This window comes from Panicum virgatum, chromosome 5K (assembly GCF_016808335.1).
Source record: "Panicum virgatum strain AP13 chromosome 5K, P.virgatum_v5, whole genome shotgun sequence".
NCBI classification, from domain to species: domain Eukaryota; kingdom Viridiplantae; phylum Streptophyta; class Magnoliopsida; order Poales; family Poaceae; genus Panicum; species Panicum virgatum.
Window position 1 is genome coordinate 24,712,842 of NC_053140.1, and position 70,929 is coordinate 24,783,770.

The window sequence follows — 70,929 nt, forward strand, 5'->3', positions numbered from 1 at the left end:
CACCTGGCAGAGAAAACGGGCACGCCACGCAAGATACATGAAAGGATAACGTTCAGGGCCCACCTATCGGGCTGCTAGAGGAAGGCACACCTAGGGGAGAACCACCATGGGTCGGCCGACCCGTGTGGTCGGCTGAACCTGGCCTGCATCCTATCCAGGTGCATCTAGAGGAGGAGTCATGGCCAAGGCACCTAATCACCTTCCATATGTGCATTTGGCGAAAACCGGCCTCCAGCACTATAAATAGGCCTCTCCTCCACCCCCCTCAACACCCACACCCACAAACATGTTGGTATTTCTTAACTCGCGCAGATAAATCCGCAAGCGCACAGAAATACCAATGTAGCACTTCACCTGGGAGTATTCAGGGTATCGTATTTTCCACGGGGAACGGAGATGCAATAGTCTTCTAACTAGTTTACCCAGAGGAAGAGAGAGAAGGGTGACCTTTAGGTATTATGGTAGTCTAAGAGAAGAGATGCTTAAGAGAGATAAACTCAGCTCTCACCCACTTGCTTCAGGCGCCAGCTTACTCCTGGTCTGACAAGAGTATCTGGCTATTAGCACTACACCCAACCCTCACGTGGGGGACTACAAAGGATGGACATGGCTGTCACCACCTGCTACCTACCCCGACAGACCATGTAGAAGGTATGCAAACAAAGGTAACTTCTAGCCTAGACACCACATATATGCTATCGATTACTTCTCTAACTCCAACTTCGTCCAAGACTCGAGCCCTTAGACTAGAACACCCGTCACGAGGACGGACGATGATCCCACAAGCAAAAGATAACAAAAGCTTAACTCTGATAAGAACTCAACAAGTAGATGAAGATCCGGATACTTGCTCGAAAGAGGTTCGTACGCGCCGAGATACATGCAGAGCGAAGCTGAGCACTCCTCGAAGCTTCTCCTCACATACTCCCTAGCCTACTCTACAAAGTGACTCTAAAGGTGGGCTCTTCCCTTCTCTTTCTCTCCAATGTGTTGTGTGTTTGAGGGGGGTGAGGGAGGCCCCTTTTATAGCCCAAGGAGGTTGGTTCCTGCCAAAAATAAATAAGGAAACATGTGGGCACCGTCTTTTAGAGGATAAGAATGAATATCCCGCCAAGACGCAGCTGGTGTTGACGCTCGATAACAACTCATTTCAAGCATCATCTTGAGTCTAAAATCATGAGAATTAAGTCTCATGTCTGCTTATGTTATCCAGAAAGAGCCAATTTCACATTTCATCTTGAAAATATTGCTATATTGGAATTCGGGCAGAAATACAGGTAAAATAGGCTTGCAGCTTCAAGACACAAACCCGACCATCAGAGCAAGCTATCAGCTCCTGCATGAGCGCATAGAAGACGAGCATCAAAATTAGTGGTAGGTGTTATTGTTAACGAATTCCACAAAGTGTTGGTGTACATTTGTGTGCAGGTTGCTTATGCTTGAAAATGAGAAGAGAATGCAGCCCATAAGTAAGGTGACATGTCATCGATCCGAGACAAAAACTTCTCGATGAATTAGACGTGTTCACGAGGATCCACGATCCCACCTAGCAGTGTCCTGACCAAAATTTGGGCAGATCGGCCACCTTTTTTGGTCGGCCGACCATGCCGACCATAGGTCGGTTCGTCTCGGCCTCATCTTCTACGTGTAACACGCTCATTCGATACTGAAGTCGGTTCCAAGAGGCTCCGGGCTGAATTTATGGCAGAAAAAAGGCCATGGCACCCCTCTATAAGTAGTAGAGGGGGGGCTCCAAACAACGCATACACTCACTCACCACCAAGTTAAGAGCCTATCTAGCTTGTGTTTAGTGTAGGAGAGAGGGATAGAGGTACTACGGAGGGGCACACGGTTGTCGGCGCTTCTTCTCCAATTTGTACCTCTACAAGAGAGTGAGAAGGAGTTGGGAGAAGTGTCGGGCTTGTCGGTACACGTCTCCTCTTGTACCTCGACAGATGCTTATTCAATTGTAAGTGTTCGAGACTTTCTTATTTAGAATTAGAGTTTAGTTGCAAGTTATTTCTTCTGCTTTTTACTGGATTGAGTGTTTGCTTAGAGCAGCAGTTGATCCTAACTTATGACTCCCGATAGAGACGGATAATCTTGGTCAGGATTAGAATTAGTGCGGAATAGCGTAGACGTGGTGTCGAGGCTAGACTTTACCACTCAGTTGTTTTGTATTCCCGCGGATTGAGAGGTAGCTGGCAGGTGGTGACAGCCCTGTCCGAGTCCTAGTAACCCTCCACGTTCGGTTACAGAACATAGCAGTTATTACTGGAGCAACCGGCTTAATTAAGCTAGGGAAAACCGGTAGCCCAAAGTTTAAGACGAAGTTATTCCTTTCTCTAAGCATAGATTCTAAATCTTAGGAAGTCCTCTCTTGCTTGTGGCTCAACTTTTTTTTTCAGGTGAGACGTTTGAAGATTAGATAGCTTGTTTGACTTGGCCGAGTACTTTACCTCCTAGTTGGTCGGTGGATCTGACTTCGGCCAATGATGGCAATGCCCTCCTAGTTGGTCGGTGGATCTGACTTCGGCCAATGATGGCAATGCTGAGTGATGTCATGTACGGGCTTCATCATAACATCTTATATCGTCGTTTCGCTTTATTTCTGTTGCAGTTAAACTCTGATGAACTACTTAGTTTGAACTTCAAGTATCTTTCTGATTTCGAACTTGGTCTGTAATATTTCAGTTTAAGACTCTGTGATGTAAGAAATTGTGGAATGTTATACTCTCTGGGCTCGCCTTCATGCGGGTATTTGATATGCTTGTTTCGATCCAAATTCCAGTGGTTGAATCGGGATGTTACCCGACAGGGTCGTCGAATTACACCGTTTGAAGTGCGTATTAGCCAAGATTTTCTTTATGGAGATGCTTAGCGCACTTAAGCCGGATTAATTCGGGCAGTTCTGCCACACCGCTTCCTCCACCTTCTGCCCCAGCCCCGAACCATAATCGGCGGCGAGCAGCAGCGGAGGAAGAAGAGAGGCGTCGTAGGCCGTGAAAGTCGAATTGAGCTGAATTCCTCAACATTGGGCTTTCTGGCGATGATCCGCTTTTGCAGCCCGCGTGACCCCCTATTCCTGGTCTCTCCAAGTTAGACGCAGGCATCCGCATCTTAGACCCTGTTTGTTTCCAGAGGCTAAAGTTTAGCCCCTGCAACGTCAAAGAGAATCTTGCTATTTAAGATTATTAAACATGGTTTTAAATAGCAGCTATGTCAAATAGGGGCGTATTTTTTTTTGAGGCTAAGAGGCTATAGCGGAGGCTATTGCGGACTATGGCAAATAGCGGATTACTACTAAATTATGAAAAATACAAGTAATAGATGCACAAAAATATAATAATTAGCGAATTTCATAAACATAACTATATTTCTAAAGCTACGAAACTTTACTTAAATTGACAATACAATAAAATGCATACAATCAAATATTCAGTTGTCCAAAAGACGCACTAAAATAAGAATAAGGCTATAACGGCACTAAAGCTACACCATTTAGCGCAGCTATATCCCAATTTAGCGTCCATAGCTGCCATAGCGGCACAAATACAAATATTATCGGGAACCCTCTACAAAAGCTATAGCGGGGCTATACCCGGCTATTTAAAACTATGGTATTAAATAAAATATATTTATAATTTTTTTGATAGATGAGTGCTAATTCGCGAGACGATTATAATGAATCTAATTAATTCATAATTTAATACGGTGATGCTACAGTAACTATTCTCTAATTATAAATTAATATATCTCATTAGATTCGTCTCGTAATTTAGCTTCAGACTTTATTTAACACTTGAAAATATTAAAATTCTCTTTGACATGACCGACTGAACATTTAGCCGCCGGATCCAAATAACCGCTTAGCTCCCCCGTCACCCTGTTCTCCCGAATCGACGCGAAGGGCGCGGCGCGCGGGGACGTTACTTGGCGCTCGTTCGCTAGGAGCGCGTTGCAGCGAACGGTTGGCTCCAGATACTGTTCGTCTTCCTCGTCCCGTTTTCTTTCTTCTTCTCCCGACCACCTCGCCCAGGCCACCCCCCGCCGCCAACCCCTCCACCCCCAAACCACCACCACCACCCGCGGCCGGCGGCGACCTCGCCGCCGCGCCGCTCCACCCACCTGCCACCCCCGCCGCGCCGCCCTGCCCTTCGCTAAACCCCTGCCGGCCTGCCGCCCCCGGCCTCCCTCTACAGCCGGAGAACTCCGGCGAACCACAGCAACCTCAAAACAACAAGGCCGCCGGCCTCCCGCCGCCGCCCACTGCCGGTGGCGACCTCTCCGCCTCCCGCCCCGCCCACCTCCCGCCCGGGCCGCTTCACCCACCCTCCACTTCGCCTAGCGAACGAGCGCTGTTCGCTGGAATCGGTAGCGGCGTGCGCGCGTTCTATAAGAAATTCGCGCGGCGCGGCTGACGCTGGGGCGTGCGCCGCAGCAGGCGAGTAAGTGAGGCGGCGTTGTCGGGCTGCCGGGCCACCGGGGCTGCGCGCCTCGAAGTGGCCGAGTGGCTCCGCCCTTGCGTTGGCAGGGCCACCAGCCGCCACCACCAGTGGGCAGTGGCGGATTCGGCACCGCCGCACCGTCGATTTGCCGAGCAGGGCAGCAAGCTGCGGGCGATTGGGATTTTGGGTGAGGAAGATTTTATCGAAATATTGGTTCTGTTAGTTGATTTGCGTATATACACCTTTCCTCTAGATATTAGAGCTTTGCAAAACGACGCAGAAATCGGTTGATTTGAAGACTTCGTGGGATAGAGCAGCAAAGACACGGAAGGTAGAGCTAGGCTCCACATCCGGTTACTGTCACGAATGAAAATCTAGTTACTCCTGTTGTTGTGAAATGCGTAGAGATGAACCATCTTCTTTCCGCACTTAAACTCTTTCTTACTGATGCGTTAGAGATGAAATCATGAAAGGTTTAGAAAAGTGAGAAGTCTTGCTGGTGCTTGTTAGAACAAAGATGCACCTCAGAGATAATGTTGCTTACCAGTTTCTCAAATTTGTGCTAGTATTTCAAGTACAACTGCTAGTGTTGACAAAGTTTTTTCATCAATAATTATGTGAAGAATAAATTGAGAAATAATACGGGGATCACTACTTGAATGCAATATTGCTTGGTCACAGTTATTGAGCGTGAGTTCGATTTGCAAGTCAAGGATACTGATATCATCAACCACATCCAAGCCATGAAGGAACAAAGTTAATGTAGATTGTAACTTTCTTTAGGTTTTGTAATTTCCCTTTGTCTCATGGATATCTGAGATATGAACAATTTTAACATTTATATTGTCACTTTGACAATAGTGTTTGTGAACCTTTTGGTTAGGACCTTCTTTTGTTGGGAGTGGGAATGCCCAACTTTGAAATCCTGGCTCCACCGCTGCGTGCTTGGGAGGAGTCGGGATGCACCGGCCCAGATCTAGTTTATCTGACCAGATTGTAGTTACCTGTGAAGTCCAACTCCTCCATCGGATTGGTGCTGGTGCTCCTTGTTTTGGAAGTGAGAGTTTGGGCATTACCTTTCACTCTATGGTCAATTGGTCATCAAGTTACAGATTTTTTACCCTGCATCTTAGAGAGTTTTCCTTTCCTTAATTTCCATTTCCCCAATTTTGCTATATTTTGAGTGCTTGAAACCAACTTATTGTCAAGTCTCAGGCCCGGTTTGTTTCAGCTGAATACTGTGGATTCTACTCCCTCTGGCCTCTGTTACTCCCCTCTATTTGAACTTGTAAGTTGGTTGTTTTAGTTTTGTTGTAAGTCAAACTTTGACCAAGTTTATAGAAAAATGCACAAATATCTACTAAATCAAACTAATGTCACTAGAGGCCATGGAATTTATTTTGATAGTGCACTTATTTATTGTAGATGTTAATATATTTCTCTATAAGCTTGGTCAAAGCTCGGTAAATTTGGCTTAGAGCAAAGCTAAAACGACCTATGATTTGGAACGGACGGAGTGGCTTATATAATCCCCAGCTGAAAGAAACAACCCAGCTTTTGATATCAGATTTCACAATCTAGTTTGCTGGATTGTAACAATCCGGCAATCTGCTTAAACACTTTCATGGATTGTGAAACACAAATTTACCAAACTGCTTCCGCACTTCACCCACCTTTCCACCCAACCCTACCTCAAACAACATGTGGCATGCCACTGTGATTCTCCTCGACCATGTTGTTTGCTTGCCCTGCCTCCACACAGGACGCAGTCAATATAAATTTGTATGGGAAAAGGTGAAGTTTGTATGGATAATGTAGTTTTTGCAATTTTTTAAATATGGATTTTTCGTATTCTATAAATGAGTTGCAACAAAATGACAAACATGCTTCCCAAAACAGTTGAGGGCATTAATAATGTTTGACATCTACAAATAGCAATCCACCACCTAAAATCTAGGTTGCCAAACAGCTATTGCCCATTGGCTTTTGGACCCTCAGCTTTCTGCAATCCAAGTTCTACAAACTGCTTTTTGGAACAAACAGGGCCTTAATCCTTGAGGAGTTGGATCAACACCCAACTACTTATATATTTAGGTGTTAGGTGTTTATTCTGTTTGGCACGGCTTGAGATCCATCTATCTGGAGGAAGTATTTCATGTCATTGCACCTAAGCAATTAGGCTGAGCTCATGAAAAATAGGCCCAGCGACTACAAATTCCTGTAAATGTAACTTTTTTTTTGAAATACAACCTGTAAATGTTACTAACAATACCGCTCAATCACATTAGGTTAAGATAATCCACTGTCTCGCGATGGCCTCCCTACCATGCTCTTTGCCATTTTCCTGTCCAAGTTTATATGCCATGGACTTGCCATCCACGCTTTCTTCACTCTTGCAGCTGGCATAGTGACAGATTGTGTTGAGATGTAATTCTGAAATCATGTATATCTCTGTTTTGGGCATGTTAATGTTGTGGTATTAACATATGAATACTTGCTGAAGATATTGCTTGTTGTACCTTCAAATCATGCAGCCGATGCTGATGGTTAATGTCTGTGACCTGAACTGCATATTGATATGCTGCATGTGATTGCAGCTACTAGAGTCGTTACGTGGTTATAGTGGATTTGACATCTGCGCTCCTTATTTTAACCACCCTAGGCCGCTTAGATTTAAGATTCTTTTAGCATCTGATGACAAATTTGTCCCATCCACTGAATTTAGGAAAAACGCACTGACGAAGGTGCACATAGTTATAGTTGCTTAGCATTTACTGATGATTAACTTTTCTTCATCAAGGAGCTTTAGTTTTGTTACCTTTCTTGGTATATAGATTATTCATGTCATTTTCTTTGATGTAAAATTCTCACCTTTTCTTTGCCCAAGAAATATTTTTTTTGAGTAATTCTTTGCCCAAGAAATAACTTGTCGTGGTCCAGGCTAGATAAAAGCACATATGATTTTTTTTTTGTATTTACTCATATTTGATTTCTTTTTTATGTTGTTGTTTTAATAGTTGCTTTTGCTATGACTGACTTAGCTGTACATTGTGATTGTACTAATTTTATGCTATTCGTAAAACTTTGTATGTCTATAGGTTGGGTGGCTTAATATGGATATTATGCTGCCTTTTAAAGTTGGAGACACAGTGGAGTCAAGGTCCTTCTCTCTTGGTTTCAGGGGTGCATGGTTCCGCAGCAAGGTACACCTTGTAATCTATGGAATTCATGTGTGCTCATATATTTAAATAACTTGAAATACCGTGCATTTGCCAAGTTTCTTGTTTGTAATTCATGAACTATGTAACCTTATGCAGCTCTTGGTTCAAGATGGTTTCTGTGGAAAATTTCAATAGACAATACTTTTTAATAGTTTCTTGAAAGAGTGCTGCCGTGGGACCAGCTCCCATACCTTCCTTCTTTTAGCTTGTGCGACATCCTTACATTCAATATTCTCCTGAAAGCTTTTTCGACACCCTTCTTCTGCACCATATCTCTTGCTTCTCCTGTTGTCTGATGCCAGGTTGGTATCGTGACATGTTACACACTTGCAACATGAAGAAAAAAAAAATGCCGGGTTCCACACTTGATGCTCTCATTCTGCTTATTTGTTGTCTTGATATAGCACTATGATGGGATTGCCTGCGAGTACATACTTCTGCAATATCAGGGCGCTTATGCTGGGTTCCATGCTACCACAAACCATGCCGCTGATGTTGATAGATCCTAACCAATCTTATCTGGATCTATCATGAACCACTCTTGTTAAAGGGCCTAATATGTTTCCAGAGTGATGTGTCTAAATGATTCAGCGAGACATTTTTAGAGGCTGCCAATTTATTTTACTCTTCTATAAAACGTGACAAGAAGTGGTGGTTGGGGGATTTAAGTGCGTGAACAGGATAGCTGGGGTAGTAAAATGGACTCCTCCTTCACGCTAAAAGTAGTGAACTATTCTTTTCAGATATGCCTTTTTTGTATAAGGCAAGGTCATCTGGAGTGTCTTTTGGAGTATCTCGACTTTACAGATGAAAGTAAGTAATTATTTCTATCTTGCCTTACTGTTTAATTTATTCTGAGGATCCAACAGTATATGTTGCTAAGATTTTTAAGAGCTACAAAATGTTCATTTGGTATGCTACCTTGAGCAGGGATGTCTATACACAGCCCCCCCCTTTTTTTTTGTTTTACCTGAGTTGTGGTTTATCTTGTATTTTGTAAAGTACTGGACTATGCATTGCAAATAACAAGCACCTTTACATGGTCTCATCAGCCATAGAGTTCGTTGCTATTGAGAACCACCTCACAGTGTGGTGAATTCCTGGGGTTGTGACTATGCCAACTAGGGTTTGACTTAGGTGCCCAGCCTCTATTTCCAGGCATTTGCTAGGGGCTGCACTCATGTGCGTGCGCGTTTTTAAGTGTGATACATGTGAGGTAGTGGTGTGGTGTGTGCATGCATTTGCCATGTCACCTCAAAAAACTGAAAAAAAGAGAAATAAAACAGTTTGGTACCATCTTGAATGACATTGTCACAACAACAACAACAACAAAGCCTTTTGTCCCAAGCGAGTCTTAGCAGCTGAGTGTAGCAGAGATGCGGATGTTACGGTGGTTTTGCGGGCACACAAGGAGGGATAGAGTCCGAAACGAAGCTATTCGGGAAAGGGTAGGGGTGGCACCAATTGAGGAGAAACTTATCCAACATCGGTTGAGATAGTTTGGACATGTCCAACGGAGGCCTCCGGAGGTGCCGGTGCGTAGTGGGGTGCTAAAGCGTGTTGATAAGGTAAAGAGGGGTAGAGGTTAGACCTAAGCTGACTTGGGACGAGTCGGTTAAGAGAGACCTTAAAGATTGGGATATCTCTGAGGAGCTAGCTTTGGATAGGAGCGCTTGGAGACTAGCTATCAACGTGCCTGAATCATGACCTTTGTGTCTTTTGGGTTTCATCTCTAGCCTTGAATGACATTGTCATTGATTTTATTTTCTATGCAACTTCCGTTTCTCAAAAACACATACATGACACACATCTTTCAGAGAAACCCTAAATTCTTAGTTTCTTACATGTAGTGCATGTGATGTTAATGCATACAAAAATTTGAGGTCCAATCATACGCACGTGCAGTGAGCAGGTAGGTCCAATACATCTGCATGTTAGGAAACAACAAAACAAGCACTAGATGTGAATTGTGCTTTTTACAAAGTTTATCCTATTTGTTACTCCATGGTGAAGGGTGGATTAACCATGAAAATTTTGGAAAATTGGAGTAGTGTAACTTGTTGCGACAAAACTTTGCAAATTGGCGATGTGTGCATAGGAACACAAGGTACTTTTCATTAGTTATCTCAATGTGGATGCCCTATAAATCGTGAAGTCTGGTATACAATGATACAATAAATTGTGAAGTATGGTAAATAATGTGTGTGGGTGTGTGTGTGTGTGGGGGGGGGGATGATGTATTGGAAGGTAATAAAAAAAAACTCCCTCTGTTTCAAATTATAGGTCGTTTGACTTTTCTGACCTCAAGTTTGACCACTCGTCTTATTCAAAAATTTGTGCAAAACATAACTTCTTTTGTTGTGGGTTGCTTTATCAATACAAGATCTTCAAGAATGACTTAAATTTGGCAATGTTTGCACAAATTTTTTGAATAAGACGAGTGGTCAAACTTAGGGTAAAAAAAGTCAAACAAACTACAATTTTGAATGGAGGTAGTAAAAGTCAAAGCTCAAGTAGATTTAGTATATCGTTTTGTTACTATTGTCGGAAAGCAAGTTGTAGACGTGTACAGTAGTTTTCACAACTTTTTTCCCTTGAACATGAAGGAGAGCTGAGTATCATTATATTAAGAAGAAAGGGAGGGTTTTAGAAACCCATAAAACACCACCCACACATATTCAACAGCATTGCAGTTTTCACACTGAAAAGGACTGTGACACCCTAAGGGCCAGTTTGGAAGCACAGGGCTGATTAGCCCAGAGGGGCAATGACCCTACAGGGATTTTTTTTGGATTTTTGAATCCCCCTCTACCGTAGAGGAGATTATCCCACGCCCCCTTCTGCTGTTTGGGAGGTAAAAGTCTAGGGAAGAAAAGGTACCCTGTTCACCAATACAAAAGGCAAGTGGTGCAAGAAGGATTACAAATCTCATGCTTTGGATAGCTGTAACTCTGTGTCAACGAGCAAGTAGCATGCTCCCTGTTCCCCATTTAGCAAGGAACTCATGATTAAATGCAAAATAGGTACATGATCATTATCAACTTTACAAGATAAATTGATACAACTTGAGCAGATACTCAAGACAGACAATTCGATTAAGTTTACTGGCAGCAACATCTGATGGGAACTCACAAGAACAGTCAAGAGCCATTTCACAAGTCAAATCATCCCAAATGCCATCACTCGCGATGATAATTCTGCCTCCAGCATTGGAAAGCTGTTAAAAAATAACACATGATTAGAGGATCAAATAGCATCGCAGACAGGGTCACAGGGTGAGAACCGCATAGGTCATAATTAAAAGCAGATGACACTAAAAAGCTGTAATGTTTTGGAATATTTTAGATAAAGATCTCCAAGAACTTAAGTTGGCAGGGGCATGTTTAGAACAAGACACGTGAAGTGCAGAACAGGGCATTCAAACGAGATGAACAAACCTTCACTTGCTTAACATGTGGAACAGGGATGATGCATTCACCAACAGCAAAATCCCCTATTGATCTAGATAGGCACAAGCCACCTGGCCGACATCTCAGAGGTCCAACCTGAAGATACAACAGATATAATCTATAAACCCAACACACTTAACAAACAAGATAAAAATATTGAAGTCTAGGAAACCATAGAATATATTGAACAAAATGCTAATCAGTATAGATAATGGAGAACTTGCAGTTGTTAAGAAAAGGTAAATACTAGCTCCCTAATTAAATACACAAACTACCACAAATGTCACATTCTATTCAAGAAGGAGAACAGAAATTGATAGGTAATAACACCACACCTTGTGGCTTTCAAAAAAACAGAGGGAGAAACATGTGCAATATATGTGATAGCCATATAAGCCTAGTGTTTGTATCTTACTTTATGCAATTTACTTTCTTGCTTCAGACTTGCCTTGGTTCCAAGTTGAAGGGCCCTGGCCTACTTTTGCTTTAGCACTTTAATGGTATTAGATGTATATAGCTGTAGTTGACTTGTATAAGTCTTGTAACTCTCTTACTTGTACTACAAGCCTATACGGCCTATATATACAAGAGGCCACACACCCTCAACTCTCTTACTTGTACTACAAGCCTATATACATCTAATAAATGGTATGCTGCTGCTATATAGCACAGCAACCACCAGGAACTCTTGTAACCAGAATTCAGTTTGCAATTCAATCAAGCGGCCTCATGGTCAAGCTGACCTCCAGCCTTTACCCCAAGAGTGTGTTATCTGGGCATCAATATGCCTGTTTATGGAAGGACTAAATAAGTCTAAGAAACGCGCAATCGGCGCTAAATATCCTAAGCTGAACAAGAACAGGGCTGATTCATTACCTACTCTCTGGAAATCCTTGTCTGTCTTGACAAATGCTCCAACAAGCGCACGTGGGAGCACAGCAAGCCACTCATCCCTGCTCAAGCACGTAGGAATGGCACGCAAGACATTGTACAGAATGGTATGATGAATCAATGCTTATTTACCTATGAAATGAACAAAAAGAGGTGATAAGAGATCAGCACATATAATACAAGTGATGTTCTAATGAATTCACTTCATTCACTCTTGCAATCAGAGCCTAATTGACTTGACACTGACCTAAATCCGCAGAGAAGGAGAAAATAAAAGCGCAAGTGATCCACACCTTGTCCTTATTGATGTTGACAATGAAGTGGAGGAAGGTGTAGTGCATGTACACGGCTGAGCACTGCAGCAACAAGAAAACGAAGTGCAAGCCTCACAAATTGGAAGTGCAATAGAAACACTACTCCATACAAATCCCCAAGAACAAGACCACGCTCATGCCCTCCTCGATCTAGGGCTCAGATTACAGTTCTTGGATCCGGAAACATAGGCGATAAACCAAGCGGATTGAGGGGACGGAACGGAACAAGCAGGGGTAAGCTCGGGGTGAGGAGGCGGTGTGTGGAAGGACCTGCTGGTCGGTGGAGGCAGCTGTCCCTTGGGCAGGTGCGTGCCGCCGCCGGCGTGGCTAATCGAGACCTCCGAGGGGGTGGTGGCGTTGCAACCGATGGGGAGGCGGAAGCTGCTGCAAAGATCGAGACCTGGGGGGGGGGGGGCAGCGGAAGGTGCGGGGCGGCGGGACTGGATGGGGAAGCGAAGTGGTGGTGGTGCAATGGCGGAGAGGCGGCGTCGCCTGGACGGGAAACGAAGCTGCTGCGCTTACGGGGATCCCGAGGGGTCGAGGTGGAACGTCGCTGCCATGTGGAAAACTCATGGGTTGGGCTGGAATACCCCGCCGCGAGGACTTCCAAATGCCTGAGTAATTTGCCCCAGGGCTAATTTCCACACGGGCTTCGAGCCCCAAGAAAGGGCTGGGTTCCCTTTGGGGTTTTGGGCTTCCAAACTACCCCCTGGGGGTGAATTAGGTGTTCTAAAAACTAAGGCTCCAAGCATATATAAAAACCTTTTCCAAAATCTATTTAGATGTGCACTAGGTTTTTCTATGTGTTGCTATCTCTACCGCACAAAAGTTTTGCACCCTAGGTTCCAATCCTGCAAACTACAAAAGCCAATTCTAGGAAAGGTAAACACAAAATGTAAGTGCAACAAGTAATGTGGAATGTAAATGGGTAGAAAAAGCAAACTCCCGGAAAGCTCTCGCTTTCCACTAATCCTTGTTGGAGCCCCTCACGAGGGAATGCCCGCGCAAGGGCCAAACTCCCGGTCGAGTATAGCTGACAGGCCTTCCCCACGAGCAAGTACCCGTCGTCTTCACCTAGTTAGAGCTTTGGCAAATCACCGAGGGCCTCTCTTCCCTCTCACAAGCACAAGTAGCCACTCCACAAACTCGGTAGGAGGGTCTCGCAAGACTTAAAAGCCCCAGATTTTCAACACTTAGTGTGCGCAAGCACCAATAGCAAAGAGGTGTGCAAACCTCGCCTAACTCTAGGCTAACGCCTAAAGCAATGCGCTAAGCGGCCTAAACTAGCACTAGTCAAGCCCTAGGACTTATGCTAATTGCCTTAATCTTCTCTTGAGCACTTTGATGGTTAGAGCACTTGAATGTGTGTGGAACACAAGTCTATATCTTCCCTAAGCTCTAACACCCTTGAAATGGACGGGTGGAGGGGTATTTATAGCCCCAACCAAAGAAACTAGCCGTTGCTCCAATGGGCAACTAAATCGGTCACCTCTCAATGCATCGAACGAATTAATCGGTCAAGCGGCAGCCGTTGGTTAGCCGACTCCCGGGCCCCTCAAAGCCTCACCGATTGATTCGGTGATGCACCTATGGACATTTCCAAATTAATCGGTCATTCCAGAGCTGTTCTCTTCCTTCCAGGCCCACCCACCAACTGATCGGGTCCCTCTCATTTTATAGAGCACCGAATTAATCCGTCATTCCAGTACCATTTTGAGGTAGAGGCAAGAATGACCGACTGATTTGGTCATCTCCCCTTCTTCATGACTGATTTAATCTGTCAGTTAAAACTAGGCATACCTATACTCAAGATTAAATTGAAATAAAAAATTAACCACTTGAGCTTTCATAACTTCAATTTTGCCATACATTGACTTTCTCAATCTTGGAACTTCCAACATTGCTTATCTTCTTGAGCACTTCCAACTTGAGCTAGTGACTTAGAAATTTCCATGATCAATAATGCTTGTCTTGATCTCTAAATCACTCAACCATGTGATTTAATAATGACTTGATGCTTCACATTGCTTTGCTCTCCATGGCTTGACTTGATGCTTCAAAACCTTTCAAGTACTAGCTACTTCACCCTAGCAAAGATCGTATGATTCAAGTCGTCATTTGATCACACTTTGCTTAGTACCTCGTTGTATAATCACTTGGTTGATTCCTTCATCCTATTTTGCCTTTATTGAGCTTAGTTTAGTTTTTTCCATCAACAATGAATACCCATTTTAAATTCATGTCTTCATAAGCTTGTATTACTTTGCAATCATATATCTTTATTGAGTCATTTCTCATTATGCCAGGCAATAGAAAGAAACCATCATTGTCACTCATGTATGAAAACTTGTTTCTTTTTTTTTATCACATATTGCTTGACATTTATCAAAATATTCCTTTATTTAATTGCATATCTCATGAGCCAATGTCATTAATTGGTTTAGAAATAAATTCATGCTCAACAACTTTTTAAAAAACATATTAGTCCTTTAATCGCATTGTCATTCAATTCACCAAAACCATTAGGGGCCTAGATGTACTTTCACACCAAAATCACAAACAATGGTTTGAGGGCCATTTTCCTTACACAACTTACAGGTCCCTTTTTCCATTGACAGAGAAGACATGGACTCGACTATACAAAGTCCCCCCAGGTAGCCGTAAGCGGAAATCAAGTGAGAGTAGGATGATCATGGTCAGACCTACCTTTCCACGGTGGTATCTGGAGCATGAAAAACCTTACCAGCTCCCAGAGGCTAATGTCGTAGCGATTGTCAGCACTCCATGGAAAGTAGGCGACCTGATTGAGTGGTGGTATACTGATTGTTACTGGACTGGGAAAATTATTGAATTACTTGGTGATGACAAAGTTAAGGTAAAGACACGTTTACAGCCGAATTATGCCCATTCTTTCTGAAAGATAGCAATTTAATCATGCCACCCTATCAAATTTCTTTTTTTTTTGCTAATATTCTGCACCATCATATTATTCTTGTTTGTTACATATGTTGGCTACACATTCATGGAGCATCCTTGTTTTTTTTGGGTATGTTTACGGAGCCATTTGAGAATGGTAGGAATATGTGTAATTTGCAAACAGTATTATTAAAGTTGTAATGCTTATTGTACTTGCAAATAATTTCAGTGATCTTGATGGGTGTATGGTTTTTAAAAAACAAACTTTTTAGTTAGCTAATGCTATGCTTCATCCATGTTTTAGACATCTCTTGAAAGAAAACTCTCACTAATAAAACTTTAAATCAATTCCTCAGAAAAATGCAACTCAGTGTTCCACTAATATTTGGGACTAGGTGCCACTTGGTGGTTGCTGAATAAGGCAATGCTTGTGTAACTAGGCAGTTTGATCTGTTGATGTGAATGTTAGGGGTAACAGGGTATTAATCTAGGGTTTCCCTTAACAGTAAAATATAGTCTGTCTGTTGTTGGAATAAAGAACTTATCTCTCTCTTCTAAATGCATCACTACTTGTTATAAGGAATATGCATTAGCATTTGGTGATTAATTTTGGTTCACAGTTAATATATTCCAACAAAAGATACATTGAGCTATTTCTACTTGGCTTTTGTCTTCAGATAGCTTTGCATGAAGAGCCACTTGGTGAAGGTGGATACTATGATGCTGATTGTAAGGATCTGAGGCCAGCCCTTGATTGGTCCCTTGAAAAAGGTTGGAGTGTGCCTCTTTCACAGGTAATTATTACACAATGAAGTGCTCTTGGTACATATTTTTGTAATTTTGTCATATAAACAGAATTAATACAGGGAAGATTTGGGTTTTTACATTTGAAGTTTGATTTCACACATTCTTGAACATCATGTATTTGAGAGTGCTCGGAGACCTTAGTTAGTTCCTCGATAATTAAAAAGTTTTTCAGGATTTTGATCCCTTGTTGCAAGGTTCTTGCAATTCAATGGTCCTCCCAGATCATGTTGATCTATGCAATAGGATCTATTAAAGCTGCTGCAGTTATGTCACCAATGTCACCAAATTCTATAAGTATCTATGAGTCCATAATCTTGTAGCTACCATCCTATTCTATTCATGTGATATGTGAATCCAAAACGATCCTACCTACCTTTTATCATGATCCTTACTGTCGTAATTATGATTTTGTTTCTCTGGAAATGACTTGTAAGAGCAAATAGCTGGCTAGAGCTCTGCTATTGCTTTTTCAGAGGCATGGCACTACGATATCACAATTAATCCGCTATTGCCGCTAACAATGCTTTAGCACCACTAAATGCTGCCCACTAAATCTTTTTCTAACCACTAATCTTATCTTCCAGTACGCGTGCCGATGATACATTATTTCCTTGCATTGAAGGCCTATAAGCCTATTAGTGTAGGCTAAATATGATGCTACACGCTTAAAGTCCTAACTATATTCCTGGTTATGGAGTAATGGACATTAAGACTTATACTTTAGAGCCTAAAACATATATTCGAGTATTTGTATTCATATAAAAGTTACTTAATTTCAAGTTTCTATGCATAATAAATCGAAAACTTTATATTTTTGCAAAACCGCTAAATGAAATAGCCTTTGGAGGAGTCCGCCACTAAATGTTATAGCCTGTTATTTGCAACCTTGGATGCAAGTCATAGTTCCGCTAGGCGCTCGCCTAGGCGCGACTAATCGCGAATCGGACACCCTCCGCCTCGCCTATGGGGGTAGGTGGACCCCTAGGCGGGCGGAGGTCGCTGGTGAGGGAGGAGTAGCCTCGGGGCGTCGGACGGAGGGCGCAGGCGGTAGCGGGCGCGTGCGGGAGGGGGAGAGGAACAAGCGGCAGCGGCAGGCACTGGTGGTGGCGAGAGAGAGAGGAAGAGGAACTGGTGGCGGCGAGCGGCACGTGCGGGAGAGAGGACGAACTGGCGGCGGCGTGCGAGAGAGGCTGCGCGAGGATGCGGGAGATGGTCCGAGGGTACACTGTGGAGTGCTGGGCCTTTAAATGGGCTTTTTTCTCCCTTTTCATGACCTGAGGCTTTAATGTGGAGAGTTGGGCCTTCAAATGGGCCTTTTTCTCCTTTTTCATGACCACTCATCTCCTTTTTTTTCTTTTCTTTTAAGTATTTATGCATGTATTATTCATCGCCTAGAAAAATACCTAGGAGCGCCTAGGCGCGATTAATCCCGCCTAGCGCGATTAATCCCACCTAGGCGCTAGGCTAAGGGTCAGCGCCTAGAATCCGCCTAGCGCCTAGCTGAACTATGTTGCAAGTTAATTAGTTTGAGCAAATAGATATTCCTTTCTTCTTTTTTGAGATTACACAGTACAACTCATACACTCACAACGCACGCACACTCACCCCTATGAACACACGTACGGAAACCCTACCCGATATTCCTTTCTTGCTTGGATAGATTGCTATACTTGATTAGCATTTGTAATGCTGTTGTCGCTCCAAAAGCTGTCCTACCTAGGGTCATCAACCTAACAAAGTGCCGATATTTTTTTTTTCTCGAACACGCAGGAGAGCTGCGTATCATTGTATTAATAGAAGAAGAGAGTCATACATAGACCCGAACACACACCCACAAAGTGCCGATATGATTTGTGTTGTGGGCACAGTTACCCAATTAGCAAGTTCCCCAAGAGAAATAATTACACTCCTTAATGGTTTCATCATAAATTGATAAACTAATTCTATTAATGACCTTTATTTATTCTTTTTCTTTTGCTAATTGTTATGTATCAGGAAAATGGAAAGTCCTGGTATACCGCCCAGTTGATTATAGAGAGCACAGGTACTAATAATCTTCTGATTTCTTGTACTCCAGTATGGCTTTGGGTACATTTCAATAAGGGAGCCTACTAGTCTATTCATTTTTATATCTTCACCCAACATATTGCCGCAATATCATTCATGTACGGGGAATTTTTGTCTAAAGGACACTACAAGAATGTGGTTTTGTTTCTGGGATACTGTTATGTTTGAATTTGGCTGTAGGGCACCATGGATTTATGGTTTATCTTCAGGACACACCAAAAGGGGAAAGACCATCATGTAAAATTTCTGTTAAGGATCTGAAAAAGAAAAAAACATGCACATAGGAAATAGAGCATTGCATCATTTCACAAAAATTCAGGATGGATTACAATTTGTGCATGGAGAAAAAAAAATAATGAGGTGTGAAGCTGATCTCCCCCTTCTATGTGTTCTAACCAAATTGAAAATAAAGTGGCCTAGAGCCAGCCACTCTTTTAGTATCCTAGAAACAAATTTCCCTTCATGTATTGTTTAATGTATCTTTACATAGGGGTACATGTAGGGGACGTGGCAATTGCAACTCAACAATGCCTTGTGTCAAGGGCGTCGAGGGACAGGGTAGGAGGACCCTGGCTATGTAGTTCGTAGCCGCGATCCGTGGTTGGGAGCGAGGTTTTGCCCCTCAGCGCTCGATTGCTTTAGGGTTTGGGATAAATGATATTGCTTGCCTTTCAATTGTTTGATTACAACATTATATAGGCACTTGGCCTGCTAATAAGGAAAATAAACTAAGACTCCTAAACCTTTCCATCTTTATCGGCCTATTCTGTTTCTGCCGCCTGCTCTGTTTCTGCCTGAACCAACGCACGCACACGTGGGCGATGCTGGTACTGGCGCCCCCACATGACATCCGCCCCCGGACGGGCAGCTCGTCATCGAGCTGGAATGACGGATAGCGGTCGAGGAAGGAGTCAACATCTTCCCAGGTGGCCGAGGCCGCCGGCTCGCCTTTCCACTGCACGAGAATCTGGCAGACGCCGCGTGCGAGGCGGGCACGGGTGGCACGCTCTAGTTCCAGTACTGCTGCTCCGTTGCTGGTCGGCAGTAACGCAGGGGGCGTGGTCGGAGGAAGACCGGCAAACTTCTTGAGAAGGCCCACATGGACGACGTCATGGAGGCGGGCGTGCGGTGGTAGCTCGAGACGATAGGCGACTTCGTTGATGATGGCGGTGATGCGGTACGGCCCGTAGAAGCGCGGCTTGAGCTTCCCTTTCTGAGGAACTTGCAGGGATGCCGGCGCGCGGTGGCAGGCGCGCGGTGGTGGAGGCGCAACCACAGCCAATCGCCCACCAAGTAGTGGACTTCCTGGTAGTTCTTGTCGAAGTGGCGCTTGTAGATCGCCTGGGCTTGCTCGAGGTGGTACCTGACGTCGGAGAGGAGCTCATCCCGTTCCGCCATTAGGCCGCGACTGCCGCGATGCGCCTCGCCCGGTTCATAGGACCGGATGGTGGGAGGATCACGGCCGTGGACGATCTTGAATGGCCTCTCCTTAAGGGTGGTCTGGAACGCCGTGTTGTAGATGTATCCCGCTCATGGGAGCCAGCGCAGCCACTGGCGAGGCCGGTCATTGGTGAGGCAACGAAGGTACATAACGATGACCTTGTTCGCCACTTCCGTCAGCCCATTTGACTGGGGGTGAAAGGCAGACGTCATCCGCCGCCTCGGAGGTGAAGTTGTGAGTGGATCTCGAGTCGAGTAGCGGCACGAGCGAGGTGTTGCCGTTGCCAAGCTTGAGGTGGATTCGCATCGTGTCGTTGCGGTGCACGCCTGCGATGGCATGGAGAGACGTGAGGGGAGCCGGCCCCATGGCATCTGCCTCGGACGGGTCAGGGTTGTCCACCTCATCTTCCTCCGCGCCCTCCAGCAGAAAGAGACGCTTGCAGACCCGGTTATGACCGCGGCCAAACTTCTCGTCGCAGTTGTAACAAAGGCCAAGGCGTCGGTGTTCCTCCTGCTCGGCCTGGGTGAGGCGTTTTACTGGCCGGCCCTCCACTCTGACAGTAGCTGGGGCAGCCGTGGTAGATGAGGTCTCTGGCGGTGCCGGCAGGGCGAGACCCGGAGCGGCCCCCGAAAGTGGCGCGCGAGGAGGCGCTTGAGGAGCCAGTGCAGCGTACTGGTCCCGCAAAGCCAGCTTGCGTGCCAGGCTCATGGCCCCTGCGAGTGTTTGCGGGTTGTGGATCTCGACGTCGAGGCTGAGGGGTGGTTGAAGACCCGCGGTGAAGAGCTGAACCGGCTGCACCTCGTCCAGGTGTCCGACGCGTGGAAGTAGCGCCTGGAAGCAATCTTGGTACTCCTCGATGGTATCCATGCGCTTGCACGTCGCCAATTCGCCCACGGGATTGGAGCAGAGGGGGGAACGTAGCGAAGGTGCAGCAGCTCCTTGATGCACGCTAGGACGGAGTGCCCTCGTCCTGCTGGATCTGGATGTACCACATCAGGGCTCCTCCTCCAGATTGTACGAGGCCATCCAGACTTTCTCCTCCATGATTCTTTGTTGATGGAAATACGATTCACATCTGTTGTCCACCGCCTGTCTAGGGTTGAGCCCTGGGATTTGACGGCGGACTTGAAAAGCCACCTACAGACGCTTTACGCCCAATCATTCCGGATAACGCTTGCATGCTCTGTCTTACCACGGCTGCTGGCACAGAGTTAGCCGATGCTTATTCCTCGGATACCGTCATTGTTTCTTCTCCGAGAAAAGAAGTTGACGACCCGTAGGCCTTCCACCTCCACGCGGCATTGCTCCGTCAGGCTTTCGCCCATTGCGGAAAATTCCCCACTGCTGCCTCCCGTAGGAGTCTGGGCCGTGTCTCCGTCCCAGTGTGGCTGATCATCCTCTTGGACCAGCTACTGATCATCGCCTTATTAAGCTATTGCCTCACCAACTAGCTAATTAGACGCGAGCCCCTCCTTGGGCGGATTTCTCCTTTTGCTCCTCAGCCTACGGGGTATTAGCAACCGTTTCCAGTTGTTGTTCCCCTCCCAAGGGCAGGTTCTTACGCGTTACTCACTCGTTTGCTACTGGAAACACCACTTCCTGTTCGACTTGCATGTGTTAAGCATGCCGCCAGCGAGGGGGTCGGACTTGCCATCATAGTGGGGGAAGTCGAGTTTCTGGAATCGTGGCGGCCGATCATTGTGATGTTCGCCAGAGGCAACCCGGTTGCCGGAGTGGGATGACGCCGTCTGCTGCGCGTCGCTCAATCGCTCAATCGCCGAGGAATTGGCCTCGACCGTAGCTTGTAGCGACTTGAGGGTGGCGGCCAGGGAGTCCAGCGTCGTCTGGAGAGCATTGGCGTCGTCCATGACGGCGGCATGGGGTGGAGGTGGTGGAACAGGTGTAGGATGGGGCTGCAGCGGTGGCGAGGATGATCGGCGTGGCGAGGAGTGCCTGGATCGTGATACCAGGTTGTCAAGGGCGTCGAGAGACAGGGTAGGAGGACCCCGGCTACGTAGTTCGTAGCCGCGATTCGTGGTTGGGAGCGAAGTTTTGCCCCTCAGCGCCTGATTGCTTTAGGGTTTGGAATAAATGATATTGCTTGCCTTTCAATTGTTTGATTACAGCATTATATAGGCACTTGGTCTGCTATTAAGGAAAATAAACTAACTCTCCTAAACCTTTCCATCTTTATCGGCCTATTCTGTTTCTGCCGCCTGCTCTGTTTCCGCCTGAACCGGCGCACGCACGCGTGGGCGACGCTGGTATTGGCGTCCCCACATGACACCTTGCTTGAATAAAGGGGCTTGCATCACCTTTTAAAGAAGAGAATGGCAAAAAGATCACATTTTTTGTATAGTTTTTATTATTAGTTATTTTGAGTTAATAGCTGTGACATGAACAGGAAGGTAATAGGGATTGGAAGTGTACCAATTTCAACTGCTGATCTTTAGAAAAGGCTGTATTTTCTGTTAGATAAATCACTTGTGCAAATTTTGTAACTATAGTGGCATTGTTTATAACTCCCTTTCCAGAACTGGTGCTACCACCTATGCATCTTATCTTATTTCTGTAACGATGCTTTCAAAAGTAAACAATTACCGAATAACTAGATAGGCATGGTATTTTCTTTATGGCAGATAAGAGATGGCACTACTACTATAAGATTCATGCTAGTTAAAGTAAGCCCTTCATTTTGCAAACTGCATTGTAACATTCCATGTGGCCGTTCTGCATAGATACTTCCATGGAACATTTAATGTTATGATCCTTTTAATCTAGGACTCATATTTCAACTAACCATGCTAAACTTCTCATTGGCTGAATAGCAATGGTTGTGATAGGTGCTATCTTCTGCTCTTGTCTGGATAGATTGTAGGAAGGATAGATTGCATATGAATAGTAGGTCGCATTGCATTGAGCCTCGAGGGCGTATATATAGGGGTACAAGACTTGGAGGGCAAGAAGCCTTATCAAGATATTTCCTATACAACCAAATATACTTTAGCATCCCCCGGTAATCGTAGCGGTAGCAACACGAATAGTCAGATCGGAGAACAATGAAGACATCCTCCGCAGTCGGAACGCTAGTGCGAATGCTTCAACTAGAGTGAAAACCAGCGAGTAGCTTATGCAAATAAAGTAGCCGAGGTCGAGGTGGACATGATGAAAGCTGTGGAGAGGGCCGTGGATCCGAAGCATCAACGATGGCACTCAAGTACACAAAATCAGCAACTTCTTGCCGACAACCAAGGCAGGACGATGAGCGGATCAGATGATGGTAGACGATGCAGTTATCGAACGGAAATGCATCTTCCTTCAGGAACATCGGCGGCAATGTCCTCGAGGTAGTGGCAGTAGGCGTGGACTCGGATCGAGAGCCATAGTGATGAGGACTTGCAGTATGGGTAGCGCCACCACCTAGATAACCAGCAACACCAGTGGGGATGACGTGACCACGAGCGTCGGCGCAGTAGCTTGGGTAGGCGCGGCGACAACATAGTCCTCAGGAGTGTAGACTATGCAGCGACAACGAAATGGCAGGGTGACACAAACTTGATCTATGATTGGGAAAAAAGAAACATAGCAGCAAGATGAACCTTGGGTATGGAACTCAAAATCGTTATGGCGCGTTGATGGGCCGTGACTGGTTGGGGTGATGTGGTCTGATGGAGCCCGTCCGGAGATGGATCTTGGCAAGGGCGCTGGTCAGACGACAACATCAACATGCAGCGCGGTGACCCGGCCCTTTGACCTTGTTGCTCCAATGGTGTGGCATCTCTGTGCCCGCCCGTGTGACCTCCGCAGCCTCGCGCTTGCGCTCAAGGTAACGATGGTGGAGGCAAATCGATAGGGGTGGCGCTAGGTTAGACGCTTAGGTGTTGAAATATAAGTGAATTGCCCACCTCTCCCCATCAGCTTATGCTTTTGGGTTGAACTGGTTGGTGTATGCAACTCAATATGGCATCAAAGCTAGAGGTCTCGAGTTTGAATCATAGTTAGCGCAATTAAATAAAATAATTTTTGTTCACTCCTATTCCACGTCGGAGGCCTGAGGGAGCCTCCACGTGAGGGGGAATGTTAGAATATAAGTGAATTGCCCACCTCTCCTCATTAGCTTAAGTTTTTGGGTTGAACTGGTTGGTGCATGCAACTCAATAGCAAGAATGTGTGACGAGGAGAAGGGGCGATGAGGCAGCCTGAGGAGATCCAATCGCCACGGGAGAGGTAGATCATCTACTGTTGCTTGACCCATAGTCACAGGATTCGGGGTCGATGTCTCGTCTCACGACCCGGGAACGCCGTTCCGATTCGAGGGTCGGGGTCGAAGAGGGTCAATGTCCCATTCAAGGTTGAATCACGTCCCGATTTGAGAGGGGTCGCAGTCCCATTACTAGCAGATTTAATTGGGATAAGAAGGTTAGTGACAATGGATTGGTGTGATTTTTGTTAGATAATGAGCTAAGTACGTATAGTATGGTCTAAATGTACTTTTTTATACGTTTGTTATATGCTTGTGCAAATTAGTTTCTTTATTAGTAGCACATATATATAGTGTTTGTCTCTTTAAAGACGCATTGACTCGAAAATATCGACCCGGTTGAACCACGGTCACGTTCCACATAATAATTTATCGTTCCATGAGGTATACCTCCTTCGTACCACAATTTTATAAAGTGACGACCCTCGACCCCGTTCCTCGATCCGATCGACCCAGAAACTTTGTGACTATGGCTTGATCACGACGAGCGTGGCAGATCGGAGGATCAGCGGCGCGAGGGCAGCGGAAGCTGGAAACCTAGGTGTAGAAACCTAGACTCATGGTACCATGTAGGAAGGATAGATTACTTATGAATCGTGGGTTGTATGGCATTGAGCCTCGAGGGCATATACAGGGGGTACAAGACTTGGAGGGCAAGAAGCCTTCCTAAGATATTTCCTATGCTACCAAATATGCTCTTACGTACATAACTCTACTTTAATAGAAAAATAGCTGCTCTTACCCCTGATTTTTCTTCTGGTATCTTAGACCAGTCTTTGGCAATCACCATAATATTTATTCACAATTTCAATGCAGATTCAGGAAGCAGCAGCTCAGATGAGGACATTGAGCAATCTTGTGATGGTGAAGAGGTACGAAAATGCTTGAATGAGCCATCTGATATGCCTGCAGAAGCCATGGGATCTGGCGCAAAACTTTCAGAAGAAGTCAGTGATGAAATTTTCATCAACGACCAAGGAGGTGGTAAAGAGGAATCACCGGAATGTTTGAATAGAGCTTCCAATACGCATCAGGAGGTTACCAGTTCAAAAGAGGAACTTCCACCCAACCAAAAGGGACATTGCTGCATAACAAGTGAAACAAACAGTCTTATTGCCAAGCGATGTGAATCTTCGGAAGCCCTTTCGGATGATCAATCAAGTCCAATCAGCGTCGAGCGATGGAAAACTTCATCGGGAGATATTTCTGTCGAGGGGTCTCCTGATCCTGTTGATGATGCCATTGATGACGCCATAATAAAAGTGGAGGAACTAGCAAACAAAATCAAAAGACTTGAAAGTCTATTACTATCTGTGGGATCTCCTCCATCAAAAGTGGTGAAGCCATCATGGAAGTTCCTGGAGGATGCATCAGCAAAACACAAGTGAACTCATGTTTATTCTGGTAAATCCTCTTGCTGCACATCTTGCATCTAATACGCTTCATCAGTATTTAATTCTGCAAGGAAAAAGTTCATTTTACTACTCTCACCAATTCACTTTGTCCGTCTAACATCCCCTGAACAAAATTTGCTCTCCCTGTACTATTTGGGTTAGTCCAACCTAACCCTTTTGAGAATTATCTTTTTCTTTATTTTCTCCACTAGTAGAAAACTAGAAATGCACGTGCCATAGACACGTGTTTTAGAAAACCAATAAATAAGATATTTATATTATACAAAAAACACCAGAGACAAACCAACTCTTATTTTGTCTAAAATAGCTTAAATATATAGTGATCTAAAATAATTCATTGATACATCAACAATTCACCGTTATTAAATAATTGTCTCGTTTGAGCATTGGTTGTGTTCATCTTCAGCGGGGTTGTTGTGAAAGGCATGAGCTAAACATGTACTCATACATATCTTTTAGTGCAGGATAATGGCTCTCACAATCTGATTGCGGTGTAGCACATAAATTTTTAATCTCGTCATAATGTGCACCAATAGCAGATTTAATGCTTTTATGCACATCATAGTCCGAGCGTATATTGTTTCTAACACCTGTAAAAAAAACATTGATGCACCTTTTACATTAAATTGAAGTTTAAGTAATTGTTATTAAATCACCTTCAAATATTGACTGCCGTGGATATCATCTGGTTCTACAGAAAGTGATTGAAGTATGATCGGAAAACCACCAAGCATATTGTTTGAAAAATACACAGAATGAAGGAAATCGCTACTCCCTTTGTTCCAAATTGTAGGTCATTTTGGCAAATCTAGATACTTAGATTTTGCTAAGCATCTATATAAACAATATGTCTAGATACGTGGCAAAAATTATGTATCTATATTTGCCAAAACTGGAACGGAGGGAGTAAATATAAACTGGAAAAATAATACGCATATCATGGTCCTGTCATGGTGGGACTCCGGTATAGCAGGCGCAGCAAATCAAGGAAGGAGTCCTAGTCGGTTTGGTTAGATAAGATTGATTCGGTTAGAGTTTGTTTCCTTTGTGTGTTTCCAGGCTTGGCATATATAAGCCCTGACCTGTGATTAGTTTGCATCTAAGATTGTATCAAAACATTGGCCTGGGCTCCTGCCTCCTTGCCGCGCCGAGAGCTTCAGCCATAGCTCCGGCGCGTCGCCGAGGTCCAGGGCCTCGGCCGCCTACTTCCTTTGAATACAATCTCCGCAACATTCCAAGTACCAACTCTCATACATTCCTAGCCCGTGACATCTTGGTATCAGGAGTCTCTGGTTCCGTGTCCATGGGGGAAGACGGCGAGAAGAACTCCCTAGAGACGACCGTCGACGAGATGCTCACCACTCTCACCGACCTCGCCGCGCAGACCGCCTCCCTCAAACCCTTGCTTCCGCTGGTCAAACATCTTGATGGCTTGCCGGACAAGGTTACCACTCTCCAGGCGGCAGCGTTCGAGGGCTCGAATCAGATCGCCGCCCTGAGCCTCGCCGTCTCCCGCCTGGAGAAAGCGCACCGCGGCGAGAAGGAACCGGCGCTGGAGGACAACTTCGCCTCCGCGTCGGGCCCGCCTCCGCTCCGCGAGACGCCCCCACTGCTCCGCCGGGACCTCGACGACGACGGCGACGATGACCCTCGCTTCCACCCGCGCGCCCGCATCGAGTTCCCAGCCTTCGACGGCAAGGAAGATCCACTACCATGGCTGAATAGATGCGAAACGTTTTTCCGGTGCCAACACACACCGGAACGCCGTCGCGTTCCTTACGCGTCCCTGCATCTCACGGGGACCGCCCAGCTGTGGTACAATCGCCTGGAGCTGACGTCGGGCACGCCGTCGTGGCGCCGTTTCGCACAGTTGGTGCAGCAGCGTTTCGGCCCGCCCATGACGGACAGCCCGATCGGCGAAATCATGATGCTCCGCCGGGACGGCACCGTGGACGACTACACCGACAAGTTCCTCACCCTCGCGTGCCGCGACGCCGACCTGACGGAAGCGCAACTAGTCCAGATGTACACCGCCGGCCTCGTCAACCCCCTAAGACGGATGTCGCGCTACGCCGACCCTCCTCGCTCGACGACGCCATCATGCTCGCCAGGGCGTATGAGCAGCGGCTGCATCTGTCGTCGACCGACCCCGGCAACACTAGGAACGCACGTTCCTCGTTCCGAGCTCCGTCGGCGGCGACCACGACATCACCCACGCCGTCGGCAACGGCCCGCGACACGGCGTCCTCGGCGCCAGCAGGCTCGGGCAAGGCCACGTCGCTCACGTCCACCCTGCCTCGCCGACGCCTATCTCCAGCCGAGATGACGCAGCGCCGAGCGGAAGGCCTGTGCTACAATTGTGACGAGAAGTTCGTCACAGGTCACCGCTGCAAGAAACTCTTCGTCATTGAGATCGTGGGGTTCGATGACGAGGACACGTACCCAACAGCGGCCACCATCTCCGCCACCGACGACATGCCGGGCATCTCCCTCCACGCGATCACCGGCGTTCGGGCTCGCGGCTGCCAGACCATGAAGGTGCTCGTGTCCATCGGCACCACGAAGGGGATCGCTCTGCTCGACTCAGGCTCCTCTCACAACTTCATCGACGTCAACATGGCGCGGCGTGCGGGCGTTCCACTCCACCCGTGCCCGAACCTTTCGGTCACCGTGGCGAATGGTGACCGCGTGGCATCTCCGGGCAAGGCTACATCGCAGCACATCGACATCAAGGGGGAGGCGTTTGACATCGACCTTTACGCTCTCCCCTTGGGCGACTACGACATGGTTCTCGGGGTCCAATGGCTGGGCACCCTCGGGCCGATCTTGTGGGACTTCGCGAAGCACACGCTGTGCTTCACTCGTGCTGGGAAGCGGGTCTCGTGGATCGGTACCGACACCACACCAGGCCTGGCGTCCGCTGCTCTGATGAGTCGTGACGGCGATCTTCTCGACACCCTCCTGGAGGAATTCGACTCCCTCTTCGCCGAGCCCCAAGGCCTTCCCCCGGAGCGTCATCTATGCCACCGCATCCGCCTCAAGCAAGGCGCAGGAGCCATCGCCGTTCGGCCGTACCGCTACGCCCACGCCCAAAAAGACGAGCTCGAGCGGCAGTGTGACGAGATGCTACGCCTGGGCATCATTCGGCACAGTACATCGGCATTCTCGTCCCCGGCGTTACTGATCCGCAAGCGCGACGGAACATGGCGCTTCTGTGTGGACTACCGGGCACTCAACGACGCCACAATCAAAGACAAGTTCCCGATCCCGGTGGTGGAGGAGCTCTTGGACGAGCTGCGTGGCGCAAGATTCTTCACCAAGCTGGACATGCGTTCCGGTTATCATCAAGTACTTGTGCACCCCGATGACGTCGAGAAGACGGCGTTCAGAACGCATCAAGGCCTGTTCGAGTTCCTGGTGATGCCGTTTGGCCTCACCAATGCACCGGCGACATTCCAGGCTATGATGAACGACATCCTCCTGCCGTACCTACGTCGGTTCGTGCTTGTCTTCTTCGATGATATACTCATTTACAGCTCATCGTGGTCGGATCACCTCCGCCACGTTCGTACGGTTCTTCGCACGTTACAGGATCATCAACTCTTCCTCAAGCGCTCCAAGTGCGCGTTCGGCCTGTCCTCGGTGGCGTACCTAGGCCACGTCATCTCGGAACGTGGCGTGTCCGTCGACGAACAGAAGGTGGAGGCGGTGCTATCCTGGCCGATTCCTGCTTCAGCCCGTGCCGTTCGGGGTTTCCTCGGCTTGGCGGGCTACTACAGGCGCTTCATCCGTGACTACGGCGCCATCGCCGCCCCGCTCACGGCATTGCTCAAGAAGGATGGTTTCCGCTGGAACGAGGACGCGGAACGCGCGTTCCGGGCCTTGCAGCGCGCCTTAACGGCGGCGCCCGTCCTGCAGTTACCGGACTTCGACCACGACTTCATCGTCGAATGCGACGCATCGGGCTCGGGCTTCGGCGCGGTACTACATCAAGGGGGCGGGCCGGTGGCTTTCTTCAGCAAGCCAATCGCCCTACGCCACGCCAAGCTTGCAGCTTATGAACGGGAGCTGATCGGTCTAGTGCAAGCGATTCGTCACTGGAGGCCGTATCTATGGGGTCGGCGCTTCATCGTGCGCACGGATCATCGGAGTCTGCGGTTCCTTTTGGATCAGCGCCTGACAACAATACCCCAGCATCAATGGGTGAGTAAGCTTTTGGGGTTCGACTTCGTGGTGGAGTACAAACCCGGTGCCTTGAACATGGTCGCCGATGCTTTATCTCGGCGCAATGAACATGAGGGGAAGCTAGCAGCATTGTCTGGGCCCACATTCACCGTGTTTGACCAGGTTCGCCAAGAAATCAATGGAGATGCTGATCTTTCGTTACTGCGTGACGCCGTTCGTGGGGGCGTTAAGCCGGTGCAGTGGTCCGTGGTTGATGGCCTGATTCTGTTCAAGGGCCGCGTGTTCATCTCAGGATTGTCTGGTCTTCTTTCAAACATCCTGGAGGCTATCCATGGCATAGGACATGAAGGAGTGCACAAGACATTGCATCGCCTTAGAGCTGATTTCCATGTGACCAATGATCGCAAGGTCGTGCAAGATTTTGTGCGCGCATGTACAACTTGTCAGCGCCACAAGAGTGAACATTTGCAGCCTGGGGGTTTGCTGCAACCGCTAGAAGTTCCATCATTAGTATGGTCCGATGTGGCCATGGATTTCATTGAAGCTTTGCCCAAAGTCAATGGAAAATCCGTCATCTTGACAGTCATTGATCGTTTCTCCAAGGCAGCTCATTTCATTGCTCTTGCTCATCCATATACAGCAGTCTCAGTGGCACGGGTTTTCTTTTCAGAGGTGGTCCGTTTACATGGCATTCCTACCTCGATCGTAAGCGATCGCGATCCGGTGTTCACAAGCTCATTTTGGCGTGAGCTATTCAGATTATCTGGTGTGAAGTTGCAGTTCACTTCAGCCTTCCATCCGCAGTCTGATGGGCAATCCGAGGCAGCAAACAAGATCGTCTCCATGTATCTGAGGTGTCTCACAGGTGATCGGCCACGTAATTGGTTGGAATGGCTTCCGTGGGCAGAGTTTTGCTACAACTCGTCATATCAGCAGTCCCTAAAGACATCTCCCTTCCATGTGGTTTATGGTCGCCATCCTCCAACCATTCGTTCCTATGAGCAAGGGGACGCTCGCTTGCCGGCGGTAGACAAGGCGATGAGCGACCGGGATGAATTTCTTGCGGAGGTACGGGACCGTTTGGAGCAGGCTCAGCAACACTACAAGGCTGTCTATGATAAACGTCATCGTCCAGTGGAGTATGCACCGGGACAGTGGGTTTGGCTTCGATTGATGCATCGGCCTGCCACTTCCCTGAATGTGCGAGGCCGTGGAAAGTTGGGGCCTCGTTTCTTTGGGCCGTATCAAATCTTGGAGCGCGTTGGTGATGTGGCGTACAAACTAGCTCTTCCAGTTGGCACTCGTATTCATGATGTCTTTCATGTTGGGCTACTCAAACCGTTTCATGGGGAACCGCCAGTGGTGATTCCAGCTTTACCGCCGTTGCAGCATGGTCGTGTCGTTCCAGAGCCAGAAGCAGTGCTTAAGAGTCGGCTTGCTCGGGGCCATCTGGAGTTCTTGGTTCAGTGGAAGGGAGCTCCTGCAACAGAAACTTCCTGGGTTAACCGTGATGAGTTTCAGCGCTTATTTCCGAAGTTCCAGCTCGAGGACGAGCTGCTTCTCCAGGAGGGGAGAGATGTCATGGTGGGACTCCGGTATAGCAGGCGCAGCAAATCAAGGAAGGAGTCCTAGTCGGTTTGGTTAGATAAGATTGATTCGGTTAGAGTTTGTTTCCTTTGTGTGTTTCCAGGCTTGGCATATATAAGCCCTGACCTGTGATTAGTTTGCATCTAAGATTGTATCAAAACATTGGCCTGGGCTCCTGCCTCCTTGCCGCGCCGAGAGCTTCAGCCATAGCTCCGGCGCGTCGCCGAGGTCCAGGGCCTCGGCCGCCTACTTCCTTTGAATACAATCTCCGCAACATTCCAAGTACCAACTCTCATACATCCCTAGCCCGTGACAGGTCCACCAAAATCTTTGTGGTTATGATAATGTTGTGGATGTTAGCCTCAACAAATAGTCTATGGCTATCATCATCGTAGACATTCAACAGACCGAGATATGCTAGGGTGCTACAACAGAGGTAGATATATTTTATATTATCTTCTCGTTAAGGTGCTAATTCAATATGATAAATAATTCTAGTCTATCACTTTTGGTATAAGTGAAACGGAAAGTCTAACCTTGTGTCGCATGAACAAAGATCCCTTAGTCCAGCTGGACGAAGTGAGCTGGAATGCACTGGACGAACAATGTCTACCACTGCTACTACGCTAACCTCGGCACCATAAGGCTGTGCCATAGGCCATAGCATCCTCCAGACGGAGGAAAACAGTGGATGATACAGATTTTGTTCTGCTTTCCGGTGGTAAAATGAACTAAGGTGGCGTCTTTTTGTTTTAGAGATGGGTTGTGTTTCACATTTTTTCATTTGGGCCCTTCACAGCACCTTACATACACGTGCTATAGTATATCTAAAGGAAAGTATCTACGCTTCAATCAATCAATTGCTAATTTAAATATATCCATATGCAACAGAATAAGAAAGGAAATGCACGCCCACGCCCATCCCTTCAATCAATTGTACGTAAAATATATTTCCTTATTGTATGCCGATCATAGTCATAAGGATGCTTAATTATGTACCAAAGGATTCCATCAGTCAATCGCTTAATTTAATATTTCCATAAGCAACGCAATAAGAAGGAAAATGTATTATCTCATGATTATTGGCTTTCCATATGAAACTCATTATTATTGGCTGCGTCCTCTGTTGCCATGATCAATTAATGTTGACATTTCCTAAATTAACATTGATGTTGCCTAAATAACACATCAAATATGATGGATGGGTACGTAGGAGAGCCGTGGTGAGAAAAGGTAGAGATTTTGGGTAGAAACATTCTAGAAGTGGCTGTTTTCATCTATCCACCATCTTGAGACCTGTGGTGTAGGGCCATCTGTGAGGGGTAAGAGTGATTCACTTTGGTGAGAATTGTTTCCAATTATTTCAACTTTTATAATATAGATATAGATAGATATACATGATGAGTTTTAAGTTAGAACTTTGTGAGCACAAAGAGAACATAATACCTTATGTTAAAAATACATTAATTTTTTCATGCTTATATTATCATAAGTTAGGAGCATTTAATACGACATTGATCCTTGAGATAAAAAAATGCAATCATGAAAAATTTCTAAACTATTTATTTAACATATGGTGTCATGTTACAAGTCACGTCATGTTAGGTGGTAAATTGGACCAACTGAAATATTTTAAAGGAACAAATCAAACAAAAAATTTGTTCAGGGATAAGCAGACAAAGTAAATTGGTGTGGTTAGTAAAATAGACTTTTTCCCATGCTGGAATATTGTATCTATTTGAATCTAGATAACCTGACAAGTTGAAAGACTTTTTAATTATTGCACTGTTCTTCTGTTGCAATGGTCAGGCCTAAAGTTTGACTGACCCTACTCAGAGATTTTCCGCCTGGCTTTTTGTGAACCGTCTCCAACAGATTTTCCGCCTGGCTTTCTGTGAACCGTCTCCAACAAGAGACTGCAAAGCGGCTCCTTGATTTATTGCCGGTATTTGCATTTTTTTATTGTAATCAAACTCGTTTATCAGGAAGTAGAACAATGGAAGAATATTTGTCAAATCTTTTCAGTGTTATCCAATTCTATGTGATTATGCCCAGATTCTTCCGGTCGCTGTTGGTTAGCATCTACCTGCCCGATCTGGTTATCACACAACGATACGGCTAACTTGTCATTCGCTAGTACGTGCAATGTGTAAAAGTTCACAATCGTTGTTGACTTCGTTCGATATGGGATACGCTAGCTAACAAGCACGATATATATATCCAGATTTACCTACGGTACTCAGTTTGAGCTGATGATGCATCGAGGTTACCAATTGCAGCAGGCAGCTCAGAACAGCCTCAATTAAGGCATCCATAGGCATGTATGCAGGTGCTAAATTAGCTAGATGACCCAAATTGTAAAGTTAAATACTAAAGTTCATTTCATCAGCTCTCTAAACCAAGCTAATGAGATTTAATTTTTTAGAGTATCTCCAAGAGACTCTCTATACCTAATGAGCTAGCTAAAAAAGAGAAATCTCATCAAAATTGGATCCAACAGACTATATTTTGCTTGCCTAGCTATCTTGTTCTGTATTTACTCCCTCTGGCGAGGCAAAAAAGCCGAGCCTGCCCCGCTTGCCACCTCCAGCGCCTTGTAGTCCGCCGCCAATGTCGTGTGCTCCAACCCCAGCAGCTCCTTGTTCACCGGCTCCACGCCCTGCTGCCGCACCGCCCGGTGTTGACAAAAAGAATTGGGAATTGGTATCAGATTGAGCAGACTGGTCTGACTGGTAGGCTGAAGCAGTCTGACCGATCGAGGTAGAATTCAAGTACAACTAGTGTTTTTCATAGATTTAGATCTTGTAAAAGGATTTTTTGCCAGGCAAATCCAACCCACCCTATAAATATAGAGGGTCACGGCCGATTGAGGCATCCAATCGATCAAAAAACATATCAATACATTACTTTCTTTTACGTCGCATTACTTTTTGTATCCTCCAAACCCTAGCTCCTCCTACCACGTATATGCTGTTCTTTCTTCGTCTCTGTGACGTCTGAAGGCGTTCTAGGTGGCCTGCCGACCCTAGAACACCCCTGCGTGCGCCTGCCCTGATGGGGTCCCTCCCGGGCGAGCGTTCGTCAGATTCGCTGGTCAACCCTGGTGAACCGGTCTGACCGGTTATCCTGACCGGTCTGTGCAGAAGGTGCTGCATCGAGCTTCTCCTCGCGTCGCACGTGCTAATGCGAACATGTGTTGCCTCGGATTGTACGCCATCATATTTTGTCAACTCCGTTGGGGAAGAAAGAACTTGGTTGTAAAGCCGATCTAATCTACTGCAATCTACTACCATGGTGAAGATATCAAATCCTAGTGAAGTTGATGCTGGCAACATCGTTAGGCCGACTGAAGATAAGTTTGTCGGTTGAGGATCGTCAAGCTTATGAAGCCACTGATGCTAATTCTGTACAAACATGGTCTCAATTAGAGCGTAAATTTTATGAGCATTTTTACAATGGCGATAATGAATTGAGGCTATATCATTTAACATCGGTTAAGAAAAAGTATGATGAGTCTGCTGCTGAATATATTAGAAGATTTAGAGATACAAAAAACTGATTTAGAGATAAAAAAGCCGATGTTATAGCTTGGTTATTTCTGAAAAGGATCTTGCCGAATTAGTTCTTAATGGTTTGAGGTCTCATATTAAAGAAAAAATAGAAGGTTATGAGTTCTTAACCATTAATCAAGTATTGCAAAGAGTTTTGGCTCAAGAAAGCCGAAGTAAAGAGTCAAAATTTAAATCTAATCGCCTTGGTATGCATGTGTTACATGGTGATTCTTCAGACGATGAGACTAATGAGGTTTATGCTACTGAATTTGTATGGTTATCCAGTGATAAACCAAGCACTTGTGCTTCTTTAAAGCTGATTCCTAAAAGGCATGGTGAAGTTAAATATGCTTTCTATATGTCTAAATGTGATAGAATTTTTGATGTGTTAGCAAAGCTTAGAAAAATTAAGTTCTCTCACACTATTCCATCAATGGATGAGTTGAAGCGGCATGCTTATTGTAAATTACACAATACTTTTTCTCATGCTACCAATGATTGCAATGTTCTTCGTAGACAAATACAATCGGCCATAAATGAAGGACGATTGGTTCTCCCTGCAATGCAAATTGATCAGAATCTTTTTCCAATGCATACGCATGTGCTCGAGTTGGAGAATCCCAAGGTTTTAATTCGGCTGCATCAAGCCGAATTGGCCAAAGGGCAAAATGTGATCATTGGTGACGAGAGGCCTGAGAACAAGGTGCTGTAGAACAAGACTTCTCGAGTTACAACAAAGGCTTCAACGCTCGGGGGTCAAGGCATGAAGAAGAAAACTGGTGGCAAACCAACCGGTCCGACTGGTTCACGAACCGGTCTGACTGGTGAGCCGACCGGTCTGACCGGTACCCAGACTGGTCTGACCGGTACGCCCATAAAGTCTGGAAATTCCTCCAAAGCTAAACATAAAGCAAGGCCGAACTTCAAAGAGCTCTTGGCCAAGTATGAAAAGGAGGGAGCTGTCTAGAAGCAGAAGGGACGGGCAGACGAAGCCAAGGATACAAAATCAACGTCAACATCTGGTGAGCAATCGTATCCTCGCCCATATCAAGGTAATGGTGTTATTATGCCATATTCAGAGCCGGTTGCTCCATGGTTTTGACCATATTCTTGTTATTACACATCTTTGAATTATAGTAGGATGCATATGCAATCTTATTACATTCAATATCCATCTATATTTCCAAGTTGTGTATCATCAAGACCGATTGTTAATAGCAACAATCTGGTCAAAAGAGATCTTAATTACAACAAGGAGAGTGAAAAGAGTATAAAGCAAGATTCAAAGTATTACAGCCGAGGTGGTGTCCCTCAAGCTTATCTCATACTCAAAAGTGAAGGTTACAACGTTTGCGTAAGTGTTGGTACCTACCAATGTCACCACTGAGCGAGCAGCGATGATGCCGGCAGACACCAAGGGAGTGGCAGATATTTCATGAACCATGAATAAATCTGCAAGCGCACGGAATATCGCTGTAGCATATTACCCGGGAGTATACCGGGTGTCATTTATATTTCCGCAGGAAAGACGGCGAATGGAAGTACATAGGCTAGTCAATGAACTGATCTAGATTGGATATTCAATTGCATAAACAGGGTCAGATAAATAACATAGTAGGTGGTAGTGTGACACACACAAACTACCCTCAGAGAAAAACAAACAAGAGATGCTATAGGCGGGGAGAAACGCAAAAGTTAGAGCTCGAGTCAGATGTGCTAGGCTAGCTATATGTATGCTATCTTATGGTTAGATTGTTAAAGATTAAACTAATACAACAGGGATACCGCTCTATAGCTGACGAGAGAAGCCCGACCAACCATGCGGTCTTATGTACCTCCTACCCCCCAATCCGAACATGGAGGATTACTAGGGCTCGGACAGGGCTGTCACCATCTGTCGGCTACCTCTCAATCCGTGGGAAAGGGTGACATCCAGCAACACTTATCTAGTCTAGACACCATGTCTACATTAGTAAGCGATACTCTAGCATCCCGCGTGGAGCCCCTATCCTCCGGATGGACATACATCACACTAGAGCAAACATACAAATACTGGATCAGTTGATAGAGTTCTAAGGCCAATATGTTAACCGTTGCAAGCATAGGGCAATCATGCAATGCAAGCATCGAATGATAATGCAACCAGATCACAAAGCATATATCCGATAACTCATAACATACTTCAAGCAGATATCGGTAACCATAGTCAAATTCTATTACAAATAACCGAGAGTTATAAGAGAGGACTAGAGATGAACCCATACCAGAACTCCTGAGCAACTCCGGAGACTCGATGACTCCTAGACTTCTCCTAAACTCCACTAAGCCTATAGACTAAGCAAGAAAGCTTTTGAGGTGAGTGAGAGGTGTGTGTGTGTGTGTGTGTCCATTCCTTAACCCCTCCTTGTATTTATATGAGGGAGCCACGGCCGAGCAGCACTCATTCCTTGGTGAACCGACATCTAGGACTAATGCGAAGCCTCTACGTGGCAAGTGGAAGGCGGTGGGGCCCACTGGGCTGTAGGCCGGCCAAGGTGGTCAGCCGGCCCCAACCGCCCCCAACTGCTAGGGGTTGGGCTGTCCTGTGCCTCCTTTTGTCTTAACACCGGGAATTGGCTTGTCGTGACCGGTTTTTATTTGGTTCTTGGGCTACACTTGGTCGAATTGAGCCTGAATCTACGCTCTGATATTTTCTATGACTTTTGTCCGGCCAAAGTGTGTTTGCAACCTGCATATTAGTTCAAAAACACATCTTGCATATTTCTAAAGGTGAAGTGTGGTTTAGGGATTTATTGGATAAAGATGCATGTAAGAAATGCAAACTCTTATGATTTTCTGATCAAGTTGATGCTTAGAAATAGTCGTTAGTAAGCGTTAACAAGATCCCCCAAGCTGTCGTTTGCTCGTCCCGGGTAAAGCAGGACAAATTAGGTTGTTGATCAGAAAATCACTTTGACTCTTACCTACCTATCATGTCATAGTCTATAGCAAAGATATTCGTCTGTAAGCTTAAATGAGTTGGCTCTCATACCTTTGCTCTAGTACTTTACTCATCCATGAGGTTTTTTAGCTATCTACTTGTCTTGAGCTGTTGAGAGTTAGAACGGTTCGCAAAACAATACATACTTGTTCGTTGATCTGCAATCCATCTAGAGGTTTATTTTTTGAAAAAGAATTTTGAAAGCATGGCTAAGTTCCCCAAAATGATTCTCTCGAAGCACTCAACCTTGTCCTCACCAGGGCAGTAATTGCCTTCGGTCTTCCCTACTATGGATAAAGCTTTTGCGGAGCTCAAGGTAGGGTAAGAACATGGCATACTTGCATTTCATATATCATAAAGTCAAAGAGCGGATCCATGGAGAAACAAGTCATACAATCTCGATCAGAAGGTGCAATTGTGTGAATGGGTAGATGAAATGGTGGTATGGCTTACTCCTTAAAGTGTTGGTTCTCTCTCTTTTATCACCCCTTGATCTCTCTCTCTCTCACACACATATGGTTACCCTCTTTCTTTTTCTCTCTCCTTTTTTTGGGTCATGCCTCTTCGGCATGCCATCTTTTCTCTTTTGTTAGGGCAACCATAATCTAACACTATATTTTATTTCAGAGATGTTCCAAGAGAGAGTTTGCCAAATCATGAAGCAATTATTGGTGGATGATGGTGAAGCTAATTCTCAGTGTAGGAATGTCGCAAATGGATGGGAATGTGTACGTGCTTATGATCGAGAAAGCATGAGGAGATTCTCACTAGGATCACAAAATTTGACTAAACTCAACAGAATGACAAGCAGCATATGTATAAGGTTTCTTATGGTGTATGACATATGGCTCTGGTAGGACTTGCTTATTACTGAGGAACTTGCCTTTTTGAACTTTCCGAAAATAAAAACTCCAGATTTCAAGCATTACTAGAACAAGGTTGCACGGCTTTATTTACCATATCTATACTCACAATAACTTAGAATCAGATCAAATATATGCAACCCACAAAACTTTCAGGTTCATGACAAAGAGTTTACATAGCCAGCGGACTTAAACTTAACAGAACTCTTTAGCCATAAGCTAGATATATCAGGCAAGGTAGAATAAAGCAAAACTCATCCTTTCAACTTTCACGAGAAGTTAAAACATTCTTACCACATATGAATAAAAGAGAAATAAAGCAGTAAATATTTATTTTGTTTTGGAAGTTTTTATCAAATTTATTCGAAAGCAACTAAAGAGATAAAGTTGACTTAGGGGAGGGAACCTCTCACAAGCTAGCTTTTGGTTTAGGGTCCGAAAAGCAGGACCTTTCTCCATACCTGATCAGGTTGAGGTCGTTTCGTCCATACCTAGAGAAGTAGTAGCGGGCGATGACGTCTTCTTCTTCTTGCGCCCTATCTTCTTGGTCTTCTTTGGTGGCGTAGATGGCGCAGGTGTAGGATCATCGGTCGTAGGGTAGACGATCTCCAGATCTTCCCATAAGGTGTTGGCCTCCTTTTGTCTTAACACCAGGATTGGCTTGCCTTGACTGATTTTGATTTGGTTCTTGGGCTACACTTGGTAGAATTGAACCTGAATCTACGCTCTGATATTTTATGTAATTTTCTATCCGGCCAAAGTGTGCTTGCAAACTGCATATTAGCTCAAAAACACATTTTGCATATTTCTAAAGGTGAAGTGTGGTTTAGGGATTTATTAAATAAAGATGCGTGTAAGAAATGCAAACTCTCATGATTTTCTGATCAAGTTGACGCTTAGAAATGGTCGTTAGTGAGCGTCAACAGCAAGCAAGAATTGATGGAGTAACAAGTCGAGGTCGATTCCAATAGCCAAAGAACAGGAGGTAATATGTTTACGACCAAAATTGATAGCAGATTAAGCAGATTGGTCTGACCGGTAGACTGAAGCGGTCGGATCGGTCAGGTTCCTTGTAACCGGTCTGGCACGACTGACCGGTCTGACCGGTCGAGGTAGAATCCAAGTACAACTAGTGTTTTTTATATATTTAATCTTGTAAAAAGATTTCTTGCGGGCAAGTCCAACCCACCCTATAAATATAAGAGTCACAGTAGATTGAGGCATCCAATCGATAAAAAAACATATCAATACATTACTTTCTTTTACTTCGCATTACTTTTTGTATTCTCCAAACTCTAGCTCCTCCTACCCCGCATCTGCTATTTTTTCTTCGTCTCCGCGACGTCTGAAGGCGTTCTAGGTGGTCTGCCGACCCTAGAACACCCCTGCGTGCGCCTGCCGTAACGCGGTCCCTCCCAACGAGCGTACGTCGGATTCGTTGGTCAACCCCGGTGAACCAGTCTGACTAATTATCCTGACCAGTCTAATCGATTTGTGCAGAAAGTGTTGCATCGAGCTCCTCCTCGCGTCGGACGCGCTAGTGCGATCGTGTGTTGGTCCAGATTGTGTCACACCCTAAAATATTTAATTTTAGGATGTGAATAACTTTTAGAATGTCTTCATCCATCGTTAAGGTTTTCTGAGAAATTTCCTGAATTTTTGGGAAAATTTATTTTCAATTTCTCTAGAGCTAAATCCATTTATTAGAAAGCTCTAAAATATTTTTCATGAGTTCCAAGTATTTTATTTGGACTCTCATGTCCCGAACTACCTTCAATAAACTTTCATGAATTTTCGGATCGTCAAGATATACTTTTCATTGTTTAAAATATTTATCTAGACTTTTCTAGATTTATTTTAAGGATGAAAATATATTCATGACAAAAGAAATTCTTTCTTTTTCTTATCATCTCGTGCTGGATTCAACTCATTTTGACTGTAGTCCACCCTAAATCCTAGAATCGTGCTGCGTGCAAGCATGATCTTGGCCATCGCCTTGATCTCGTTGTTTGTTGCGTTTCCGTTCAAAGCTTCTCGTTGATGTATCAAAAACAAACACCCTTGCTCTCATCTTTTGCCTTTCCTTTTTGAAGCTTAATAGCTCATCGAAGCGAACTGACTGACAATCAACGCTGATCATTTTCCTTCACCAAGTTGGGGTTACTTCGTAGTTTCTCCGTGAGATGAGAAAGCTTTCGAGTCTATTTCTCTTTCCTTATATCGTTCTCCAGTCTCGGATATTTCATTATAGTTGAATCGAGCATTTTATCACCATCCACCCTTTTTGCCTCTATCCTCTCCGACACCATAAGATGCCATGGATTTCCCCGCTCTCTTCCTCGGTATAGTAGCCACCCTATCACTCCTCTCCCTCTCTCTCCAAAGCTACCGGTTTCACCTGTCATCCACCTCCAATCCTTTCCTTTCTTGGCCGCAGCAGCTTTACCGTGCCATGTTTACGGTATTCCTATGCGTGCCTGTCAGGACTCGATCAACGAGTTCGGTACGACCATGTATGCTTGACTTGGTCTACCTCACACGCGAGCTAGCTGTTCGCTCCATGCCTATTTCGAGCTTTGTCTCCAAATCAAATGGCCCTCGTTGCAGTCCACAGCACGCGCGTCATGCAAGCCCGACCATCTGTGTCCTTTAGAAAGGTGTCGCTAGCAGACTTAATCTTCTTCGGCCAATGAACGAACCCGTTTTGGCTTAGCTCAAATCCCTTCGGTCCAGCCCAGTCCTACGCTTGGCCCTTTAGCAGCCGACCTCGTGGAGTCCAGGTGCTGCACGACGTCTCCTCCTCCTAGGTGTGCATGCGCTGGCTTTCACCCGCCCGTACCTATAAATCGCGATGCCCAAGCCCCTGCGATCTCCTCTGCATTGCCGGCCCTAGGTCTCCAAGCCACCCATGCCCCTCCTCCTGCTCATGAGGCACCAAGAGCACTGCCGCACCCTGCCTTCCGGCCGCACGTCGCCCTACTGCACCGCTCGCCAGCACCCTTGCTCCTCCGTCGCCCCTCCACCTCGCGCCGCACGCCATCTCCCTCACACAAGGAAGCAGCACTCCTGCTAAGCCGAGCGTCCAGGCCTCCTACGCTCCCAGCATCACCCCTATAGCAGGTCGCCCCGGCCCCCTCCTGCATCGTCCTCGTGATGCCCAATGCCGCAGTCACGAACAGAATGTCGCCCCTTCTGGTTCCAAGACGGAGCAGACCACTGTCGTCCTTTCTGGCTTCGATTCCCGCCGCTACAATCCGTCTCCACCATGGGTAAGCGGTAAAACGGAACCCCTTGTCGTCCTCTTTCTTTTCCCCCACTTCCCAAAGCCTATCGTGCCATAAATCGTCGGAATTTTGGCCCTAATCAAGCTCCTGGTCGGCAGCCATGGTGAAGCCCGAGAATTTACAGTTTGGCCCCTAGAATCTATGTTTTCTCGCGCATAGGTCCCTACATCAGTGTTTAGCCTGTAGAATCATCGTTTTCGACCCGTTCTTGTTGTTGTTTTAGCATAAGCTATCGTCGAGCGACGTTGTTGTCCCATAGTTCCTCTTTTAAAATTAAATATAGATTTAATTTGATTAATGTTCTCTCATCTAGTGTTTTCAACTAAAATCCAGTTAAGTCTGTACTCCGGTTTCGTACTTAATGTTAACTTGATTAATGTCAACTCAAACATGTTTATAATTTAAATTGTTAGTTCAACGAGAATCATATAAAGTTGTACGTTTAGATGTTCTCACGAGTTTCTTTCTAATTAATTGTTTAATTAGTGTAATTTATACATAGACAATCACATATAAAATTTGGACTAAGTTCTACTTCGCCTTTACAAATAAAAGTATAATGTGAGTTTATAATCTAGGATATTTCTTTTTTAATATGCTTTACAGGTGTTTTCTAATTAAAATAAATAAAGCTCATAATTTTTTTGCTTTCTTGTTTAATATAAATCTTTCGATAGTTGTTTCTTTTCAACCCTAGCTCTGTTTTCCGTGCTTCTTGCGCTCTTGTGACCGTAGCAGCGAGCTCTATCCTTTAATATGCTCTTTTAAAGTCTTTCTTTTATTTTGGCGTATTGTTCTATGATTACTCCGAGTAGAAGGATCGCTGTTTGAAGATTGAAGATCAAGATTTGCAAGTGAGCAAAAGCTGAAGAGCAGTAAGAGTAGCTTTTTGTTGGAGAAAGGCAAATGACCCTAACCATACTTCTATCTATGTTTATTTATGAGAATACTTGATTACATTGTAACATGGAGAACCACCTAAGAAAACCGTACAATCACAATACCATATAGCTCTGGTCTTGGCTAAGTAATTAGATGATCTATATGTCGCGCCTAGGACATTTGATTGGTAGATTTTGGGTTATCGAGAATTGATGAAGCGGGTGAAAGAAACTTCATCTTCTAAGGTACCGCAGAAAGTAAGGGACCAGTGTGTACATATAGTGATTTTTTTGGAAAAGCCTCGTAGCATCCCTATGCAGTCATACCTAAGAAAGTGTGATATTGTGCTTGGCCTGCATTTGCATGGTTGGGTTTAAAGTTCTTTGAACTTTTACGCGAATTGTGGTGAAAGTGTACAATCTCTGTAGAGTGTAAAACTGATATATCAGCCGTGCTCACGGTTAAGAACGGCTTGGACCCTCACATGATTAATTTAACTTAAAGATGGATTTAAATCATATTCTGGTTATTTCTTGTAGCCTTGCTGAGTACTAACCATAAGTGTACTCACCCTTACTTACTGCTGCTTAGAAGGAGAAAGTTGCGGTAAAGCCTATTGAAGATGTTGCTGAGTTCTAGGCGTACGCAACCTCCAGTCGATTGCCTGTGAAGTTTGAAGTCTTCGTTTTCAGGATAAGCTGTATAACTCTGATAGTCTTTTAGTTGTTATATTTCTTTTTTTCGTAATACTGTTACTGATTATTCCCTTATAATATCTCGATATGTATGAAATTTGATACTAATATATATATATAGCACCACTATTTGGACCCCGGGTTCCAAATGGTTATTTGGTACCCAGACCTATCCGACAGCAGCCCAGCCCAGCCTACACGACGGAGCTAGGCACGCGCATGAGACGGTCTTCCCCGAGCAGGTTTTTTTTTTCTTTTTCCATTCCAATTCACGTGGTCAGTTCCTTTTTCTTCCCTTTTTTAGGTGTGTTTTTTGTCACGTTCTTTTAGTTTGTTTTAGCCTAGTGTTTTTTGACGAGACGACGTCCCAGGAACCATGGTTTGAACATGTAGCTTTTTTATGCTTCGAAACCCAGATTTTATATTGTGACTAGTGAGGGGGAAAATTCTCAGACTGAACCTTAAAGATGTGACTTGTATTTGTGACGGATTTTCATTTAAAATGAATCAGTCAAAGCACATATTTCTAATCATCAACCTTTTTTTCACCAAAGACATTTTTGACATAAATGAATCATGGGAGAAGATTGCAATACACTTTGTAGTTTGAATATATATAGTTTTGTGGCTCCGTCTGAGTTATTCCACAAAATCACATGCAAGTTAAAGCAGCTAAAACAACCTTCATGAGATAATATTACTTTTCTTTTATCAGAAATAATACAATCTGTGAGAAAAACAAAATCTAATGCATTCCTCTCCCTTCTGTCGCCCCTCTAATGGCCTCCAATTGCTTGACCTGTCAAAAGAGGCAGAAATTTCATGATTAATATTAATAATAACATAGTAAGCCATACGGATTTGTTGATCTTATAGAGGAAACAATAGCTGTAATTCTAAAATGAATATTTATGGTTACATATATAACTTTGTACACAAGAAATTATGGATCAAAACAAAGAAAATTAACTATGATTGTAAAGAAGATGTTTTCGTTGCTTAGGGTAAATTTGGTTATAAGGACTAGGACTTGCATGGATGAAACACTAAAACAAAAGTTCCCTCAAAGTCCAAATTAATGAACAAACAAACTATACTGCTGGAGCTCGCAAAAGATCAATATTGGGACACAATTTTTTATGCAAATTAATCGACATTTCACCTGATGCTGGGTGTGGCGCGGCTGGTCATGCATTGATGTGAATAAAAAGGAATGGAAATTGATTTGAATTTGGGATTTTAAAAGAAGAACACACGTACTGGAAACAAGCAATAATTCACGGTGGGATACTACTCGCAGTGACGAAGTCAGGGGAGAATTCGGACACCAGGGGCTCGCCATACCCTACCAGGGAGCCAAGCGTCGTACCCTGCCAGGCTGCCAGGGAGCCAAGCATGCCGCATGCGGCAGAAAAGCGGTGCCCATGAGGCGAAACTGCCATGCCACCGAGCGACATGGCGACCGCGCCCAGTGCCGCAGTGGCCAACGACGTCCGTGGCCCAGCCAGAGGCGAGGTTAACTCTGTTGGATCTGGACGGAGGTAGGAAGGGATTCGATCTAGGAAGGAGGAAAGAGCGCACCTTGTCGATCTGCTCGAAGCTCGCAAGGGGGCGTGGTGCCAGCTGCCGACGGGATCTGAGGGGGTTCGGCCTCCTGCCTGCTGCCGGGCTGGCCACCTTGCCTGCTGCCAACCGGATCTGCGCAACCTACTTAGTTCGCCGCTCGAGGCCACAACAGCGCGTCGTGGATGAGATGCCGCCGGCGCTCCATAACGCCGACCCGATCTCCGACGATGGGAGAACCGCCGGCGCTGCCGCTAGCTCGACCGGCTGGGAGCCTGCAGCGCGGCCAAGCGAGGTGCTCGGAGCTGCCGCCATCGCCAGGGAGCAAGGGCGGTGGCGACCTGAGGTCGTGCGGCGGCGAGCTGAGGCCGTGCAGCGGGGGCGGGGTCGGCGGCAATCTGGGCTCGTGCGACGGAAACGAAGAGAATAAGTAATAAACCGTCGCCTCCCAGACTCCCCCACGATCTATTTTTTTTGTGAATATTTAAAACAAAAAAAATAATATACAAGAGTCGTGGATACTGGAGGAAAAACGGACGGACGGGTGCAGCGCGTGCACATGGGTTGGGCTCCAAGTACCGTCGGTGCGTTGGGTGGGCTCGGGGACTGAATAGCTATTTGGACCCCAGGTACCATATAGCAATACTATATATATATATATATAATTATGCATTCGTTTTTTAAAAACCGGATGTGACAGATTGTGCACCAACACCCGGTACAGCCCGCCGACTTCACTGCGAGGGGTGTCGCACAAGCTTCCCCAACGCCGGGGGCTGAGGCGGCGGCGGCGCAGCCCGAACCGTCGCGCGTTCGCGGGCACTCGCAGCCGCCGCGGGGCTGTGGACAGACGCTGTAGGCGCCGCAGGTTGTTAGCAGCTTGCTGGCCTCGGTGATGGTGGTGTAGCCGGCGGCCCACCGGGTGCCTTCCCAGTAGTAGGCGTGGAGGTTGCCGTTGGGCTCCAGGGTCATGCGGCGGAGGGCACTGAGATGCCACGGTTGAAGGTGTCGAACGAGAGTTCGTCAGCGTGTGGCCCCTCCTGGTACATGGCAAGGAAGTCGTCGGGCTCCACGCGCGCGTAAGGTCGGCCCGGCGCCGAGCACTATCTGGGCCTTGGTCTGCAGCGCCGTGTCCTTGAAGTGCATGGCGGCGGCGGCCAACGGCAGCGACGCGACGTAGAGCGTGAAATAGTTGCTCCCCAGCCGCATCGCGAAGCGGCAGTCAAGTGGATGCATCTTGGGAAGGGGATGGATCGGGGGGCCATTAGTCAGCGGGAGGAGGGGATGAATGGAGAATCTATTGAATTTCCCACTCTTTGGATAGCTAAATGGCTATCTAAATGAAATTTGGATAGTGTGATTTGGAAAAGCTTCTGGAGATGCTCTTAGCATATAGGGTTATAAACTAATTTCAGGCAACTAAAATTTAGACGTCTAAATTTTAGCTATGGCTAAACTTTAACTTTAATCTATCCACTTCACAGTTAATAGCGAGAGCAGCTACATCATGAGATAGGTAAGGAATAGGTAACAAATTCAAGACTTCTCGCAAACAGCACACAGGAATAGTTTTTTTTTTTGAGAAATGGAACTTATTTATGATAGACATAAGTTTACATCCAGCCCAGACTAGGGACCCCTGGAAAAAAATACATTACATTGAGATTTTTTCGCAGGGATACTTCTGCCGTGAGGTATTGGCAATATTGGATGCCGCCATGCCGGATATAGTTAAAGATGACTTTTACTACAGGTCACTAAAAAAACTTGTATTTGCCTGGCCCCCTTGATCTGCAGCTCTCTCCCCGCCGCACGCAGTGCTCACTCTCTGCGGTCATGGCGCTCGATCCCGACGGCAGGTATCGGTCCAGACGGCTATAGGGCTGTTTGGTTTGGTGGCTAAGTACTGGACAGGCTAGTGGCATACAGGTTTGATATGTTTAGTTGGATGTACAAGACCGGGCTTCAGCGATGCAAAAGGGGGCTGTGGCCTGGCTTCCTGGAAACGCGAGGAGCGAGTGTTTCCAACAACAAGCCAAGCTTGCACAAGGCTCGCTAGCGCAAACTGACACGTATCACCTCACCTTGGGTAAAGCTCACCAGCGGAACGTGGCGGCCGAGCTTGGCGGCTCCCTCGCCTGGGCTCAGGATCCACTCCACGCGACCGCAACACTCAATTTCAATGGCAAAAAATAATAATAATCCCGGCAGCCACGACGATCGATTTCAGTGGCGACACTCACTATTCGTGGCGGGTTCGCTCAAGGGCTTATTCGATTGCACATGAATTCATTTTATGTCGAAAATGATAGAAACAATATAACAAAATATCGGAATTTATTCTGGGTCGAAAACTAATTTTAATAAAATAGACTCATGATAGCTACAATAGAAGATTGGGAATCAATCTATGTGTCTAGAGAGAGGTGGAATTAATCCCGATCTTATCATGAGTCTGGTTTATTAAAATTAGTTTCCGACCCGGAATGAATCCCGATTTCTTGTTATATTTTCTATTGTTTTTATCGTTCACGACATGGAATGAATCCATGTCAACCGAACAAGTCCCGAGACAGCAAGCGCGGCACCCACTTCTGTGGTGGCAATGTAGATGGAGGAGGAGCTCGTCATGGGGGCGCGATACTCGCAGTGTGAGTGCGCAAGGCAGAGCCCGACGATGTGGGCGAAGGAGAGGGAGGAGCTTGCAGAGGCAGACAAATGGTGGAGCTTGAGCGGGCTACGGGAGAGGAATGCGAGGGTAAATCAGTCCTTTTAGGTACCTTTATATTAAGGGACTTTGGCGCTTTTGCCTTGTTTCAAAGTGACACTACTACAGAAACTATTTTTATCGCCGTCATTTTCACCGCCGGTTCTGGAGTGATTGGGCGTAGTGAGGTATAGGGCCAATGGTGAAAATAATTTTCACCGCCGGCTCGCAGCTAGGACCGGTGATTAGATTTCATTATCACTGCCAGCTCTAGCCACGGGCCGGCGGTGAAAATTGTTTTCACTGCCGGACTGTATGTTGGGCCGGTGGTGATGGGCTGATCCTAATCCTAAATTGGATAAAAGCGCCAATTCTATATATCTTACGGTAGATTTTTTTTCTTCTACATTTTCCAGTGTTTGAGATTCGTGCAATCATTTACAACCATTGGATCTCATACACTCAAACCCTATCCCTCACCTTCTCTCTCACCTCACTCCCTTCCCCGTGTGCCTAGCGCCGCCACCCCGACGCAGGCACGCACGCCGCCACTGCCGCTTGCCTTCCCCGACGCGGGCACGTGCCGTCCCGGCCTTCCCCGGCGCACCCGCCGTCGCCGCCGGCCTCCCTGGAGCACCCAGCCGCCGGCTCGCGCCGCCGCCGCCGGCCTCCCTGGAGCGCCCGCCGCCGCCCCGACGCGGGACGCGCCTCCGTTGGCCTTCCCCTGCGTGCCCCGCCCCGCCCCGGCCAACCCTCCCGTCGCGCCGCCGCGCGCGGCCTGCCGGCGCGCCGTCGCAGCCTGCCAGCGCATCGACGCCTCTCACGCGGACGGTCAGCCACCGCGGCCGCCCGTGCCGCCCACCGGCGACGGAGAAGCTGCCCACCGGCGACGGAGAAGATGCTAGAAAAAAATTGTTGAAATTAAACATTTTCCAAATATTGTTCAATATTTTCGAAATATTAGTTCAACATATTTAAAATATTAGTTCAATATTTTTAAAATGTTAATTGAACATTTTAAAATGCTAGTTCAACCAATTTATTGAATGAACTATTAGTTGGACCTTAATGGACTTTATAGATTAGTTGTTTAACTATCTTCCACTATATATATATGTATATATATATACATATATATATATATATATATATATATATATATATATATATATATATATATAGAGAGAGAGAGAGAGAGAGAGAGAGAGAGAGAGGAGGCCCCGGATAACATTCCTCCTCACCCGATACACTTCCACTGGGGTGCGGCTGCGGCACCCGTGCTCCACTCCGCCGCCGCCCAAACCCCCTTGACAACCATGTCGCCGCCGCCGCCTACCTCTTGCGCCGCTACCTCCACGCTGCCGCCCGCCCTCCACTCCGGCGTCGCCACCTCCACAGCCGGCGACCTCCACCCTCCACGCCTCCGCCCGCCCCCGGGTCAGTGCCAGTCCCGACCGCCGCCGCTGGCCATGACCGCCGCCAGGCCTCTTCTCCGACGCGGCGCCGCCGCCCTTCCCCGCGCTGACTAATCTTAGGTATCCATCTTCTGCATGCTAGTTGTTCGTTGTTTACTTGTTTTGCCTATTAAGAGGGATTTTGGATGTCTGCTGTTCTCAGCTCTATCTTCATGCTTGTTACTGGAATTGGATTGTTGGAGTTCACAAATCAGGCAGATTAGCTGCCGAGTTTTGCTCTATTTTACCCTTTAAATAGTTGCTCAATACAATGGAAGATGCTGCACATTTCCAGCAGCACCAAATGCTCGAGTTCATCTTCGATTCATGCATTCCTGGGTTTGCCAGCGACAAGCTTCATGTGAACTCCAACACTGATAGGTCAACAGCCTGACTCTGATTTCGAAATCAAGCAATATGAAACTTATCTCATCTCTCAGCCTCATCCTGTTTGCTGTTTTACCATCTCACGCTGTCTGCGATCCATTCCCCCTCTCATGCTCCCTGAGCCATATTGCAGGAATAGAATTCTCTGCAGCTAGCAGGCAAGAATGGAAGACCCATATTGCAGGAAAAGCTGCCTAGCTTTGTTGCACAAATTTGCTTGTGTTCGTGCTCTACTCTTGATTCCAGATATTCATGTCATCGTGTTTGTGTATTCAGGTGCTGGTTGAGTGGGACAAGGTGAAGAATTAACAAGACTGAGCATTACAAGGTAATTACATAGTGAGAAACATTTTCAGCAAGTTTTATTTGATTTGTTGGAATTTAAATGGAACACAATAAATTAAAGCAATTTGCTGCTATGAGCTGTGTCCTTGTTTGTTTCAGTCCCTGAATAATAAGTATCATCAGCTAAGTAAAATTCATATCTTTTTCAGAATGGCCAAAATAGTAAGAGTGCATTGGTTCACTTGCAGGAACCTGTTAAATGAATTAATGAGCAGATCAACAACTCAGGCTTTTTATGCATTGGGATCACTTGCAGGAACCTATTAAATGAATGAATGAGCAGATCAATAACTCAGACTAGAAAGTCAAGCAGTTTATTTCCTTTGCAGTGATGAATCAGTGTTCACTTATAAATTTTTAGGTTGTTCTCCCATAGTACAACTTCATTTTGTGTGTTCTCCCATCTGTAGGGATAATGGGACGATTCAATTCTCGTCGCCACAAACGTGTCAACAAGGATGCAGCTTCAGGTTATAAATACCTGGATTTCCAAATTTCCATGAGTCTACATGTGTACTGACTTTGCCATACAAATTGACTTTATTGCCATGTTCTATCTGTGCAGGAAACACTTTGTTTTGATTAGTTGTTTCCATCTTCCCTACCATTTAACACTGACGGAATGATTTCCAAGTCTTAATTTTGCTTCTTTGATTATATTGTAGATGTGAAGGTAGTTGTCCATTAGAACTGAAGAAAGGACACCTGACATTCTCGAGGGAGAAGAAAATAACATGGTAAGATTAGCATCCTAAAATTCTGACTTTATTGCCATGTTTCTAATGCTTGAGATGCATTTCAAGTTAAATTCTGGCATGCCAATGTGCCACTATTTTTAAAGAAATCTAAGCACTAATAGTACAGTAATGTGACTTTAGGATTCACTCTCATGAATGATTCTTATCTTCTTTTTGATGTAGAGAAGGACCGGAGCAGCTGCTGCATGGCCTAATTAGCAGCTTGTGTTGACTGCTGACTTTAGTTTGCTAGGCATCTAGATTTAGCATTTCAACTATCTGATGTATGAGTAACTTCAACAATGTATCAAGATTTTCAATGTAACACCTACTTGAATGGTTAAATGAGATACTATTGACAATAAGTTGATGCATTTTACTTTGTGAGATTGATCTATATCCATTGTTTGTACATGTGAATCATATATTTACATCACTGAATTATGGTTTTATTGTGAAAAGTAAGCTAGAAAAAATATTACCTCGGCAAAAAGGTTATCACTGCCGGCCCGTAACATGGGCCGGTGGTGAAAATAGGCTTATCACCGCCGGCCCGTAGATGGAACCGGCGTTGATAAACCCATTTTCACCACCGGCCCATATTACGAGCCGGCGGTGTTAACCTATTTTCACCGCCGATATTTCACCGCTGGCGCTTAAACCGGTGGTGAAAATGAATTTAGGGCCGGAGGTGAAAATCGATCAGCAGTAGTGTGAAGTGGTGAATTTACCCCTACTTTTTGAACTGTGTGAATTTACCCCTACTTTTTGAAAATAAAGGAAGCATTTGCCCCTATTCCTTGAAAGCCAGTTAACGGTGTTAAATTTGCTATGAATTTGTCCTTGCGGATTTACCCCTACTATTATGTGAATTTGGTGATTTTACACTTGTTTTGAATAGAAGAACCGGATAACATCTTGACAGGTCTAAAAGAAATCTTCTCAAACAAATTCAAACCAAAATTTTATAACTTTCAAATATTTCAAAATTTTGGCAGCAACATGATACAACGTGAATTTATAAGTTATAATGCACGTAACTTGCATCCCGTCGAACACCTTCCGAGCCGCGTCGAGCAACCCACCCCGAAAGTACGCCGTGACAAGCGCATTGCAGACGAACATGTCGGCGGCCTGCCCGGCGCGCGACGCCAGCACATGCAGCTGCCGCACGAGCGCGACGGTGAACGTGATGACGTCGGGCCGCATATCCCCGGAGTGGAGCATCCGCGCGGCGAAAGCGAGCACATCCTCGGGGTCGGGGATCGCGGTTGGCCGGTGGAGAGTTTCAGCGAAGGGGTGGTGGGCGGCAGCGGTGGAGAGCGCGTGTGATTTGGGCGTCGCGCGCGCAGGCCTAGGCATCCGCCGGAGTGGCGTCTAGAGACGGACGAGTAGCCCAATCGCTGGCCTGGCTGGATTGGGCACTACCACCTCCCCAAACTCAAACGACGTGGAGCTGGCCTAGTTTGGCAGCAAGAGGCACAAAACCCATGGATGGGAACCCCCGAGGGGGATTTTCGTGGTAGGTGAGAACCCCCTCAATTCCATGTGGAGGAATCCCCGCTTGGGATTGATTCATGTAGCCATTTGGAAGACAAATGGTGGAAATTTCTAGATAAAAAAAATGCTCAAATAAATTTAAAAAATGAAAAAAGGGTAACATGTGTATCTTCTCTGGCAGCGGATGCCACGGTTACAGAATGTAGGAAATAGTTTGCCGTACATACAAAATTAAAAAACAAAGATTAACGGCTATCAAAAGCATGCATCTAACAGATTTGTATCATCCCGCCATATCAGATATTTGCATGCATACAAATAACACAACTGCAAAGAATCAAGAGGACTTGTAGCGCCGTTAACAATCAACTGCCATGTTGATTCATCATAGATATGTAAAACTTCACTTCTCTAAGATCATGCATTGGTTCCCACCAAGCACGCTGCAAGTAACACAGAAAATAGCAACACGTTAACTCGGATTCAAAAGGTTAGATGTTAAACTAGATATCTGCATTTTTCATACACACATATAATATGAGTCTACTTAAAATAAAATTTAAAAGGTCAGTTGTTGTCATGAGGGGCAAGAAGTACTCCCGTCGAGCTAAAGCCTCAGCCCCGTCTAATCAGGAAAGTGGCTAGACCGGTTGGGGAGCTTTCTTGTCGCACAATCAGTTAAGATTTTCTTTACAAAGATAGTTAAGGTTTTTAAGAAACAATTGAGAGTGAATTGTGGAGATTTGTTGGCCGATGGTCTATGTTAAGCCGGATGGCACCAGAAACAAGCACCAGAAAGTCTTGGTTTTTATCAATATTCTTGAAGAATTTAGAGATCTCACTCTCTTGGAATGGAACTTTGGAGCCTTATTAGAGAAAAAAACTGATTCATTTCTTGGAACTGCAAAGGATTTATTGGAAACAACGAGGGACTATTAAATGGGTTAAAGATGGTGATGCTGGTAAGTTCTTTCATGCTAATGCTACTTTGAGACATAGGAAGAACTTAATTTCTATGCTTGAAGATTCTTCTGGAAATCAACAAGTGGCACACACTGACAAAGAGAAGATTCTCTGGGACTCTTTCAAGGACAGACTTGGGGTGTTTGAATTTGACTCCATGATGCTTGATTTACAATCACTTCTGCTTCCATCAGCCCAGTTAGGTTGCTTGGATGAGCCTTTCTCTACTGAGGAAATTGATTCAGTTATTAGACATCTTCCAGCAGACAAGTCCCCTGGACCAGATGGGTTTAACACTGATTTTGTGAAAAAGTGTTGGCCTATCATTAAGCAGGATTTCGATAATCTCTGTCAAGCTTTCTATGATGGAGATCTATTTTTGCAAAGTATTAATGGTTCTTATATTGCTCTTATTCCAAAAAATGATGGAGCTGTTAAACCCTCGGATTTTAGGCCTATCTCACTTCTGAATACTTCCATGAAAATCATTACCAAGCTCTTGGCAAATAGATTGCAGGCAGTTATCCAAACCATCATCCACAAGAATTAGTATGGCTTCATTCAGTCAAGGACTATTCAGGACTGTCTTGCCTGGGCTTTGGAATACTTGCATCTTTGCCATAAGTCCAGGAAAGAACTTATCATACTCAAACTAGATTTTGAAAAAGCTTTTGACAAAGTGGAGCACCAAGCCATGATCTCTATTATGGAACATAAAGGCTTTGGTCCAAAGTGGTTGCAGTGGATGAAGCTTATACTTTCATCGGGCACATCTTCAGTTTTATTAAATGGGGTACCAGGTAAAACTATTCATTGCAAAAGAGGTGTTAGGCAAGGAGACCCTCTATCTCCATTGCTCTTTGTTCTTGCAGCTGACTTATTGCAGAGCTTGCTCAATCATGAGAAAAATCTTGGTCACCTTCAGCTCCCCTTGCCCCTGCTCTGCTCCCAAGATTTCCCCATTATTCAGTATGCAGATGATATTTTGATCATAATGGAGGCTTGTGGCTCACAACTTAATCACCTCAAAGAGTTGTTGCTGGCCTTCTCCACATCAACTGGTTTAAAGGTCAATTATTCAAAATCAATGCTTGTGCCCATCAACTTATCTGATGATTCAGCAAACTTGCTTGCACAGTCTTTTGGTTGCTCTTTGGGTACTTTGCCCTTTACCTATCTTAGTCTACCTCTTGGTCTCACCAAGCCAAAAGTGGCTGAATTTATGCCTTTGGTGAATAGATGTGAAAGAAGACTTGCTTGCACATCAAATTTTTTGTCACAAGCTGGCAGATTGGAGGTTACAAATGCTATTTTCACTGCTCTGCCTATGTACTACATGAGTATATTTAAACTTCACAAATCAGTCATCAAGCAGATTGATAAGTATAGAAAACACTGCCTTTGGAGAGGTTCTGATATCAATGCTCATAAACCTCCTAAAGCTGCCTGGGAGGCAGTTTGCTTACCCAAAAAAGAAGGTGGTTTGGGAGTGCTCAATCTAAGAACACAAAATGAAGCTCTTCTACTCAAAAATCTACATAAATTTTATAATCAATCGGATATTCCATGGGTTCATCTTATTTGGGAAAAGCATTACAGGAATGGTTCTCTGCCAAGCAGCATAAAGAAAGGATCCTTCTGGTGGAGGGATAACCTTAAACTTTTGGATTCTTACAAAGGTTTAGCTATGGTTAACATCCATGATGGGGTCAGCTGTAAATTTTGGGATGATCTTTGGATGAACATTGTGCCTAAGTTCCAGTTCCCTGAATTATTCTCATTTGTGAAGAGACCCCAAATCTCAGTTAGAAAAGCCTATGAAGCAGATGGTCCTGGTGCTCTTTTTCATCTCCCACTATCTGGTGTGGCTTTGTTGCAATTGACAGATTTGGCTGGTCATCTTAATAGTCTGCAAATTTCTAATAATCAGGATGTCTGGACCTATATTTGGGGATCTCCCTTTTTTTCCTCTGCAAAGGCTTATCAGCATTTAACAGGGCACAGAATAATCCATGATGCTTTTATTTGGCTTTGGAAATCTGATTGTCAGAACAAGCACAAAGTTTTCTTCTGGCTTTTACTAAAAGATAGGCTAAGCACGAGAGATTTGCTAAGAATACGTAATATGGATTTGGCGGATTACAATTGCGTCTGTTGTAATTCTTCCACTGAGGAGACCTTGGAGCATCTTTTCCTGCAGTGCTCTTTTGCACAAACTTGCTGGGCATCGCTGAATCTTTTTGTTGGGCAACTTAACCCCTTCTCGGTCTTGGAGCAATTCAGAGCTCAACTCCAGGTTCCTTTCTTCATGGATATTATCATTATTATGAGCTGGTGCATTTGGATGCAGAGGAACGACTTAATCTTCAGAGGAAAACAACCTACACTAGACTCTTGCCGTCGTCACTTCAAGACTGAATTTGCCCTAGTTATTCTTCGAGCAAAGTCTAGATACAAGGTTCAGATGTCTTCATGGCTAGAAGCCCTTGTGTAATCTTTTTTTTATCTTTTTTGTTTCTTTCTAGGTTTCTTAACTGTACTCTCTTGTAACCTCTTTTATATTTTCCTCTTTTTTTTAATATATAACCAGTAGGGGACTTCCCCTCCTGTTTCTTCAAAAAAAAAAGGATCTGAGGGGCAAAATCTCGCTGTGCATCTACCCATGGCTACGCTCTGCGCAAATGAGTGTCGAAAATCATTCTCACTAAATCAAATGTTTTTGTGACAACAAAAGGTGTCACAAATGGATAGGCTACACAGAATAAGAAATGCATACCTGGGCCCTGTTTGGATCGCGCGCACATTTTCCGAAAAAATAATATCGCATGCATAAAGTACTAAATGAAGTCTATTTGCAAAACTTTTTTAGCGATGGGTGTAACTTTTCGCGATGAATCTAATGACAGTAATTAATTAATAATTGGCTACAGTGATGCTACTGTAACCATCCTCTAATCACGCGGTCAAAGACTTCATTTGATTCTTCAGGGTTTCTAGCGCAGAGGTTCTATAGTTGGTTTTGCAAACTGCCTTTATTGAATACCCTTAATTAATGATCAAAGTGTCTAGCATGAACTTCCTAGCATGAACCAAACAGGGCCCTGGTTGCTTCAATTTTATACCATTCATTGCACTCTGTAAGTCGCAAAAATTGACATAATGCTTAGTTTACATGATTACAAAAGCATTAGAAATTCATGTGCAAGACCAAAACGAAACTTCATCCATTTGATGATATCTATACTAACTCTACTTGCTTTTTCTAGACAGACATGATCAGACAAGTTTACATGGCTCAGTTTCATGGTTCCAGAAAGTGCATATTCAGTCTTGAACAAGATTGTCATGTTCTTTCGTGAAATGAGATGAAAAACAAGACAAGAATGAGAATGCACGTACCAAATGCACTAATATTTTAAGCCAAGCCACCAGCAATTAGTAGTAGTAGCTGGTTCGATGGATCAGGATAAAACAAAATGCACACCGCCGGCCAGCCGGCCGCCTCACCAGACTACTGCATACACATGATACAGCATCACAAGCCTGCATGCACATGATACGACAGCTTGACAAACAAACAAGCAAAGCGAACTGCAGGAACAAGCCCACCTAGCAGATCTTGACGACATGCCGCTTAAGTGATAAGATAAGATCCTTCCACTCCCACAACCAACTGCCTCAGATTGTCATCTATTCGAGGCTGCAGCTCTTCTTCCCCATGATCTACAACAAAAGGTGTGAGGAGATCCTAGCGGGGGCACGGAGCAGATATGGCGTGGAGGTCGACTCACCTGATGTGGTGGCGATGGAGAAGAGTACAGCAAGGCGACGAGCGGTGGCGATAGAGGAGAGTGCCGCCGCGGTGGCCGGGGAGGAGGAGGAGGAAAGCGCGTACGCGCGGTGGTGGCGGGGAAGGAGGAGGAGAGTGCGACCAAGGCGGCGCGCGGCGGCGGAGGAGGAGGAGAGTGCAGTGGTGGCGATGGGTTTCGGGGGAGTGTCGAGTCGATGAGGCAGAGTCGAATCCAGACGGGGAAGGACGCCCGATGTTTGGAGGTCGGACTCGTTTCCACGTGGAAAATCGGCTCGATAGGGGTGGAGATCCTCGTCAGGCAGGCTACCAAACGCGCCGGTTGTGTGGCCCGTGGAAACTTTCCACACAGCCTGCATGCTGTTGGTGGAGAGTATCTTCGGAACGGCCGAACACAACAACAGTAACGGAAAAGGCACACAATCAGGTAGTAAATGTTCTCTCTCTTCAATCTGTCCCATCAATGAACATTACAGGAGGTATTTATAGGTGGCGTTCCACCTTCTAAACACAATTACTCTTTTATACCCGTACAACGGTCATATTCCCAGAATTTTTTTGGACGTACACATAATTTCCCTATTACAACATGGATGCGTTACAGCTCAGACGGGCCCGCAACTCCAGACAGTCCTCTTCCTGTTCGACGAAGACCATGGACCCATTGCTCACTCTTTAGGATGCTTGTGTCGCCCGGTCTTCGTGCACCTCCGGCTTCCAGACCGAAGACTAGCGAAGACGGACAATCCTCTTCGCTCGCTCCTGGCGTTTGGCTGGACGTTAGCTTAAGCACACTTCATAGTCTTGTCTTCGCGTACCTTCAGCGACCTTACCGAAGGTGGTGTCCCCAACAGTAGCCCCTCGGAGCCTCGGTCCGATCTTCGGGAGGGTCGTGGCTTCGATCTTGTGGGCGTCGTCGGCGCCCTGAAGCGCCACCCTTCGGGCTGGGTGCCGCGAGGGTAGCCAGCGAAGCACAGTCCGTGTTGACCTGAAAAAGATTACGCTCTCGTCGAGGAAGCAATATTTCCAAGGTTAAAATGTTAGTTCGCGCGCAAACTATCAGATACAATTTTTGGCGGGAGTTTTTCGCGTTGGCTCACGGATTTGAAAAGACAGACTTGCCCCTTGGTTTCTTAATTATAGACGCGTAGCGCGGGGTGTGGGTGTCTTTCCACTTCGCAGCGCCGCACGTGCTGGGTTTCTCGCGCCCCCCCCCACTTAAATACCGGTGCCGCGATGGTAAGTGCCACCGCTCACAGCACTTGCTTTCCGACCTCCAAGCGTCTCCTCTCGCGAAGGTTCTTTCTGAGCTCGTGCTTCTTCAAACTCCTTTGGTGCAATGCTTCAAAGTGGCAACTTCAGAATAGTCTGCATCTTCGGAGATGGCTCCGAAGAAAGATGCGTCGAAGGGGCCGACGACTACTGAACTTGGCTTGTCGAAGATGATGCCGTCCTTCCTCGATGATCTGGCTCGCCGAGGCTTCGTCTCCACGGACGATGTTCGCGCACCTCCGACGGGTGAGACCATCGCTCATCCCCGCCCCGATGAGGTGGTCGTTTTTCGTGATTTGTTCACCGCCGGCCTTTGGCTGCCCCTCGACCCCGTGGTGGTGCACATCTTTTGCTTATTCAAGGTGTACTTGCATCAAATGACTCCTACCTCAATTGTGCGGTTGAATTTGTACATGTGGTTGGCGAAGACCTGCCACCTGTCTCCGAGCGCCGAAGGCTTTGCTCGTGACTTCAGAGTGCATTACCAACCGAAGAAGATTTCCGTACAATCGACGGGAGGTGCGGAGATATCGGCCATTCCTCAGTATGGCTGATATACCTTCGCCTTCCACAAGAACCTGACATGTCCAGTCGCTGCAAGCAAGAACAAGTGGGCCAACGATTGGTCGTCCCACTGGTTCTATCGCAAGGTAGCGTTGGATCCCACCACGGAGACCCATCCCCTCATCATCGACCACATTCCTGCTCTTGGTAATGTGCCGAAGGTCGCCTCTCACGCTCGAGCCGAAGATGAGGCTCTGCTTGCCCTACTGCGGAAGCTGTCCAAGACCTTCAGCACGCACAATGTCATCGAAGAGTTCGTCGCGTGCGGCTGTTTCCCCATCAGGGCCGGCTGGGCCATCTCCAGCTGGCTGGCCGAGGATCGATGGATTGAAGGCATTCCAGTACTCGATTTTGTGACCGTCTTCAACCTTCGAGCCGATCGTAAGTTTTTATCTCTCGGTTCTTATTGTGGAAACAAACACTCCGCTCTGTTGCTTACATTTTGTGCCTCTTTGGCAATGTAGGGGTGGATCTTGTCGTTATCGAGAGCCGGGCTGACGAAATGGTCGGATCTGTTTCGAAGGACGAGTACCAAGCCTTGGTGGGGCACCTCAGCGGAGTTCGACGGAACCAGGTGTTCCACGCTTTGGGGCTCTTCGCTCCTAAGCGGGCGGCCGAAGCTAAGCTCGCCGAAGGCCAGGGTGCCGCCCCACAAATGCCTTGGAGAAGGCGAAGAGGAAGTGGGCGTCTTCGGTGGCGGCGTTGAAAAAGAAAAGTCGGATTCTAGATGATATCTTGCAACAGTCGCCTCTACGGAGCAGAGGTGATTCCGAATATGGTCTGAGCGGAGACAGTAATCGTCCCTCCGCCGAAGCGCCACCCTTCGTCGCGGAGAAGGTGACACCGCTGAAAACGGTCCCCCCAAGCCTGGACCTTGAGTTCAGCACCGCCATGGAAAGTGACGACGACGGGGGTGGCGAGGAGGTGAACATTGAGATTGACTCCCCCCGTCGCTCGACGGCTGCACGCGAAGCACCTGCTTCTGGCCAAGATGCCGAGGCGCCATCGTCGGACGAAGGAAGCAGCGGTGAAGGTAGTAGCAGCTCCTTGGATAGCAACAACTACTTTGTCCATAACATGACCCGGAGGCCGTGGCGAACGAGCTAGGTGCAAAGCCCACGGCCGTGTGTCTTGGCGGCAACATCGTGAAGTCTCTTCGATTTGAAAGCCGAGAACGCGAGCACACTCTGTTGGCCGAAGCTGGGGGTCTTTCTGCTTTCCGTTGATGGAAAAAGACCTAATGGAGACTGGGCTGAAGAACATTTTGGAGAATGCCCAGGACCTGTCACTCAAGGCCTTCGTGGCCATGCGGTGCGCGGCCCGGCAGCTGGCGGCCGAAGGCAGCTCGAAGTCTACTGTCGCGGACCTCGAGGCGAAGGTGGCCGCCCTCGAGCAGGAGAAAGCTGCCCTGCAACAATGCCTCAAAAAATCCACCGCTGAGAGGGACACCCTCGCGTCGGAGCTCTTGGCGACGGCCGAGCGGGTGGTTAAAGCCGAAGACGAGGTGAAGGCTGCAAAGAAGCTAGCCGAGGACGCGGAATCCTCTCGTGAGGTGATGCATACTCGGCTTCGCACTTTCAAGGAAGCGATAAAGATTGGATTAGAGAAGTTGCAGGAGGAGCTTCCGGACCTCCTTGCCAAGTATGGGCTTGTGGCTCCGGACATGTTTCCAGAGGGCACCGATACTGTTGGCCTGGAGTTGTTTTTCCAATGGCTTCACGCCTGTGTCACCATGGTCGATGCCGGGGTGCACTTCCACGAAGACATCAGCGCAGTTGTCGCCGTCCGCACCTTGAGTGCCGCTGTATATGGGCTCTTTCCTGCCGAGGCCAGCACCACAAGCGGAGTGACGAAGGCCCAGCTCCGCTCCCTCCGCGATGCAAGCTTCCGCTGGCCGGGCGAGGAGGCGGTCCATCCGGAGATGCTGCCAGCCTTGGCCAAAAATATTGCCAAGAACTTCATGGATCACTTCTTCAAGGGAGAAGGCCGTGCTAATGTGCAGCGCGAGGTCGAGTGCATGAAGCCCCAGGTGACTGTTCGTTTCTCCTCCATTGCGTTGCTTCTTCGTTTTATAATATGCTCACCGTTTCTGGTCGTTGTTCAGCTTCAGGCCAAAGCCGATGCTATCGCGGAGCCCATCCTCAAAGAAGTTGCACTGAAGCCGACTGCCGGGGAAGGACCTGTGGGCGGGGGTGGTCAGCCTGGCGGTACCGCCGTGCCACCTTCTGGCGAAGACGGTCGCGGAGCTGCCGACGGAGCCCCGGCGCCCGAAGACCAGACAAGGGCGTCCTCTTCTCATCCTTCGGCTGGCAAGGTGTGAGGGTCGTTGTCGGCAATTGTGTAGAGGTCTCCTGGTTGTAATAATGCTTTTTTGTAAACTAACTCCTTCGGTGTCTGCGCAGGACCCTGCGTTGGCCCCTGTGCAGGTGACCGATGGGATTATTCCTCGAGTACTGAAATGAGCAGACTTTTTTTGTTGCCGGTGCGTCCTGGGCGAAGTTCCATGCCCGTCAACCCTGGCCATCATTTGAAGATTTTTGGGCAGATAGGAAACGTATTTACGAGTACCGCAATGCCGACACGAAGCGCTTTTTTGCTGACTTTCAGCGCGATCCGGAGAAGCATGCGAAGATTCTTGCTGACCGTGCTCTTCGTCGCGAAATAAAATGAATTCTTGACACGATAGGCCGTATAGTGCTCCCGCTGGTCTCCTCGAACCAAAACCAGAGCCAGTGGACGAAGAGCCATTGTCTCCGCACAAATTTATGTATCGTCACAAAGGCATCTTCGACGAAAGCTCTAGTTAACGCTACATTGCCCTCAATTGCAGGGGACGACTTCGAAGAATTTCTTCGAAGGACAGCCGAAGAACTATTAGATATTGCGGTCCGCGAAGTCATTTCTGAGGTGGACTGCATTGTCTTCGAGGATGAGGTCTCGGATGTAACTATGTAATTTATGTCTTCGCGCTTTCAAGCGAAGTGTATTTTTCTGTTGTAATAAAAACATGTACTTTGTGTATGATCTGCGTTGAATGTATGGTTCTTTGGCGTTTATCCTTCAGCTGTGCACAGATGTATGTTTGCGAAGCGCCACCCCCCCTTTGTGCGGGCAAGGAGATAAACGCGTTTTGACTTGTTCATTGGCAACACCGTTGTGCATAAATTTGTTTGTGAAGCGCCACCCCCCTTCGCTCGACTAGCGGAGATGATGAGCTTGTGCAGCGGATTTTAGCTCCTTCGGCCTTTTGTTTTGATTATGCGCACCTAGGCCTCGGGCTTGTGCGATGAAAATTTTCCGCCTTCGGGGTTTGGGTCGCGCCTAGCCTTCGCATTTCGCGCGACGGGACGTTCCTCCTTAGGCTTTCGCACATAAGGACTTTGTTAGGGGACCTTCAGCTCTTTAGCCGGAGAGGGTCGTGCCTGGCCTTCGGCTTTCGTGCAACAGGACTTTCCGCCTTAGGCTTTCGCACATAAGGACTTTGTTAGGGGACCTTCGGCTCTTTAGCCAGAGAGGGTCGCGCCTAACCTTCGGCTTTCGCGCGACAGGACTTTCCACCTTAGTCGTTCGCAAATAAGGACTTTGTTAGGGGACCTTCAGCTCTTTACCCGGAGAGGGTCACGCCTAACCTTCGACTTTTGCGCGACAGGACTTTTCGCACATAAGGACTTTGTTAGGGGACCTTCGGCTCTTTAGCCGGAGAGGGTCGCGCCTAGCTTTCGGCTTTCGCCTAGCCTAGCGAATCTTCACAAACGTGAAAGGAAAAATGCAGGAAAAGAAAATCTACTCTACGAGGCCCTTCGGTTATTTTCCTCCGGTGGCTCTTACACATTTCCTAGACATAGTACTTCTGTAGCATGTCCTTGTTCCATGAATATGAGTCTTCGGTGCTTTCCAGCATGTGGAGCCTGCAGGCCTCCGGCCTTGCCATGGATGTGATGATGAATGGGCCTTCCCACTTGCTGTGCATCTTGCCTTTCTGCTTGGCCTTCGGGATTCTTCGAAGCACCAGATCCCCCTCTTTGATATCTCTGGGCCTTACTTTCTTGTTCTTCCACCTTCGCATCTCTTCTTGATACTTGCCCAAGTTAATCGCTGCTTGTATCTTGCCTGCTTCGATTGTGTCGATCGAAGGCTTCATGTCTTCTTCAATGTTGTCTGCCCCTTTGGCTGTTCTCCACGATTTGAACTTGATTTCCTCCGGTGTTACGGCTTCTTCGCCATACAAAAGCTTGAACGGGATAAACTTCGTGGTCCTGGACTCTGTTGTGTTATGAGACCATATGACCCTCGGTAATTCATCCGCCCATTTCCCCTTCGGCAGTTCAGTGATATTTTTCTTGATGCCTGCGAAGATGATGTCGTTGGCCTTTTCCACCGCGCCGCTTGACTGCGGATGGTAGACCGAAGCAAAGCATAAGTTGGTGCCCAGTTGAATGGTGAACTCCCTAAAAGTTGCACAGTCAAACTGCTTGCCATTGTCCACAGTAACTGCCTTCGGTACCCCGAAGCGGCAAATAATGTTCTGCCAAAAGAATTTCTATAGGGCTCCGGCCGTGATATCCCTGAGTGCCTTGGCTTCGACCCATTTGGAGAAGTACTCTACCGCCACAGCGGCGTACTTGTAGTTTCCTAGAGCTGTGGGTAGTGGCCCAATGATGTCGATGCCCCATCGTGCGAGGGGCCATACCGAAGGCAGTAGGTGCACTTCGTTGGTTGGGAATTTGCTGTATGGGGCATGCTTTTGGTAATTTGGGCATATGCGGACCACATCGTGTGCGTCCGCCTCAGCCGAAGGCCAATAAAATCCTTCGCGGAAAGCTTTGCCTACTAGGGCCCTCGTCACGATGTGCGAAGAACACATCCCTGCATGTATCTCTTCGAGTAGCTGTTTGCCTTCTTCTCGCGAAATGCACTTTAGGAGTGGTGCGCAGACCCCCCCCCCCCCCCCCCCTCGATATAGCTCTTCGCCCATGATTCTGTAGTTTCAGGCACGAAGCGCCATCCTCTTTTCTTCCTTCTCATCCTCTGGATGAAGTGTCCGCGAAGGTAGGCCATGATGGTGGCCCTCCAGTCTTCGCTGGTTATCGCATTGATGAATTTTGCGGGCTCTTCGGCACAATTTACGGAGGCCTGTTTCAGAATTTCAAAAAACACATCTGGTGGTAAAGGGTCAAATTGTGTTGCTGCCTTCGCCAGCTGATCGGCTTGCTTGTTCTTCGTCCTCGAAAAACTGCGTATACTAAAACCAAGGAAATACTTTTCCATGCTGCGCACTACCGCTAAGTACTTCGGTAGTTCTGGCTTCATAGCCCTGTTGGATTTGTTGGTGTGGCCTGTAATCAACTCTGAATCAGATCTGATCGATAATCTTCGCGCGCCTAGCGCTCTTGCTTTGCGAAGACCCATGAGAAGGCCTTCATACTCTGCGACGTTGTTGGTACACCCCTTGAAGTCAAGTCTGACTGCATATTTCAGCTGTGTGCCCAAAGGCGCTGTCAATACTGCCGAAGCCCCTGCTCCATCTCTCTGGTAAGCCCCATCACACTCAAGTTGCCATATTGTTTCTATCTTCGGTTTTTCTTGCGAAGGTGTAGTAGGAGTCCAATCTGCGATGAAATCTGCCAAGACTTGCGATTTGATTGCTGATCTGGAGATAAAGTCAATGGTGTGTTCGGCTAACTGCGTAGCCCACTTGCCGATTCTGCTGGAGGCTTCTCTGTTTTCAAACATGTCCCAAAGTGGGAAAGAGGTCGGGACCTTGATCTTGTGGCTCTGGAAGTAATAGCGAAGCTTTCGCGCTGCCATGACCACCGCATATGCCATCTTCTCCATTTCTGAATACAGTAGTTTTGATCCGTTGAGGGCTTCAGAAAAGAAGTATATGGGTACCTATGTCAATGCCCCTTCGATTGCGCGCTCTTCGACGAGAACGGCACTGATGGCTGCGCCTGATGAGGAAATGTATAATAGCTACTCCGCCTTCTCTAAAGGGCTAGACATAACTGCCAAATTCTCAATATACTGCTTGAGGGCTTCGAATGCCTTCGCTTATTCTTCGCCCCACTCCATGTTGCCGGAGCCTTTCAGTGCTTTGAAGAACGGAAGGCACTTTTCTGCTGACTTGGAAATGAATCGGTTCAGCGAAGCCAATCTGCCTGTTAACTTCTGCACCCCCTTCTTTGTAGTTGGCGGTTTCATCCGCCTGATAGCTTCTATCTTCTCTGGATTTGCCTCGATTCCCCTTTCAGTAATCATGCAGCCCAACAATTTGCCTCTTCAGACGCCAAGACACACTTCTTCGGGTTCAGCTTTAGGCCATGGCGACGAAGGTTCGCGAATGTTTCGCAGAGGTCTTGGATATGATCCTCCTTCTTGCTTCGGACAACCACATCGTCGACATATGCGGAGATATTCCTCCCCAGTTGATCTCCCAGTACTTTCTTGATCATTCTGTTAAAAGTGCATCCGGCATTGCGGAGGCCCTCTAGCATTCTCACATAGCAATATGTCCCGAAGGGGGTAGTGAAACTGGACTTCTCTTCGTCTGCCTTGTTCATGAAGATCTGGTGATAACCGGAGAAACAATCCAACATACTGTGCATCTCCGAGCAAGCTGCTGCATCAACCAAGGTGTCGATACGTGGTAGTGGGTATTCGTATTTTGGGCACGCCTTGTTCAGGATTGTGAAGTCAATGCACATTTGACACTTCCCGTTCTTCTTTGGCACCATGACAACATTTGCCAGTCATTTGCCTGAGCTGCTTTCTGCCTTTCTTTGGACATTGTCCTTTGACCCTGCTTTACTGGCTTCGTCTTCGGGTTTACCCTGAGCTCATGCTCGATGACTGCTTGACTGACTCCTCGCAGATCCGAAGAGGACCAAGCAAACACATCTTGATTATTGCGGAGGAACTGTATGAGTCTGGTTTCTTCGGCCTCTTTGAGGCCTTTCCCGATGATTACCATTCAGTCGGGCACATCTTCGCATAAAGGCACCTTCTTCGTGTGTTCCGTTTGGGATACTCCTCCTGGCACCTCTGGGTCTTCGCTGCTTGCAGCCTCGTTGTCCTCATCTGGTGTTTCAATGACATGGACATTCTTGTTTGCAGTTGATGTATTGTCTTCGCACCTTCTTGCTTCTTCCTGGTTGCCGAAGACTATAATGATTCCTCCGGCCGAAGGTAGCTTCATGCATAGATACGACTGATGATTTACTGCTGCGAATTTGACCAAGGTGTTGCGCCCGAAGATGGGGTTATAGGGGTAGTTGATGTCAACCACATCGAAGGTTATTGCTTCAGTTCTCTGTGCTGCACCTTCGCCGAATGTGACATTGAGCTCTATCTTGCCAAGAGCTTCGATTCTCCTGCACCCGAAGCCAATTAGCGGGTATTGTGACTTCTGCAAACCTTTTTCGGTGAAGCCCATTTTGACAGAGCACTGCCATACGAGGATGTCAGCAGAGCTCCCGTTGTCCACCAAGATTCTTCCTACATCATTCCCTGCAAAGTGGACCGAATTCTTGCCGATGTTGGCCCTGATAACGAGGGGGTCATTATGTGGATAATGCTGCAGCCAAAGATCAGCCTGTGTGAAAGATATCGGGACATGCGACCAAGTTGATCGGAAGCTTCTGCCTTCGCTCACATGAGAGACAGTTCTGAAGAATTCTTTGCATTGCCTCTTCATCTCGAGCACTGGTTCATTAGATCCTCCAGAGATGGCATTGATTATGTTTACCTTGCTGCCCGAGGGTGCGTCACTTGCTCGTTCTGGTATTTGCCCCAGCTTCAGCTTCGGGGGTGGGGGTAAACTTGTTGGGTCGTAAGACTGTGGAGTGGAGCTCCTCGACCACGTAAGGCTATGGTACGGAGGTGGCAGCATTGGCACTGATTGTTGCAGAGGTGATGGGTACGGTAGTGGATTGTAGTTGTAGACTGGGTATGACACCGGCCAATTTGGCGTAGGAGCCCAAGTGGTTGCTGTTGCCGAAGACTGTGGTGGCAACTGCGAGGTATGATTGACTGGCTTCGCTGGTTGGGAATTCTTTCGATGGCGAAGGGGCATTCGTTTGTCCAATGGCCTTTATCCTTGCCATGGAAAAAACAGAATGGAATTTTCTCTCTTCGACCGCTGTTGACCCTTCGGCCTTTGTTGTGTCGATCTTCGCGATGGTGATGATCATCGCAGTTGGACCTTTCCTCGTGGTGGTCCCTCTAGCCTTTCCCCCAGCGATGGTGTCTGGACTCTTGGGGTTCTTCTTCGAAACATTGTTCACTGTTTTTTGTGCTTCGCCTCATCAGCGTGCCATGGTTTTGAATGGGACCTCTCACTGTTTCGTGGCTTCTTCTGCTCATTCCCCTCCTTGAGCCTTCTCCTCTTCGCACGGTCGGAGAAGCAATACTCTTGCATTATCTCAAATAGCTTGGTCACTGTCTTCGGCTTGCGCCGGGATATGTATTCTCCGCATGGTCCTAGATTGATCCCCTTCACTACTGAATCGATGATGCTCTGGTCGGCGACATTTGGTGCTCTTGCGCGAAGCTTCATGACGCTCTGAAGATATTCTTGTAGGGTCACGCTTCCTTGTCTCAGATCGTGAAAATCATAAGATGTGACTTCGTCGGGCCTCACGGCTCGGAAACTTGCACACAACTCAAAGCGAAGCTGCTTCCAAGACAAAATGGTTCCTGGTGGTATGTTTGCATACCATCCATGTGCCAAGCCTTTTAAAGCGAGGACAAGTGCCTTCGCCTTGCACGCGGTGCCTCCTCCTGATGTTTCTATGGTGGCTTCATATTTGAGGAGAAACTCTTCGGGGTCTGACTCCCATCGAACTGCGGCAGTATTGCTGGGTTGAGGCGATGAGGCCACTGTACCTCCTCCAGTTCTTCGAATAGTGGTGATATTCGCGGGTGCCTTCTTCGGTAGAGCTCTTCACCGTCTGACTCGGAATTGTCAGAGATCTCTTCAAACAGTATAAGCCTTGGGCGAACTCTTGGTGGTTCGTGTTGCCACGGGTTAACCACAATCATCTCCTTCTGCGGTGGTGGTGGTGGTGCCTGAATTTCTCGAGCTGCAGCCATTGTGCACAGAGCTTCTCCTGCAGCGCCTTGTAGCGAAGCTCCTCCTCCTTCAACTTGTTGTACTGTTCTTGATGGGATCATGTCCACCATGGCAGCACGCATAAGGTCACCATTACAGCAGCATGACAACTTCACCATGTTTGCTTTCAACAACAACTTGGTTCCAACAACCTCGACATGCTCTACATCAACCTCTTCCTATTCAGTTTGGAATAATGGGCCCAAGCTCAGCATAGGTCCATCGCTTGGTGTGTGTTTTCGAGTCCCCCCATGGCCTCCTCCTTTCAAGGCTGTTGGAGGTATTGGTGGTGTGGCTGATTTTATGCCAGAAGCAAAAATTCAGCAAGAGCTTGAGTCGAGGACGACTCTGCAAGAAGGGGAGGATGATGTGGACATCCCTGCAATAGATACAACCACACCTAATGGACAGGAAGCTTACATGACTAGAGACCAAACTTACATGTTTAATTCTCAGGTAAATTCGTTCTTATATTCTTGTCCATTATATTTAGACAATGGAAACATGTGTGCTCTTCTTTTTCTTAGGAATGATGGAGAGGATACGAAGGGAACGGCATCTGCATGGACTGAATTCGATCACGACATCATTTGCGGAGCAAACGGAGTTGCTCGTTCCATTTCCGACCTTCCGTGCAGCAACAATGGAGGAGCGGTGGACGAAGCTCTTCATTCCGTTCTGGACCTTTCGCACAGCAGAAATAGAGAAGGGCCGGACGGAGGTGTTCGTCCTGTTTCGGACCTCCCACACAGCAGAAGTTTCCATCGAGCGTAACTTTTCACTCCGGAGGTGGATTGAGGCTCATGAGTTCTCGTTGGAAAGCCCTTGAAGTCTACTTTCATACGGATCCAACCCCATCATTTGATTCGTCCAGAGCTAAGAATAATTGCCAAAATGACGGTCGGACTTCCAGACTTGGGCTGAGTCACATGTAGCTCGTCCAGCCCACTAGGGGCCCATTCTAAGTTAGGGTTTACACCCCCCACGCCTCTTGGCTGTTCCCCCACCTATATAAACCACCAGTAGCCACCATTTGAGATTTGGGTTTTGTTATGTTGTAAGTTTAGCTTCTGCTACTTCCTGGTGAGCGCGTGTCTCGATTAGACCACCCGTTTGCTTGATTCAGAACCCCAACTTCGTGTGTATCAGATTTATCCTTTGGGCAAGGTTTGTGTGCTATTTGCTTGTCCACTTGTTCTTACGTGCTCTTCGATTTACTTGCAGGTTCAAGGTTGTTCTTGGCACAACAAGAACAACACAAATCGGAGGCGGTGTAACTGTCGCTAAGGCGCAGCGCAGCCCTTGTGGTGTTGTAGTCTGGCAGCACAACGTCGATCCTCCTCAAATCCAGTTATCTCCCACTCTCATCGAAAGATCGGGAGCAAACCCCAGCGGGTCACATCATGTGGTATCAGAGCAAGGTTTTTCGGTGAGAGATTCTACCCATCGCTTTACTTACAGTCCAGAAAACTCTACAAAAATAGGCTAGATCTGAAAATCCCAACAACAAGTTTGACGTTTTGTTGTTCTACTTAGTTCTTTGCTTATTGAGTTTTCAGTTGCATTGTTTGGGCCAGTTGCTGGTTCTTAGTGGTTCAATCTTTAGAGTTTTGAGTTCTGGTCACGTTTTAGTCACCATGAAATACACCAAATCCATTCATATTTCCGTTGTCATTTCTGCCACCACGAATCCATCTTCCCATATCTGAGCACTGGAAGAAAACAGTCATATATCTTGTGTTTCATGTTCGATTCAAGTGTTTAAATACAATCTAGAAAGCTTATCTTGTGTTCTTTCCAACGGATCTAACCATGCTCTAAAATTCCTTGAGAGCACTTCGCAATAGCACTTGAGATTTGTGACCTGCTATCTGAAAGTTGAGATGTTGAACTGATTTCAAAGGAGTTGTGTGCAGCAATCCCTTTGTTTGGGTTGTTGTGATACTAAACAAAAGAGTTTCAGCCCCTGCAAAAAGAAGAAGAAAGAAAGAAAGAGGAAAAAAAAGAAAAGAGAAAAAAAGCGAAGGGGGTAAAGCTGTTGTTTCTTGCTTTTCTTGTTGTTTTGGTGTGTGGCAACGTTTGTGTTCAGGCTCACGTCTCTAGCTTGATTTAGCCCTGGGACTAGCATAGGACCATCAATGAATGCTTATTCAACTTGCTTTGACTAATGTGGTTCTAGCTGTACCATGATTTGTTTCGTTTGCAGCCACCTATAGCTCCACAAATTATCTACTACATCACGGGGTTGTGCTTGTGTAACCATTTTTGTTGTTCTTGCTAGCTGACGACACCTCCTGCCTTGTTTGGTAAGAACATGGTGGCACAAGATTGAGAGGATGGAGTTTGCTGTCACCTAGTTCTACTAATCGATAGCACATATTATTCTTGTGAATACTTTTGCTGTCCACTAACTATGGCAGGCATGTGCAAAGAAATGGGAGCTGGCGGCCTTCCCTATTTTAATTCGCTTGCTCAACAACATATGGGAACATTTTCACTTGAGCTACATGGTGATGCTTTTGCTATGGTCAGTTCTACCCTACCTTCTTTTGTGGGAGATTTTGATCCTCATGCATACATTGATTGGAACTTAAAGTAGAAGCAGAATTTGATAAGTATGAATTGTGTGAGCATCAAATGATTCTAGCTGCCGCTAGTGCTTTAACTAAACATGCTTTGGTAAAATGGAAATCTATATGTAGGCATAACAATATTCCACAAACTTGGACAGATTTCAAAATGCACTTCAGAGATGCATATATTCCTGCAGATTATGTTGATCACTTGCTTACCAAACTACAGAAATTGAAACAGGGTAGTAGGACTGTGAAACAATACTACCATGATTTTAAAATTTGTGTCTTATTCGGAGGCTTGGATGAATGCATGGAAGAAACAATGAGTAGATTCACGCGAGGACTGAATTCTGAAATTCAAACATTGCTGTTAAAAGAAAAATCTGGCCACATATCTCACTTGTTTTTGATAGCTTGTATCGCTGAAAATCAGATTTTATCATCTGCACCCTCTTGCAAAACTGTTGTGACACATGATGAGCAGCATTTATCCACTTTACATGATAATCAAGAGCAGCAGATAGTGGAGACCACTGCTGATTTTCCTTTGTCACCTAGCGATTTTCTTGTTGATCTTTGTGACAAAGAAGAGTTGTGTGATAATTCTTCTCTAATTTTGTCACCACAACTGGAGATAGAGCACTCTCCTGTTTCTTTTGTTGTCCTCAACTTGTTGCAGGAGGATGG

At 46.4% G+C, this 70,929-nt stretch overlaps 2 protein-coding genes and 2 long non-coding RNA genes across 10 annotated transcripts; 2 read left to right on the forward strand and 2 right to left on the reverse strand.

Annotated features, from left to right (window-relative positions):
- The first annotated feature begins 4,201 nt into the window (after positions 1 to 4,201).
- LOC120706985 lies at positions 4,202 to 33,069 on the forward strand. 2 transcript variants are annotated; one of them, XM_039991742.1, is made up of 8 exons: positions 4,202 to 4,635; positions 7,547 to 7,651; positions 8,413 to 8,482; positions 14,942 to 15,198; positions 15,917 to 16,033; positions 18,042 to 18,090; positions 24,632 to 25,219; positions 32,812 to 33,069. In XM_039991742.1, exons 2-7 carry the CDS (start codon positions 7,562 to 7,564, stop codon positions 25,201 to 25,203), a joined length of 1,155 nt encoding a protein of 384 aa, XP_039847676.1. In that variant the 5' UTR covers positions 4,202 to 4,635; positions 7,547 to 7,561; the 3' UTR covers positions 25,204 to 25,219; positions 32,812 to 33,069. The 2 variants fall into 2 exon arrangements, with proteins under 2 accessions (XP_039847676.1, XP_039847677.1); XM_039991743.1 differs by lacking the exon at positions 32,812 to 33,069 and adding an exon at positions 25,695 to 25,882.
- LOC120706986 lies at positions 10,620 to 12,124 on the reverse strand. Its single transcript, XR_005688618.1, has 3 exons — positions 11,995 to 12,124; positions 11,107 to 11,214; positions 10,620 to 10,886 (listed from the first exon to the last, which is right to left on the reverse strand). It is a non-coding gene; the product is annotated as an uncharacterized LOC120706986 (long non-coding RNA).
- Positions 33,070 to 48,732: 15,663 nt separating the features above from the next.
- Positions 48,733 to 50,847, forward strand: LOC120706987. Of its 4 annotated transcripts, none has more exons than XR_005688620.1 (5): positions 48,733 to 49,062; positions 49,645 to 49,696; positions 50,124 to 50,183; positions 50,379 to 50,450; positions 50,634 to 50,847. It is a non-coding gene; the product is annotated as an uncharacterized LOC120706987 (long non-coding RNA). The 4 variants fall into 4 exon arrangements; XR_005688622.1 differs by having other exon boundaries at positions 48,755 to 49,062; positions 49,502 to 49,696; XR_005688621.1 differs by lacking the exon at positions 48,733 to 49,062 and adding an exon at positions 49,069 to 49,362 and having other exon boundaries at positions 49,502 to 49,696.
- Positions 50,848 to 52,110: 1,263 nt separating this feature from the next.
- LOC120710603 lies at positions 52,111 to 57,104 on the reverse strand. Of its 3 annotated transcripts, XR_005689949.1 has the most exons (4): positions 56,705 to 57,100; positions 56,523 to 56,636; positions 56,313 to 56,427; positions 52,111 to 52,393 (listed from the first exon to the last, which is right to left on the reverse strand). XR_005689949.1 is itself a non-coding variant. In XM_039996239.1 (2 exons), the coding sequence occupies exons 1-2, from the start codon at positions 57,078 to 57,080 to the stop codon at positions 56,548 to 56,550; spliced, it is 465 nt and encodes a 154-aa protein (XP_039852173.1). In that variant the 5' UTR covers positions 57,081 to 57,104; the 3' UTR covers positions 56,224 to 56,547. The 3 variants fall into 3 exon arrangements, 1 of the variants encoding a protein (XP_039852173.1); XR_005689948.1 differs by having other exon boundaries at positions 56,313 to 56,636; positions 56,705 to 57,084; XM_039996239.1 differs by lacking the exon at positions 52,111 to 52,393 and having other exon boundaries at positions 56,224 to 56,636; positions 56,705 to 57,104.
- Between the last annotated feature and the right edge of the window lie 13,825 nt (positions 57,105 to 70,929).

Bases quoted from the DNA above. Each gene is read 5' to 3' on its own strand.
- LOC120706985 (XM_039991742.1), top strand. From the start codon at position 7,562: ATGGATATTATGCTGCCTTTTAAAGTTGGAGACACAGTGGAGTCAAGG. The intron at 15,199-15,916 runs GTAAAGACACGT...TTTTGTCTTCAG, and splicing joins TTGGTGATGACAAAGTTAAG to ATAGCTTTGCATGAAGAGCC. The intron at 16,034-18,041 runs GTAATTATTACA...GTTATGTATCAG, and splicing joins GGAGTGTGCCTCTTTCACAG to GAAAATGGAAAGTCCTGGTA.
- LOC120710603 (XM_039996239.1), bottom strand. From the start codon at position 57,080: ATGCAGGCTGTGTGGAAAGTTTCCACGGGCCACACAACCGGCGCGTTT. The intron at 56,637-56,704 runs GTGAGTCGACCT...CTTTTGTTGTAG, and splicing joins CTCCATCGCCACCACATCAG to ATCATGGGGAAGAAGAGCTG.